Raw genomic sequence first — 72,089 nt, 5'->3', positions numbered from 1 at the left:
CCCTAACCCTAACCCTAACCCTAACCCTAACCCTAACCCTAACCCTAACCCTAACCCTAACCCTAACCCTAACCCTAACCCTAACCCTAACCCTAACCCTAACCCTAACCCTAACCCTAACCCTAACCCTAACCCTAACCCTAACCCTAACCCTAACCCTAACCCTAACCCTAACCCTAACCCTAACCCTAACCCTAACCCTAACCCTAACCCTAACCCTAACCCTAACCCTAACCCTAACCCTAACCCTAACCCTAACCCTAACCCTAACCCTAACCCTAACCCTAACCCTAACCCTAACCCTAACCCTAACCCTAACCCTAACCCTAACCCTAACCCTAACCCTAACCCTAACCCTAACCCTAACCCTAACCCTAACCCTAACCCTAACCCTAACCCTAACCCTAACCCTAACCCTAACCCTAACCCTAACCCTAACCCTAACCCTAACCCTAACCCTAACCCTAACCCTAACCCTAACCCTAACCCTAACCCTAACCCTAACCCTAACCCTAACCCTAACCCTAACCCTAACCCTAACCCTAACCCTAACCCTAACCCTAACCCTAACCCTAACCCTAACCCTAACCCTAACCCTAACCCTAACCCTAACCCTAACCCTAACCCTAACCCTAACCCTAACCCTAACCCTAACCCTAACCCTAACCCTAACCCTAACCCTAACCCTAACCCTAACCCTAACCCTAACCCTAACCCTAACCCTAACCCTAACCCTAACCCTAACCCTAACCCTAACCCTAACCCTAACCCTAACCCTAACCCTAACCCTAACCCTAACCCTAACCCTAACCCTAACCCTAACCCTAACCCTAACCCTAACCCTAACCCTAACCCTAACCCTAACCCTAACCCTAACCCTAACCCTAACCCTAACCCTAACCCTAACCCTAACCCTAACCCTAACCCTAACCCTAACCCTAACCCTAACCCTAACCCTAACCCTAACCCTAACCCTAACCCTAACCCTAACCCTAACCCTAACCCTAACCCTAACCCTAACCCTAACCCTAACCCTAACCCTAACCCTAACCCTAACCCTAACCCTAACCCTAACCCTAACCCTAACCCTAACCCTAACCCTAACCCTAACCCTAACCCTAACCCTAACCCTAACCCTAACCCTAACCCTAACCCTAACCCTAACCCTAACCCTAACCCTAACCCTAACCCTAACCCTAACCCTAACCCTAACCCTAACCCTAACCCTAACCCTAACCCTAACCCTAACCCTAACCCTAACCCTAACCCTAACCCTAACCCTAACCCTAACCCTAACCCTAACCCTAACCCTAACCCTAACCCTAACCCTAACCCTAACCCTAACCCTAACCCTAACCCTAACCCTAACCCTAACCCTAACCCTAACCCTAACCCTAACCCTAACCCTAACCCTAACCCTAACCCTAACCCTAACCCTAACCCTAACCCTAACCCTAACCCTAACCCTAACCCTAACCCTAACCCTAACCCTAACCCTAACCCTAACCCTAACCCTAACCCTAACCCTAACCCTAACCCTAACCCTAACCCTAACCCTAACCCTAACCCTAACCCTAACCCTAACCCTAACCCTAACCCTAACCCTAACCCTAACCCTAACCCTAACCCTAACCCTAACCCTAACCCTAACCCTAACCCTAACCCTAACCCTAACCCTAACCCTAACCCTAACCCTAACCCTAACCCTAACCCTAACCCTAACCCTAACCCTAACCCTAACCCTAACCCTAACCCTAACCCTAACCCTAACCCTAACCCTAACCCTAACCCTAACCCTAACCCTAACCCTAACCCTAACCCTAACCCTAACCCTAACCCTAACCCTAACCCTAACCCTAACCCTAACCCTAACCCTAACCCTAACCCTAACCCTAACCCTAACCCTAACCCTAACCCTAACCCTAACCCTAACCCTAACCCTAACCCTAACCCTAACCCTAACCCTAACCCTAACCCTAACCCTAACCCTAACCCTAACCCTAACCCTAACCCTAACCCTAACCCTAACCCTAACCCTAACCCTAACCCTAACCCTAACCCTAACCCTAACCCTAACCCTAACCCTAACCCTAACCCTAACCCTAACCCTAACCCTAACCCTAACCCTAACCCTAACCCTAACCCTAACCCTAACCCTAACCCTAACCCTAACCCTAACCCTAACCCTAACCCTAACCCTAACCCTAACCCTAACCCTAACCCTAACCCTAACCCTAACCCTAACCCTAACCCTAACCCTAACCCTAACCCTAACCCTAACCCTAACCCTAACCCTAACCCTAACCCTAACCCTAACCCTAACCCTAACCCTAACCCTAACCCTAACCCTAACCCTAACCCTAACCCTAACCCTAACCCTAACCCTAACCCTAACCCTAACCCTAACCCTAACCCTAACCCTAACCCTAACCCTAACCCTAACCCTAACCCTAACCCTAACCCTAACCCTAACCCTAACCCTAACCCTAACCCTAACCCTAACCCTAACCCTAACCCTAACCCTAACCCTAACCCTAACCCTAACCCTAACCCTAACCCTAACCCTAACCCTAACCCTAACCCTAACCCTAACCCTAACCCTAACCCTAACCCTAACCCTAACCCTAACCCTAACCCTAACCCTAACCCTAACCCTAACCCTAACCCTAACCCTAACCCTAACCCTAACCCTAACCCTAACCCTAACCCTAACCCTAACCCTAACCCTAACCCTAACCCTAACCCTAACCCTAACCCTAACCCTAACCCTAACCCTAACCCTAACCCTAACCCTAACCCTAACCCTAACCCTAACCCTAACCCTAACCCTAACCCTAACCCTAACCCTAACCCTAACCCTAACCCTAACCCTAACCCTAACCCTAACCCTAACCCTAACCCTAACCCTAACCCTAACCCTAACCCTAACCCTAACCCTAACCCTAACCCTAACCCTAACCCTAACCCTAACCCTAACCCTAACCCTAACCCTAACCCTAACCCTAACCCTAACCCTAACCCTAACCCTAACCCTAACCCTAACCCTAACCCTAACCCTAACCCTAACCCTAACCCTAACCCTAACCCTAACCCTAACCCTAACCCTAACCCTAACCCTAACCCTAACCCTAACCCTAACCCTAACCCTAACCCTAACCCTAACCCTAACCCTAACCCTAACCCTAACCCTAACCCTAACCCTAACCCTAACCCTAACCCTAACCCTAACCCTAACCCTAACCCTAACCCTAACCCTAACCCTAACCCTAACCCTAACCCTAACCCTAACCCTAACCCTAACCCTAACCCTAACCCTAACCCTAACCCTAACCCTAACCCTAACCCTAACCCTAACCCTAACCCTAACCCTAACCCTAACCCTAACCCTAACCCTAACCCTAACCCTAACCCTAACCCTAACCCTAACCCTAACCCTAACCCTAACCCTAACCCTAACCCTAACCCTAACCCTAACCCTAACCCTAACCCTAACCCTAACCCTAACCCTAACCCTAACCCTAACCCTAACCCTAACCCTAACCCTAACCCTAACCCTAACCCTAACCCTAACCCTAACCCTAACCCTAACCCTAACCCTAACCCTAACCCTAACCCTAACCCTAACCCTAACCCTAACCCTAACCCTAACCCTAACCCTAACCCTAACCCTAACCCTAACCCTAACCCTAACCCTAACCCTAACCCTAACCCTAACCCTAACCCTAACCCTAACCCTAACCCTAACCCTAACCCTAACCCTAACCCTAACCCTAACCCTAACCCTAACCCTAACCCTAACCCTAACCCTAACCCTAACCCTAACCCTAACCCTAACCCTAACCCTAACCCTAACCCTAACCCTAACCCTAACCCTAACCCTAACCCTAACCCTAACCCTAACCCTAACCCTAACCCTAACCCTAACCCTAACCCTAACCCTAACCCTAACCCTAACCCTAACCCTAACCCTAACCCTAACCCTAACCCTAACCCTAACCCTAACCCTAACCCTAACCCTAACCCTAACCCTAACCCTAACCCTAACCCTAACCCTAACCCTAACCCTAACCCTAACCCTAACCCTAACCCTAACCCTAACCCTAACCCTAACCCTAACCCTAACCCTAACCCTAACCCTAACCCTAACCCTAACCCTAACCCTAACCCTAACCCTAACCCTAACCCTAACCCTAACCCTAACCCTAACCCTAACCCTAACCCTAACCCTAACCCTAACCTAACCCTAACCCTAACCCTAACCCTAACCCTAACCCTAACCCTAACCCTAACCCTAACCCTAACCCTAACCCTAACCCTAACCCTAACCCTAACCCTAACCCTAACCCTAACCCTAACCCTAACCCTAACCCTAACCCTAACCCTAACCCTAACCCTAACCCTAACCCTAACCCTAACCCTAACCCTAACCCTAACCCTAACCCTAACCCTAACCCTAACCCTAACCCTAACCCTAACCCTAACCCTAACCCTAACCCTAACCCTAACCCTAACCCTAACCCTAACCCTAACCCTAACCCTAACCCTAACCCTAACCCTAACCCTAACCCTAACCCTAACCCTAACCCTAACCCTAACCCTAACCCTAACCCTAACCCTAACCCTAACCCTAACCCTAACCCTAACCCTAACCCTAACCCTAACCCTAACCCTAACCCTAACCCTAACCCTAACCCTAACCCTAACCCTAACCCTAACCCTAACCCTAACCCTAACCCTAACCCTAACCCTAACCCTAACCCTAACCCTAACCCTAACCCTAACCCTAACCCTAACCCTAACCCTAACCCTAACCCTAACCCTAACCCTAACCCTAACCCTAACCCTAACCCTAACCCTAACCCTAACCCTAACCCTAACCCTAACCCTAACCCTAACCCTAACCCTAACCCTAACCCTAACCCTAACCCTAACCCTAACCCTAACCCTAACCCTAACCCTAACCCTAACCCTAACCCTAACCCTAACCCTAACCCTAACCCTAACCCTAACCCTAACCCTAACCCTAACCCTAACCCTAACCCTAACCCTAACCCTAACCCTAACCCTAACCCTAACCCTAACCCTAACCCTAACCCTAACCCTAACCCTAACCCTAACCCTAACCCTAACCCTAACCCTAACCCTAACCCTAACCCTAACCCTAACCCTAACCCTAACCCTAACCCTAACCCTAACCCTAACCCTAACCCTAACCCTAACCCTAACCCTAACCCTAACCCTAACCCTAACCCTAACCCTAACCCTAACCCTAACCCTAACCCTAACCCTAACCCTAACCCTAACCCTAACCCTAACCCTAACCCTAACCCTAACCCTAACCCTAACCCTAACCCTAACCCTAACCCTAACCCTAACCCTAACCCTAACCCTAACCCTAACCCTAACCCTAACCCTAACCCTAACCCTAACCCTAACCCTAACCCTAACCCTAACCCTAACCCTAACCCTAACCCTAACCCTAACCCTAACCCTAACCCTAACCCTAACCCTAACCCTAACCCTAACCCTAACCCTAACCCTAACCCTAACCCTAACCCTAACCCTAACCCTAACCCTAACCCTAACCCTAACCCTAACCCTAACCCTAACCCTAACCCTAACCCTAACCCTAACCCTAACCCTAACCCTAACCCTAACCCTGAACCCTAACCCTAACCCTAACCCTAACCCTAACCCTAACCCTAACCCTAACCCTAACCCTAACCCTAACCCTAACCCTAACCCTAACCCTAACCCTAACCCTAACCCTAACCCTAACCCTAACCCTAACCCTAACCCTAACCCTAACCCTAACCCTAACCCTAACCCTAACCCTAACCCTAACCCTAACCCTAACCCTAACCCTAACCCTAACCCTAACCCTAACCCTAACCCTAACCCTAACCCTAACCCTAACCCTAACCCTAACCCTAACCCTAACCCTAACCCTAACCCTAACCCTAACCCTAACCCTAACCCTAACCCTAACCCTAACCCTAACCCTAACCCTAACCCTAACCCTAACCCTAACCCTAACCCTAACCCTAACCCTAACCCTAACCCTAACCCTAACCCTAACCCTAACCCTAACCCTAACCCTAACCCTAACCCTAACCCTAACCCTAACCCTAACCCTAACCCTAACCCTAACCCTAACCCTAACCCTAACCCTAACCCTAACCCTAACCCTAACCCTAACCCTAACCCTAACCCTAACCCTAACCCTAACCCTAACCCTAACCCTAACCCTAACCCTAACCCTAACCCTAACCCTAACCCTAACCCTAACCCTAACCCTAACCCTAACCCTAACCCTAACCCTAACCCTAACCCTAACCCTAACCCTAACCCTAACCCTAACCCTAACCCTAACCCTAACCCTAACCCTAACCCTAACCCTAACCCTAACCCTAACCCTAACCCTAACCCTAACCCTAACCCTAACCCTAACCCTAACCCTAACCCTAACCCTAACCCTAACCCTAACCCTAACCCTAACCCTAACCCTAACCCTAACCCTAACCCTAACCCTAACCCTAACCCTAACCCTAACCCTAACCCTAACCCTAACCCTAACCCTAACCCTAACCCTAACCCTAACCCTAACCCTAACCCTAACCCTAACCCTAACCCTAACCCTAACCCTAACCCTAACCCTAACCCTAACCCTAACCCTAACCCTAACCCTAACCCTAACCCTAACCCTAACCCTAACCCTAACCCTAACCCTAACCCTAACCCTAACCCTAACCCTAACCCTAACCCTAACCCTAACCCTAACCCTAACCCTAACCCTAACCCTAACCCTAACCCTAACCCTAACCCTAACCCTAACCCTAACCCTAACCCTAACCCTAACCCTAACCCTAACCCTAACCCTAACCCTAACCCTAACCCTAACCCTAACCCTAACCCTAACCCTAACCCTAACCCTAACCCTAACCCTAACCCTAACCCTAACCCTAACCCTAACCCTAACCCTAACCCTAACCCTAACCCTAACCCTAACCCTAACCCTAACCCTAACCCTAACCCTAACCCTAACCCTAACCCTAACCCTAACCCTAACCCTAACCCTAACCCTAACCCTAACCCTAACCCTAACCCTAACCCTAACCCTAACCCTAACCCTAACCCTAACCCTAACCCTAACCCTAACCCTAACCCTAACCCTAACCCTAACCCTAACCCTAACCCTAACCCTAACCCTAACCCTAACCCTAACCCTAACCCTAACCCTAACCCTAACCCTAACCCTAACCCTAACCCTAACCCTAACCCTAACCCTAACCCTAACCCTAACCCTAACCCTAACCCTAACCCTAACCCTAACCCTAACCCTAACCCTAACCCTAACCCTAACCCTAACCCTAACCCTAACCCTAACCCTAACCCTAACCCTAACCCTAACCCTAACCCTAACCCTAACCCTAACCCTAACCCTAACCCTAACCCTAACCCTAACCCTAACCCTAACCCTAACCCTAACCCTAACCCTAACCCTAACCCTAACCCTAACCCTAACCCTAACCCTAACCCTAACCCTAACCCTAACCCTAACCCTAACCCTAACCCTAACCCTAACCCTAACCCTAACCCTAACCCTAACCCTAACCCTAACCCTAACCCTAACCCTAACCCTAACCCTAACCCTAACCCTAACCCTAACCCTAACCCTAACCCTAACCCTAACCCTAACCCTAACCCTAACCCTAACCCTAACCCTAACCCTAACCCTAACCCTAACCCTAACCCTAACCCTAACCCTAACCCTAACCCTAACCCTAACCCTAACCCTAACCCTAACCCTAACCCTAACCCTAACCCTAACCCTAACCCTAACCCTAACCCTAACCCTAACCCTAACCCTAACCCTAACCCTAACCCTAACCCTAACCCTAACCCTAACCCTAACCCTAACCCTAACCCTAACCCTAACCCTAACCCTAACCCTAACCCTAACCCTAACCCTAACCCTAACCCTAACCCTAACCCTAACCCTAACCCTAACCCTAACCCTAACCCTAACCCTAACCCTAACCCTAACCCTAACCCTAACCCTAACCCTAACCCTAACCCTAACCCTAACCCTAACCCTAACCCTAACCCTAACCCTAACCCTAACCCTAACCCTAACCCTAACCCTAACCCTAACCCTAACCCTAACCCTAACCCTAACCCTAACCCTAACCCTAACCCTAACCCTAACCCTAACCCTAACCCTAACCCTAACCCTAACCCTAACCCTAACCCTAACCCTAACCCTAACCCTAACCCTAACCCTAACCCTAACCCTAACCCTAACCCTAACCCTAACCCTAACCCTAACCCTAACCCTAACCCTAACCCTAACCCTAACCCTAACCCTAACCCTAACCCTAACCCTAACCCTAACCCTAACCCTAACCCTAACCCTAACCCTAACCCTAACCCTAACCCTAACCCTAACCCTAACCCTAACCCTAACCCTAACCCTAACCCTAACCCTAACCCTAACCCTAACCCTAACCCTAACCCTAACCCTAACCCTAACCCTAACCCTAACCCTAACCCTAACCCTAACCCTAACCCTAACCCTAACCCTAACCCTAACCCTAACCCTAACCCTAACCCTAACCCTAACCCTAACCCTAACCCTAACCCTAACCCTAACCCTAACCCTAACCCTAACCCTAACCCTAACCCTAACCCTAACCCTAACCCTAACCCTAACCCTAACCCTAACCCTAACCCTAACCCTAACCCTAACCCTAACCCTAACCCTAACCCTAACCCTAACCCTAACCCTAACCCTAACCCTAACCCTAACCCTAACCCTAACCCTAACCCTAACCCTAACCCTAACCCTAACCCTAACCCTAACCCTAACCCTAACCCTAACCCTAACCCTAACCCTAACCCTAACCCTAACCCTAACCCTAACCCTAACCCTAACCCTAACCCTAACCCTAACCCTAACCCTAACCCTAACCCTAACCCTAACCCTAACCCTAACCCTAACCCTAACCCTAACCCTAACCCTAACCCTAACCCTAACCCTAACCCTAACCCTAACCCTAACCCTAACCCTAACCCTAACCCTAACCCTAACCCTAACCCTAACCCTAACCCTAACCCTAACCCTAACCCTAACCCTAACCCTAACCCTAACCCTAACCCTAACCCTAACCCTAACCCTAACCCTAACCCTAACCCTAACCCTAACCCTAACCCTAACCCTAACCCTAACCCTAACCCTAACCCTAACCCTAACCCTAACCCTAACCCTAACCCTAACCCTAACCCTAACCCTAACCCTAACCCTAACCCTAACCCTAACCCTAACCCTAACCCTAACCCTAACCCTAACCCTAACCCTAACCCTAACCCTAACCCTAACCCTAACCCTAACCCTAACCCTAACCCTAACCCTAACCCTAACCCTAACCCTAACCCTAACCCTAACCCTAACCCTAACCCTAACCCTAACCCTAACCCTAACCCTAACCCTAACCCTAACCCTAACCCTAACCCTAACCCTAACCCTAACCCTAACCCTAACCCTAACCCTAACCCTAACCCTAACCCTAACCCTAACCCTAACCCTAACCCTAACCCTAACCCTAACCCTAACCCTAACCCTAACCCTAACCCTAACCCTAACCCTAACCCTAACCCTAACCCTAACCCTAACCCTAACCCTAACCCTAACCCTAACCCTAACCCTAACCCTAACCCTAACCCTAACCCTAACCCTAACCCTAACCCTAACCCTAACCCTAACCCTAACCCTAACCCTAACCCTAACCCTAACCCTAACCCTAACCCTAACCCTAACCCTAACCCTAACCCTAACCCTAACCCTAACCCTAACCCTAACCCTAACCCTAACCCTAACCCTAACCCTAACCCTAACCCTAACCCTAACCCTAACCCTAACCCTAACCCTAACCCTAACCCTAACCCTAACCCTAACCCTAACCCTAACCCTAACCCTAACCCTAACCCTAACCCTAACCCTAACCCTAACCCTAACCCTAACCCTAACCCTAACCCTAACCCTAACCCTAACCCTAACCCTAACCCTAACCCTAACCCTAACCCTAACCCTAACCCTAACCCTAACCCTAACCCTAACCCTAACCCTAACCCTAACCCTAACCCTAACCCTAACCCTAACCCTAACCCTAACCCTAACCCTAACCCTAACCCTAACCCTAACCCTAACCCTAACCCTAACCCTAACCCTAACCCTAACCCTAACCCTAACCCTAACCCTAACCCTAACCCTAACCCTAACCCTAACCCTAACCCTAACCCTAACCCTAACCCTAACCCTAACCCTAACCCTAACCCTAACCCTAACCCTAACCCTAACCCTAACCCTAACCCTAACCCTAACCCTAACCCTAACCCTAACCCTAACCCTAACCCTAACCCTAACCCTAACCCTAACCCTAACCCTAACCCTAACCCTAACCCTAACCCTAACCCTAACCCTAACCCTAACCCTAACCCTAACCCTAACCCTAACCCTAACCCTAACCCTAACCCTAACCCTAACCCTAACCCTAACCCTAACCCTAACCCTAACCCTAACCCTAACCCTAACCCTAACCCTAACCCTAACCCTAACCCTAACCCTAACCCTAACCCTAACCCTAACCCTAACCCTAACCCTAACCCTAACCCTAACCCTAACCCTAACCCTAACCCTAACCCTAACCCTAACCCTAACCCTAACCCTAACCCTAACCCTAACCCTAACCCTAACCCTAACCCTAACCCTAACCCTAACCCTAACCCTAACCCTAACCCTAACCCTAACCCTAACCCTAACCCTAACCCTAACCCTAACCCTAACCCTAACCCTAACCCTAACCCTAACCCTAACCCTAACCCTAACCCTAACCCTAACCCTAACCCTAACCCTAACCCTAACCCTAACCCTAACCCTAACCCTAACCCTAACCCTAACCCTAACCCTAACCCTAACCCTAACCCTAACCCTAACCCTAACCCTAACCCTAACCCTAACCCTAACCCTAACCCTAACCCTAACCCTAACCCTAACCCTAACCCTAACCCTAACCCTAACCCTAACCCTAACCCTAACCCTAACCCTAACCCTAACCCTAACCCTAACCCTAACCCTAACCCTAACCCTAACCCTAACCCTAACCCTAACCCTAACCCTAACCCTAACCCTAACCCTAACCCTAACCCTAACCCTAACCCTAACCCTAACCCTAACCCTAACCCTAACCCTAACCCTAACCCTAACCCTAACCCTAACCCTAACCCTAACCCTAACCCTAACCCTAACCCTAACCCTAACCCTAACCCTAACCCTAACCCTAACCCTAACCCTAACCCTAACCCTAACCCTAACCCTAACCCTAACCCTAACCCTAACCCTAACCCTAACCCTAACCCTAACCCTAACCCTAACCCTAACCCTAACCCTAACCCTAACCCTAACCCTAACCCTAACCCTAACCCTAACCCTAACCCTAACCCTAACCCTAACCCTAACCCTAACCCTAACCCTAACCCTAACCCTAACCCTAACCCTAACCCTAACCCTAACCCTAACCCTAACCCTAACCCTAACCCTAACCCTAACCCTAACCCTAACCCTAACCCTAACCCTAACCCTAACCCTAACCCTAACCCTAACCCTAACCCTAACCCTAACCCTAACCCTAACCCTAACCCTAACCCTAACCCTAACCCTAACCCTAACCCTAACCCTAACCCTAACCCTAACCCTAACCCTAACCCTAACCCTAACCCTAACCCTAACCCTAACCCTAACCCTAACCCTAACCCTAACCCTAACCCTAACCCTAACCCTAACCCTAACCCTAACCCTAACCCTAACCCTAACCCTAACCCTAACCCTAACCCTAACCCTAACCCTAACCCTAACCCTAACCCTAACCCTAACCCTAACCCTAACCCTAACCCTAACCCTAACCCTAACCCTAACCCTAACCCTAACCCTAACCCTAACCCTAACCCTAACCCTAACCCTAACCCTAACCCTAACCCTAACCCTAACCCTAACCCTAACCCTAACCCTAACCCTAACCCTAACCCTAACCCTAACCCTAACCCTAACCCTAACCCTAACCCTAACCCTAACCCTAACCCTAACCCTAACCCTAACCCTAACCCTAACCCTAACCCTAACCCTAACCCTAACCCTAACCCTAACCCTAACCCTAACCCTAACCCTAACCCTAACCCTAACCCTAACCCTAACCCTAACCCTAACCCTAACCCTAACCCTAACCCTAACCCTAACCCTAACCCTAACCCTAACCCTAACCCTAACCCTAACCCTAACCCTAACCCTAACCCTAACCCTAACCCTAACCCTAACCCTAACCCTAACCCTAACCCTAACCCTAACCCTAACCCTAACCCTAACCCTAACCCTAACCCTAACCCTAACCCTAACCCTAACCCTAACCCTAACCCTAACCCTAACCCTAACCCTAACCCTAACCCTAACCCTAACCCTAACCCTAACCCTAACCCTAACCCTAACCCTAACCCTAACCCTAACCCTAACCCTAACCCTAACCCTAACCCTAACCCTAACCCTAACCCTAACCCTAACCCTAACCCTAACCCTAACCCTAACCCTAACCCTAACCCTAACCCTAACCCTAACCCTAACCCTAACCCTAACCCTAACCCTAACCCTAACCCTAACCCTAACCCTAACCCTAACCCTAACCCTAACCCTAACCCTAACCCTAACCCTAACCCTAACCCTAACCCCTAACCCTAACCCCTAACCCTAACCCCTAACCCCTAACCCCTAAACCCTAACCCTAACCCCTAAACCCTAAACCCTAAACCCTAAACCCTAAACCCTAAACCCTAAACCCTAAACCCTAAACCCTAAACCGAAGCGTTTATTATTGAAAGGATTGGTTTGAGAGAGGGCGCAATATTATTCACACACTAACTCTTGACTTAAGTCAACTCTTGAGGGCGCTCTCATAAAAACAAATGGCTGCACCACATTGATAATTACAGTTGGAGTATTTTGTGCGAGAGCAGGTAAGAATTTCATCCCTATAACTCTGTTTAATTAAGATGTTGGCGAGTTCGCACAATTAATAGATTGTGTTAATCGCAAGCTGTTATCGTGAGTTTCCAGTGCTGATGAGGTTTGATACATTTCAGCTTTAAATAAGTTGGTCCAACGTAGGAGGTCCTGTTTTGGAGGTGTCCCTGAAATCGTCGCAAATCTTTTACCTCTCTGTGCGCGATGTAAACAGTCCCTAGATAAAAATTGTGTGGTTTTATTTGCCAAGCAAAGAGTCTCCTCTCCCTTGACCAAAACTAAGAAACACGTACTGTAAGGCTCCACTGGATATTTGCACTTGTAAATGCAAAAAGTTTGGTATTTTAGGCATTTCTACAAGGTACAAAAATTTGTCATAATGTTGAGGCCATATATTATAAAAATATTTGCCCACCGAAAAGGTTTCATCAAGCACTATTTCAATTCACAATTCATGATGATCAAATCATGTGACTGAATATTTTGCTGAGCATTCTGAAAAAAAATACAGAGGCTTAAAGAAGCCATGTGCCTTATATCATTTTCTAACATTTTTTGAGATTTTTTTTTTAACTCTCAGATCAATATTATTATTAATATTAAAATTTAAACGATCAGCTTGTTGATTCAATTATCACTGTTTAATTATACGCTTTATTATAAATTTTTAGAGAAAAAAAGGGGGAAAAAATAAATAAAAATCAGATTTGAAAGCCAATGATTATTCACACTTTTTATTAAATTATTTATTTTGTTATTTTTTGCAAATTTCCATGGTAATTTAAAAATTTCATTAAAAAATATTTTGAATAAATCGAAGACAACTGCTGGCTATAGAGTCATACACAGAGTCTCAAAGAACACTTGTAGTCACTGTAGATGTTTCTTCCATGCATGGCTTCACCGGGAAACCATGCTTTCTTGTTTGCCGTGAAAACAGGAAAAACTCAAAACAAATGACGCCAGTTGAAGTCATCGAAGATCGGTGTGTAGTGTGAACATGTCAATGTCCATCAAGTTTTAAAATATGTTTGCATACTTCATATTAACAAAAGAAGGTAATTAGGGCATCGGTTGATATAAGGCATCATTATTTTTTTCCCAGTTCAAAGAAAAAGGCATAATAGCGTGAAAACTGGTAAGAGGAGGATATATGCTCACTCATGAAACCGATGAAAACAGGCAGTTCAGTTCAGGTATACACACATGACACATGGACAATTCCACACTTATTATGGCAACAAAAGTGTTTAATTGGAGGGGAATGTTGGATAGTAGTAACAAAATGAAGTATGTTGTCATGTATTTTTGTCTGTGTACATTCAGAAGTAAATGAGGATTGTGGTTAACGGAAAAAGAAGGTAAATTACCGAGTATTTATTAAGAAGAAACTGGAAGCATAAGATAAGTCTTCAAGATTTAGAGTACGTAACAAGGACAGACATTTTGGTTGTCATTTGATAGAAGTTATATACTGAAATAAATGTATTGTCCATGTTGACCAGATAACAATTCCAGGGAAAGTTAACAGCCAAAATAAAGAAATTTTCTTCCCCGTGCTATATATAATTTAGAAATTTAAGTTTTTTAAACAAATGATTACGTACAAACAAGGACAGAATTTTGTCTAAAAATGTCTGTCCATTGTTCGTACGTGACTTGTTTTCACATTTTTATTGCCTTAACCCACAGCAATATCTCAGTTTTAGTGCTTACAATCTTTAAGAGTCAGGAAGTTGCTAACGCAATATTTGTAATTGTTTTCAAATTCTTTCTTTTCAGGCCATACGTATTATGTCTGTCTTTTGTTACAACACATTTAAAGGAACACGTTGCCTTGGATCGGTCGAGTTGGTCATTCAAAAGCGTTTGTAACCGTTTGCTATAAAATGCATATGGGTAGAAAGATGTTGTAAAAGTGGAATACAATGACCTACACAACGATGCTTCGAAATTGCGTGGTTTTCTTTTTACCTCATCGACTAACACGGTCGACCATTTATGGGAGTCAAATTTTTGACTCCCATAAATGGCCGACCATGTTAGTTTGCGACGTAAAAGGAAAACCATACAATTTTGAGTGATACTTGTGTGGATCATTGTATTCTTCTTTTTAAACATCTTTCTAACCATATGCCTTTCATAACAAATGTTTCAAGCGCTTATTATATAGACCAACTCGTCCGATCCAAGGCAATGTGTTCCTTTAAGATGACCTTGTAATTCCTGGAGTTTTTTTGTTTTTTTTAACTAGGAACAACTATAAACACTAAACAGATTTAAAATGTAAAGGAAAAGACTGAAGCAAAATAGTTTGTTTTGTCTCGCTCTCACATGCCTATCTTACAAATCCATTTTGTCCATTAGTATGGAATTGCCCATTTTGAAAAAGAAAAAAAAATTACATGTCACTGGTAATGCGACGTACAACGTCCGTCTCTGAAACACCGGTCAAAATTAAGTATTCAGCAAATAAAAAAAACATTTGTAAGTGCCAACAAAAGCAGTAAACATCAAGTCAAGGTAAGACTCGTAGTATACGTGTGTTGGGTGCGTGCATGTTTCCATGATCAAACCAAAAATTAAAAACTAAGGCCAGCAGGACTTCTTACTTCTAGCCCACCTTGATGAGCTGTTATTGTTAATGGCTATGCATCATAGTCGCCATTTAAATTAATGGTTAGGGTCTAACTACATTGTAAACCATCAAAGGTTCAGTATCTTTATCTCAAATTGGTAGAAGGGTCTGTATTAAAAAAGTTAACAACCATGACAACATAGTGACCATGGCCATGTGATCAATTCCGAGATGAAACAGAATCATTTCATACAAAAGAAAAACACACATAATAACCCTTAGCATAGACGAGTATTCCCAATAAATTACAGCCAAATATTTAGAGGTGACCTGTACCCATTCATTCATAGAGTAAGGACAAATTATCTATCCTTACTCTATGGTTGATTCGACACGAAATGACCAAACTACATTATTACATTATTACGTACGTGCCAACAAGATCCGAAATATTGTTTATTACTTGGCACTCATTTTGGCGTACACATGTATACAGGCAATGCACTATTCATTTCCCATTTGGCCGAAACTTTGATAACTGATAACCCCCAAACCAAAAGAGTCAACAAACTAATATTTTGGATTTATTCAGTTGGTATCAATTGGTATGATGATCACCTAAATTTTTTAGAAGAAGACCTGAGAACCCATGAATCACACCCCCATATTTTGGTACTTTCTTACAGACAGAGACTATTAATCTATCGGATGTCTGGACATGGACACAGTCACGGGGGATGTTCAGGTGGTCATGACCACGACCCTCCTGACAGAGGAGCAGAGTTTTCACTTTACACAAAGATCGACATCGAGCGGGTTGAGTGTTTGAACGAGGTCATAGATGCTTCAGGAAAACTAGTCTTCAAAGCTTGGGATGAACGTCTTGATACTGACAAGGTAGTGAACAATTGAAGGCGTTTTTAGTTATTAAAAGGCACTTTTGGTTTTGTTTAAATCCAATCTTGCAAAAATTAGGCTCTGCATGTTCTTTTTGCTGTCATTGTCTGTTGTGCTGGTCAAGAAAATCCACAACACAAAACAATTTAGGCACAAACGCATAATGCAATAGACACTAATTGACAAACTCTCAGTATTTTTCAGAAAATTTGCCTTACATGTACATGTGGTGTGTGAAAAAGTATTGTTATTATTATTCTGGTTATTATTATTATTATTATTTATTTGACCTCAGCAATACAAGTACGTCAGAAAGCACATCAAAAATTAAACGAAAAGCAACGAACCACACAAAAAAATAACGAATACAATAAATAAACCAGCAAAAAGCACACAATATATATTTAAAAAAAAAATAAAAAAATATAAAAAAATATATATATATAAATAAAAACCCAGAACAGAACATGACAGGAGGGCAACTAGATGAGCAAAAAAAAGGAATGAATTTAAGAGGAGCATGCAGGCATGGGGAGTAAATCAACTGAGGGAAACAACTGGACAGACCAACAAAGAACGACTTATGTGGGTCAGGAACAACAAAAGTAAACTTGATTACTGTTGCTCGGAAGCATGTTGTCCCACACATAAGTAGCACTAATCCAGAGGATTAAACGAAACACAATGGACATAGAACTGACTATACAACAATAGTGATTAAGTTCACCATGCCTGCAAGCACCAGCAAGTTAAAACTAGTTAAGAGATGGGGTTTAAACAGACGTCTCTAAGTTGGCGGAGAAATGTCGGCAGAGGAGAGGTTACAGCAGCATCCCAAATGTGTGAGGGGAAAGTATCCCATAACCTTGGAAATCGATGGGAAGGTGAATTGAACAAAGAATCTGTGCGAGTGGAGAGATGGCAGAATTTTAGAGTGTGGGGATGACGTGGATTGATGACAGTATTTTCACTGAGAGATTCGCAGTATGAAATGCAGTGCAGGACCTTAAAGACAAAGGAGCTCAGTAAATAATTACGCCTGTGTATCAAGGGGTGCCAATGGAGCTGCTGCAATCTGTCCTCATACGACATTTCTCCTCGCCTTTGGCCAAGGGCAAGACGAGTAGCTGTTCTTTGAACTCTTTCAAGTAAATGTTGTTGAGATGAGGTGTAAGGGTGCCATGCTGGTAAACCATACTCTAGGATTGGGAGAACTAAAGATCTATACAAAGAAAAAAAGGCTTTAGGTGAGGAACCCCTGGCAACTGATCGGATGAAACCTAAGAGGCGATTTGCTCTAGCTACTATGGATGAGGTGTGTGTTGCCCAGGATAGGTTGGATTCTATTGTAAGACCCAAGTATTGAAATGATTTGACTGCTTCAAGTGGATTGTTGCCTAATTTGTAGATTGGAGGGTGGATGTGTCTGCTTCTAGTGATATGCATGACTTTGGTTTTACCAGCATTAAAGTTCATGTCATTGTTATCACACCAGTATTTAAGTCTGTCTATGTCGAGTTGAAGTGTGTTTTCATCATCAGGGTTTTGTATGGAACGGTATAAGAGAACATCGTCCGCAAACAATACACAGTTGGAGGAGATTGAATAAGAAATGTCATTAACAAAAAGATTGAACAATAGCGGTCCGAGTACACTTCCCTGTGGTACGCCAGAAGTAACACCAACCCATGGAGAAACCCCGCCCCGGAAGAGGACACGTTGTCTGCGACCAGTCAAAAACAACCTAACCCAATGCCACAACTCACCCAGCACATTGAACGATGTTGCCAGTTTTTCAAGCAAGGTGTGATGCGGCATCGTGTCAAAGGCCTTTGACATGTCTAGGAAAACGGCATCTACTCTTGGGGGGCGGCGCCTATCCAGGGCAGATGACCAGGAATGCATGATGTTGACCAGTTGGGTGACACAACTTCTGTGCTTCACAAAGCCATGCTGATTAGAGTTGAGGAGGCCAAATGTGCTCAACTGATCATTAATAGCAGCAGATACAATGCGCTCCAGAACTTTACAAAGCACAGAAGTAAGAGCAACCGGTCTATAGTTAGTAACTAACGACTTGTCGCCCTTCTTGTACACCGGCGTTATGTTAGCGCATCGCCAAGCATCGGGTAATTGTCCTGTGCTCAACGATGCGCTAAATAACAAACAAAGAGGGTGGGCTATTTCTGGAGCAATTTTGTTAAGGATATTAGGCAAAATACCATCAGGTCCAGGAGATTTATTCGAAGGGAGCTTTTTGAGTATAGCGGCAATTTGGCTAGCAGAAACGGATATATGAGATAACTAAGGAATGTGAAGTGAACATTGCGGGGGATTGTGGGGTACAGGACCTGATGGTTTACAAATAGAAGCAAAATAATCACTGAAAGCAGAGGAGATTTTGTCAGGGCAAGTCAGCTTACGATTGTTGTGATTAAAGGATGGAGGGGGAGGAGATTGTTTACGGCTTCTAACAAAGGACCAAAACTGACGCCTGTTATCGTCACCTTCAAACAATCTATTTACATATTGCCAGTAAGCCTTACGGGTGGATTTCTGAACATTGTTACGAACAGATTTGTACAAGTTCCAATCGAGGGAACGACCAAATTTGCGAGCTAAATTGAAAAGTTTATGTTTTTTGTTGATCAAGTTCTTAAGTTCAGGAGTGATCCAGGGCGTGTGACGGGACTTGCGTTTGGTAACCTGTGGAATAGAGTCTCTGATAGCGGCATCGAGTAAGTCTTGAAAGTTCTCAGCAGACTGGTTGATATCATCGTCGATGAAAGCTGACCAAGGGACGAGGTGGACTAATTGTTGCAGGTGGTCAAAATCACCGCGATGAGTTTGTAAGAACAAACGAAGAATTGCAGGGCGAGGAGCTGGTCGGATGGAGCGAAAGATTATCTGTACAGCAAAATGATCGGAGTGTACGGGATTCGGGATAGTGGCTATGGAAGATATGAAGTCTGCACGATTGGAGAAAACTAAATCAATGATTGAACCCTGGATTGGGTTGTTAGGGCTCGGGCGTGTGACTGAGGTGACGAGCTGTTCCAGATTGAAGTCGTTAGCAATGTCCAGTACCCTAGCTCTATGTGGTGTGGCCGTACATGAGGGTGAAAAATCGACGTTAAAGTCGCCTAGGATGAGACAACCGTCGAAAGCATCTATATTGACGGATACCATTGCCTCATGGAGCTTGTTCCAGTAGGCTGCTGTAGATAATGGTGGTCGGTAGAGGAGACCAAGCAGGAATGATTCAGTGCCGAACTTTAAGGATATCCACATTAGCTCAAGGTCGTCACGCTCGTGAGCAGATATTCTTGTGGGAGACAAGGACGACTTAACTGCCACCAAAATACCCCCACCTCGGCGTCCTTGACAACGGTCTCTACGTATAAGCGAGTAGTCGTCAGGGAAACCAAGGACAGCATCAGTATCGTTGTTTGTTAGCTATGTCTCGGTAAAGCATATCAAGTCAGCAGGGGTACAGTTGAGAAAAGTTTCAAGTTCTTGACATTTGTTCCGGATGCTCCGGGTATTACATAATATACATGAAATGTTCTTGGTCGTAGGTTGGTTATGAGACGTGCTGGGGCCAGGATTAGGATCTATGTCGCCACATGATAGGAGTGGTATTGAGAATGTAGCAGTAGAGTTCACGTAGTATGGGATACGGGCTTTTGAGAAACCCCTGATGGTGGCATGCTGCAAGATCTTCACAGAGTGGGTTTCAAATATGGCTGGTGATGTATTACAAAGTATGGCGATGGTCAGCCATATTAGCGTTGTATGGAGTGGCTGCATTGTGTACGTATTGTTCGGGTGCAGTTACACAAAGCTTACCAGTTACATGTACTGAAGATGGCAGGTACCTGATCAGAGGCGATGACTCAAGGCAACATTATTGCCAAAACTCCAGCAGCAAATATCTTGATAAGTACGGCGTTTTTAGATCAAATAATCATATGAAAAACATCTATGGAGTACCAAATGATGATATGACCGGTCCAGCAAATGGATAGCAGGCAAAATCCGGTCAAAAATCCGGAGAAATGGAGATTCTGAAGGACAGGGATGACTTATGACGTTTCCACTCTGTCTAGCGCCCTCGGTTGATCATAAAACCAAAACCAAGGTTGGCAGCTGCTGGATAAAATAACCTTGTGGACAATACAAGTAAAAACTCACTATGTGTACAACTAAAAGAAGCAAAACTACGCATAAAAGGCTTCAATACTTGAAAATTGCACAACAAACACACATGTCAAGTAGGATTAAAGACACTGTACACGTTTGGTAATTGTCAAAGACTTGTGTTTTACTTGGTGTATGCCATCATAAGCAATAAATAACAAGCCTGTAAAAATTATGGCTCAATTGATCAAGTTGCAAGAAAGTGATGAAAGAAAAACGGGCTTGTTGGACGAAATTGCTTTCAGATAGAAATAAAAGACTTATACCTAGAAGTCCTTTAAATTATTTAAGTGAGAAGTTACCTCTTTCTCAAAAACTACGTTACTTCAGAGGGAGTTGTTTCCCACAATGTTTTATACTATCAAAAGCTCTCCAATGCTCGTTACCAAGTCAGTTTTTAAGTTTTTTCTTTGAGTAATTAACAAATGTGTACCGTCCCAAGAGTAAAAAAAAGTTTAAGATAAAAATAGACAAAGTAAAGAAAGCAGCCATAAACAGAAAGGACAATTGAATTACCAAACCGTTCATGTTTATTTAACCTTACAGTATGTTGAGAGTGATGACGATGAAGAACTACTTTTTAATATCCCGTAAGTATCAATTCAATTTTCATTATGAATTCCCTCAAAGCAAAATATTGCTCTTGTTGTTCACTCATGTAATTGTCACATGAAGTTGTGTGCTTTCAGATGCTTGATTTCAAAACCTCAAAATCTAAATCTGCCTCAAGGTTTCAAAATCAAATTTGTTGAAAATTACTTCTTTGTCAAAAACTACGTTACTTCATAGGGAGCCATTTCTAAAAACGTTTTGTACTATCAACAGCTCTCCATTACTCGTTACCAAGTGAGGTTTTATGCCAATAATCATTTTGAGTAATTACCAATAGTGTCCACTGCCTTTAAAGCCAGAATTTGATATCAAGGTTGACAAAAATGCCCTCATTTAGAAAACAAAAAATAAAGAACTCTGACTCCAAGTTTGCTCAGCTTAAATGCATAAAGTGATATTGAAAAGTAAACTAAAAGATACATTTTGTTGTCAAAATTAAAACTTTGTCCTTTCACTCCAGTAAAATTCAACATCATAAACAGCAATAGTGTTCAGCTGGCCAATTGCCAGTTAAAATTCAGGACCAGTTAAAATTAAATCAAAGTGGTCCTGCTGGCTAGGTCAGTTACCCTCTTAATATGAAATATGGACCAGTGAAATAACTGAGGGCCTCAGGAAATAATAAGTTAACTGACTAGTATATCTGTGACTAGTATACAAATATTGACTGCTTCGCGTGCTATGGTTAAAACTATGACTCCCGAGGTGATCCCCGGAGCGTTCTATTTTCCTGAGGCGAAGCCGAGGGAAAATAGAACGCTCCGGGGATCACCGAGGGAGTCATAGTTTTTAACCATTGCACGAGTAAAAGCAGTCAATATTTGTTTTATAACACCCCAAACATTTCTAAATACTGTACTATTATTATTAAGTTACAGACCTGAATGCTACAATCCACGGACGACGCGAATACAGATTGCAAACACTTTTACTTACTGTGTTGCATGTAGTGTCGTGCAATCCAAAATGGTTACAGACTATTAATTTATCATCCTCGTACACGCAACGGACGTCTGGGTACTGCACGCCGTGTGCTAGTCTGTCGGACTAGCCCACGGCGCCGTGTGCTAGTCTTCGGACTAGCGCCATGGCAAACCGACGCACTATCACACGGCCGTCGTCTAGCAAAACTAAGACATGTCATGTGACTCGCTCTAAACCAATGAGCAGGCAGAATACTTGCAAGGGGTGTTATAATCACTAATGAAAAACTGCAGTACAAACCCTGATAAATAATAACTTAAAGACAGTGGAAACTATTGGTAATTGTCAAAGACTAGCCTTCACAGTTGGTGTTTCTCAACATATGCATAAAATAACAAACCTGTGAAAATTTGAGCTCAATCGATCATCGAACTTGCGAGATAATAATGAAAGAAAAAACACCCTTGTCACACGAAGTTGTGTGCTTTTAGATGGTTGATTTTGAGACCTCAAGTTCTAAATCTGAGGTCTCGAAATCAAATTCGTGGAAAATTACTTCTCTCTCGAAAACTATGTCACTTCAGAGGGAGCCGTTTCTCACAATGTTTTATACCATCAACCTGTCCCCATTACACATCACCAAGAAAGGTTTTATGCTAAAAAATATTTTGAGTAATTACCAATAGTGTCCACTGCCTTTAATACTCAAACTGTTATGGTGAATTGTGCAGTACTGTACAATATACATTTTGTAGGTGTGGAGGTTTAACAATCATAATGGTTTTTATTTGTTTTTATTGAAGATTTACAGGTAATGTGAAGCTCAAGGGTGTGATTGTAATTGGCGGAAATGAAGAGAGTCATCCATCGGAAATGAAACTGTGAGTTGCTGGGTTCCCCTTTAACTTTGTCAGTGACTAGACTTGATTTAAGTCCTGTTCTCATGTGAGAGGTCCCTTTTTATATTGCGCCAACTAGCAAACAAGCTGTATATTTATGGTTTTGGGGATGACAGCCGGCCGCCGGCCCAAACGTTTTTCATTACAACTGAAAATAAAGGACTTTCATGGGATTGAGTCACGTCTTGTCAGTTACTAGCCAGCAGGCTATCTGGAACTTTAAAGGGGTACAAGGACAAGATCAGGGCAGAAAAAGGCAAAGACTGAATTGTGGCCTTTGTGTAATTCCAGGCCTTGATTTCATCCTCCAGCTTTTTCTATGAACCAGCTAGGTGGATACAATTTTGATTGTTGTTTGGATTTCTAGACTGACAACACTGGAGTTGTGTTATGCAGGAATTCAAAGAAGTGAAAATCAATTTCTAGCTTCTAGTTTTCAATAAGCGCATCTATGTGACTATACATGTACCAGTATTTATTAGACCATTTTTCCAAAGTAAAAACACAAAACATAAAAAATAATGTTATTGCACACTGAAAATACATAACAAGTAATATCAGTGCACACTGAAAATTCATACAAAATCATCTTAGAGTGAACGCTGAAATAACATAATCTTAAAAGGCAATTGCTGGGGTTCAAACCTAAGTTTACAATGTGACCTGGAAACCTAGAAAAAAAACGGGTTTGGTCCCTGCGTAACGTGTAAGGCAGATATTGTCAAAATAAGTAGACTTGCATTACGGCTAGATACTGTAGCTCATTTGACAGATAAACCAGCATGAATTCGCAGGTTCAAGTCTTGCTAAAGTAATGTATTCTTTATGCAATTGGACCCCACATAAACATGTTTCAGTGAGCTTTCAGATTGAAATATCAATTGTTCTTCTACGTAAGAATTAACACAGTTCCTGTCTTTTATCAACCGCTGCGTCTGTTATTCTTTAAGATACAAGAACCAACCCAATATGACATTTGACGATACAAGGAGTGAGCCAGACCAGGTGTTTGAGATGCATCGAGATACATCTGGAATAATAGAATACAACACTAAGTAAGTGGGAACCCTGATCACTCTGCGGTTGGTGACTTGTATTGTTTCCCCCCTTTCCATGTATACTCTTTCTATTGGAAAGTGAGTGGCAAGGACACTATCTTCTGGAAAAATAAGTCTTGCAAAAAAGATTTAGTTTTTAAAGTCATTCTCTACTTGATTTAGTTATTCATTTGCAGGCCGAACATCTTGTGCCTAAAAATGCCAACCGACAAAATGATTGGTGCAGGGGGCAGTGTGGTATCACACACCCTTGCATTTCCTGATGATTAGATATGTGTGCTCTTTGCCGCATCATGTAAGAAGTGAGGGAAAAAATATTCCAACATGGTACATGTAGCATCAATTGACCAGGACAATCGACTCTGTATCAGTTTTGATGAAAGTGACATTCCATAGTTAACATCGTGGATTAGGTTTTTAGCTTAATAAAGATCATTGTACCAATAATAGAAACAAAGCCTGTATGTACATGTATGGACTTAAATCCCATCCCAACCTGCTCCCAGCAGTGTACAAACAGAGCATTATATTATGCATGGACCCGAATCCCAGCCCAACCTGTGCATGCAGCTTTTTATGCGCCTTTTGACTGTGCTGGGAGAAAGGTTAGGTTAGGATTAGGGTCCATGTGTACAAGCTTAATCCCAACCCAACCTTGCTCCCAGCAGTGTACAAACAGAGCCTGTATGCATGGACCCTAATCCCAACCCAACCTTGCTCCCAGCAGTGTACAAACAGCCTGTATGCATGGACCCTAATCCCAACCCAACCTTGCTCCCAGCAGTGTACAAACAGAGCCTGTATGCATGGACCCTAATCCCAACCCAACCTTGCTCCCAGCAGTGTACAAACAGAGCCTGTATGCATGGACCCTAATCCCAAACCCAACCTTGCTCCCAGCAGTGTACAAACAGAGCCTGTATGCATGGACCCTAATCCCAACCCAACCTTGCTCCCAGCAGTGTACAAACAGAGCCTGTATGCATGGACCCTAATCCCAAACCCAACCTTGCTCCCAGCAGTGTACAAACAGAGCCTGTATGCATGGACCCTAATCCCAACCCAACCTTGCTCCCAGCAGTGTACAAACAGAGCCTGTATGCATGGACCCTAATCCCAACCCAACCTTGCTCCCAGCAGTGTACAAACAGAGCATGTATGCATGGACCCTAATCCCAACCCAACCTTGCTCCCAGCAGTGTACAAACAGAGCCTGTATGCATGAACCCTAATCCCAACCCAACCTTGCTCCCAGCAGTGTACAAACAGAGCCTGTATGCATGGACCCTAATCCCAACCCAACCTTGCTCCCAGCAGTGTACAAACAGAGCCTGTATGCATGGACCCTAATCCCAACCCAACCTTGCTCCCAGCAGTGTACAAACAGAGCCTGTATGCATGGACCCTAACCCTAACCCAACCTTGTTCCCAGCAGTGTACAAACAGAGCCTGTATGCATGGACCCTAATCCCAACCCAACCTTGCTCCCAGCAGTGTACAAACAGAGCCTGTATGCATGGACCCTAATCCAAACCCAACCTTGCTCCCAGCAGTGTACAAACAGAGCCTGTATGCATGGACCCTAACCCTAACCCAACCTTGTTCCCAGCAGTGTACAAACAGAGCCTGTATGCATGACCCCTAACCCTAACCCAACCTTGCTCCCAGCAGTGTACAAACAGAGCCTGTATGCATGGACCCTAACCCTAACCCAACCTTGCTCCCAGCAGTGTACAAACAGAGCCTGTATGCATGACCCCTAACCCTAACCCAACCTTGCTCCCAGCAGTGTACAAACAGAGCCTGTATGCATGGACCCTAATCCCAACCCAACCTTGCTCCCAGCAGTGTACAAACAGAGCCTGTATGCATGGACCCTAACCCTAACCCAACCTTGCTCCCAGCAGTGTACAAACAGAGCCTGTATGCATGGACCCTAACCCTAACCCAACCTTGTTCCCAGCAGTGTACAAACAGAGCCTGTATGCATGACCCCTAACCCTAACCCAACCTTGCTCCCAGCAGTGTACAAACAGAGCCTGTATGCATGGACCCTAACCCTAACCCAACCTTGCTCCCAGCAGTGTACAAACAGAGCCTGTATGCATGGACCCTAATCCCAACCCAACCTTGCTCCCAGCAGTGTACAAACAGAGCCTGTATGCATGGACCCTAATCCCAACCCAACCTTGCTCCCAGCAGTGTACAAACAGAGCCTGTATGCATGGACCCTAACCCTAACCCAACCTTGCTCCCAGCAGTGTACAAACAGAGCCTGTATGCATGACCCCTAACCCTAACCCAACCTTGCTCCCAGCAGTGTACAAACAGAGCCTGTATGCATGGACCCTAATCCCAACCCAACCTTGCTCCCAGCAGTGTACAAACAGAGCCTGTATGCATGGACCCTAATCCCAACCCAACCTTGCTCCCAGCAGTGTACAAACAGAGCCTGTATGCATGGACCCTAACCCTAACCCAACCTTGTTCCCAGCAGTGTACAAACAGAGCCTGTATGCATGACCCCTAACCCTAACCCAACCTTGCTCCCAGCAGTGTACAAACAGAGCCTGTATGCATGGACCCTAACCCTAACCCAACCTTGCTCCCAGCAGTGTACAAACAGAGCCTGTATGCATGGACCCTAATCCCAACCCAACCTTGCTCCCAGCAGTGTACAAACAGAGCCTGTATGCATGGACCCTAATCCCAACCCAACCTTGCTCCCAGCAGTGTACAAACAGAGCATGTATGCATGGACCCTAATCCCAACCCAACCTTGCTCCCAGCAGTGTACAAACAGAGCCTGTATGCATGGACCCTAATCCCAACCCAACCTTGTTCCCAGCAGTGTACAAACAGAGCCTGTATGCATGGACCCTAACCCTAACCCAACCTTGCTCCCAGCAGTGTACAAACAGAGCATGTACGCATGGACCCTAATCCCAACCCAACCTTGCTCCCAGCAGTGTACAAACAGAGCCTGTATGCATGGACCCTAATCCCAACCCAACCTTGCTCCCAGCAGTGTACAAACAGAGCCTGTATGCATGGACCCTAATCCCAACCCAACCTTGCTCCCAGCAGTGTACAAACAGAGCATGTACGCATGACCCCTAACCCTAACCCAACCTTGCTCCCAGCAGTGTACAAACAGAGCATGTACGCATGACCCCTAACCCTAACCCAACCTTGCTCCCAGCAGTGTACAAACAGAGCCTGTATGCATGACCCCTAACCCTAACCCAACCTTGCTCCCAGCAGTGTACAAACAGCCTGTATGCATGGACCCTAATCCCAACCCAACCTTGCTCCCAGCAGTGTACAAACAGAGCCTGTATGCATGGACCTTAATCCCGACCCAACCTTGCTCCCAGCAGTGTACAAACAGCCTGTATGCGTGGACCCTAATCCCAACCCAACCTTGCTCCCAGCAGTGTACAAACAGAGCCTGTATGCATGGACCCTAATCCCAACCCAACCTTGCTCCCAGCAGTGTACAAACAGAGCCTGTATGCATGGACCCTAATCCTAACCCAACCTTGCTCCCAGCAGTGTACAAACAGAGCCTGTATGCATGGACCCTAATCCCAACCCAACCTTGCTCCCAGCAGTGTACAAACAGAGCATGTACGCATGACCCCTAACCCTAACCCAACCTTGCTCCCAGCAGTGTACAAACAGAGCCTGTATGCATGACCCCTAACCCTAACCCAACCTTGCTCCCAGCAGTGTACAAACAGCCTGTATGCATGGACCCTAATCCCAACCCAACCTTGCTCCCAGCAGTGTACAAACAGAGCATGTACGCATGACCCCTAACCCTAACCCAACCTTGCTCCCAGCAGTGTACAAACAGAGCCTGTATGCATGACCCCTAACCCTAACCCAACCTTGCTCCCAGCAGTGAACAAACAGCCTGTATGCATGGACCCTAATCCCAACCCAACCTTGCTCCCAGCAGTGTACAAACAGAGCATGTACGCATGACCCCTAACCCTAACCCAACCTTGCTCCCAGCAGTGTACAAACAGAGCCTGTATGCATGGACCCTAATCCCAACCCAACCTTGCTCCCAGCAGTGTACAAACAGAGCCTGTATGCATGGACCCTAATCCCAACCCAACCTTGCTCCCAGCAGTGTACAAACAGAGCCTGTATGCATGGACCCTAATCCCAAACCCAACCTTGCTCCCAGCAGTGTACAAACAGAGCCTGTATGCAAAAAATTATACAAACTTGTACTTAAACTCTCAAGTGACATTCTGAGTAACTTACTTTGTTTTCTTAAAATACTAATCAAATATATGGACAAATTTCCCCAACAGAATTGCACGTTTCTCCAATGTGAACCATTTGTCAATTCACTTCTCAAAAAACTTTGGCGCAGAAACCTCCACAGTTTACTACATCGGGTTGAGAGGGGAATTTACAGAGGTAAGATTTTATTTTGTTGCTTTCTGAAAAGAGGCACCATTGGTTGTCTATGTCTGAACAATGCTGAATGGGCCTCGCAATTGAAATAAAACAAACAGCTCCACTTGGTGACATTGTCCATGTTTTGTTCCACAGGCGCAACGCCAGGGTGTCATGATTGTTCAATACGAAGCATACGCCAACCCAAAAGACCATAAGACATCAATGAGGGACAATGTTCAGCATGAAATCAGTTAAGACGCCCAATGATTATCAGAGTTAAAAAGAGTCTTATAAAGGAGACTGAACTAAAGACAGATGATGACTTGGGACATCTCTTAGTGATTCTGCAATTCAACACCCTTACAAGGAGCTGTGTCATCGTAATCAAAGCAGGATGATGGCTTTACATGGAATGATAAACTCTCACCCAGTTATAAACAGCACTGTATGCATGCACTCTCCTCAGATTTGATACAGAGGGAGGTCGTGCACAAACAGTAACTGGGTGACAGTTTATAATTCACAACCCTGCACAACTCTGTCATTGCTTGATAGAGTACTTAACAATTCCAAATCTGTTTGTTCAAAATTTTTGGAGCATACAACAAAACTTTGCAACCTCAACAAAGCTATAATTTAGAAAAGCAGAAACTGATAAATCTCTAATTAACCCAACCTCTCCAAACCAGATAATAACACCATTGGTGAGTTTAACCAAAATAGGCAAGCCTTGCATTTGTATGGCAATTTTGACGAAATTAAATAAAATTGAGGTGACCTTGCAGGTTTGTTTAAAATGGGTTAAAGATTTATTGACTCAGAAGGGATAAGCCTTCCATTTTTGGTTTAAATTGGGTTAAAAATTAATAAAATCACATGGGGTAAGCCTAGCATTTTGTTTGAAATGAGTCAAAAATCATTGCAAGGTCTAACTAAGCCTTGAATTTTTTTGCAAATTTCTGACAAAAATGCAAGGCTTACCCTTGTAATTTTGTAAATTTTTAGATAAATTTAAAAAAATGCAAGGCTGAAACTTTTTCCTTTTTGAGCAATTTGTAAACGAAAAGTCAAGGCTTTGTGCTTTTGTCAATTTTATCAGATTTGCAAGGTTTACCCCTTTTCATTTCAATATTTTTTTGTGATTTTGTAATTTTGCAAGCCTTGATCATTTAGGAGCAAATTTTGATAAAACACAACACTTGTGCATTTTACAGAAAAAATTGATAAAAACGCAAGGCATTTTAGAGCAAACTTTGTTAAGAACAAAAGGCCTGATAATTGATAAAAGACAAGGCCTTGTGCATTTTTAACCTTTATTTTTGCTTTAAAATGCACTAGCCTAAAGTTTTGCATTTTTTTAAAATTTTGTTTAAAAATTGCACAAGGCTATAATTGCAGTTTTTTCAATATTTGCTTAAAAATGCCCAAGTCTTTAGTCTTGCATTTTTATTAACTTAAACATGCACGAGCCTATAGTTTTGCATTTTTATCAATTTTTGCTTAAAAATGCACATAGTCTTGCATTTTTATCAATTTTTGTTTAAAAATGCACAAGTCTGTCTTGCATATAGTCTTGCAAGGCTATAGTTTTGCAATTTTATCATTTTTTGCTTAAAAATGCACAAGGCTCTATTTTTTTTTTTTTTTTTTTTTTTTTTTTTTTTTTAAATGCACAAGGCTACAGCATTTCATATTTATCAATTTTTTTTTTTAAAGCACACGCCTATAGTCTTGCATTTTTATAGATTTTTGCTTAAAAATGCACAAGGCTTTAGCCTTGCATTTTTTCAACTTGTTTGCTTAAAAATGCACAAGGTGTCTTGCAATTATTATCAAAATTTGCAGTGTCTTTCATTTTTGTAAATTTTTGCATTTTTATCAAATTTTGCTTAAAAGTCTCGCATTTTTATTAATTTGTGCTTTAAAAAAAGCACAAACCCTTGTATTTTTATGAATATTTGCTAAAAAAAACACAAGACTATAGCCTTGTCATTTTCCGGCAAAAACTGATAAAAATGCAAGACTGTAGCCTTGTGCATTTTTAAGCAAAAGTTTGTAAAAATGCAAGACTATAGCCTTGTGCATTTTTAAGCAAAAATTGATAAAAAATGCAAGGATTTAGCCTTGTGCACAAAAATTGTTAAAAAGTGCAAGGGTATAGCCTTGTGCATTTTTAGCAAAAAAATGATAAAAATGCAAGGCTATAATGCATTTTTAAGCAAAAATTGATAAAAATGCACAGCCTTGTGCATTTTTATCAATGTTTGCTTAAAAATGCACAAGGCTACAGTCTTGCATTTTTATCAATTATTTTCCTTAAAAATGCACAAGGCTAATCAATTATTGCTTAGAAATTCACAAGGCTATAGCCATGCATTTTTGGCTAAAAATGCTCAAGGCTATATATAGCCTTGCATTTGTTTCCAATTTTTGCTTAAAAATGCACAAGGCTAAAGCCTTGCATTTTTTATCAACTTTTGCTTAAAAATGCACAAGGCTATAGTCTTGCATTTGTATCAATTTTTGCTTAAAAATGCACAAGGCTATAGCCTTGCATTTTTATCAATTTTTGCTTAAAAACGCACAAGGCTATAGTCTTGCATTTTTATCAATTTTTGCTTAAAGATGCACAAGGCTATAGCCTTGCATTTTTATCAATTTTTGGCTAAAAATGCACAAGGCTATAGCCTTGCATTTTTATCAATTTTTGCTTAAAAATGCACATAGTCTTGCATTTTTATCAATTTTTGCTTAAAAATGCACAAGGCTATAGCCTTGCATTTTTTTTCAATTTTTGCTTAAAAATGCCTTGCATTTTTTATCAATTTTTGCTTAAAATGCACAAGGCTATAGCCTTGCATTTGTTATCAATTTTTGCTTAAAAATGCACAAGGCTATAGCCTTGCATTTTTATCAATTTTTGCTTAAAAATGCACATAGTCTTGCATTTTTATCAATTTTTGCTTAAAAATGCACAAGGCTATAGCCTTGCATTTTTTTTCAATTTTTGCTTAAAAATGCCTTGCATTTTTTATCAATTTTTGCTTAAAAATGCACAAGGCTATAGCCTTGCATTTGTTATCAATTTTTGCTTAAAAATGCACAAGGCTATAGTCTTGCATTTTTATCAATTTTTGCTTAAAAATGCACAAGGCTATAGCCTTGCATTTTTATCAATTTTTGCTTAAAAATGCACAAGGCTATAGTCTTGCATTTTTATCAATTTTTGCTTAAAAATGCACAAGGCTATAGCCTTGCATTTTTATCAATTTTTGCTTAAAAATGCACAAGGCTATAGTCTTGCATTTTTATCAATTTTTGCTTAAAAATGCACAAGTCTTGCATTTTTTTTCAATTTTTGCTTAAAAATGCACAAGGCTATAGCCTTGCATTTTTAACAATTTTTGGCTAAAAATGCACAAGGCTATAGCCTTGCATTTTTATCAATTTTTGCTTAAAAATGCCTTGCATTTTTTATCAATTTTTGCTTAAAATGCACAAGGCTATAGCCTTGCATTTGTTATCAATTTTTGCTTAAAAATGCACAAGGCTATAGCCTTGCATTTTTATCAATTTTTGCTTAAAAATGCACATAGTCTTGCATTTTTATCAATTTTTGCTTAAAAATGCACAAGGCTATAGCCTTGCATTTTTTTTCAATTTTTGCTTAAAAATGCCTTCTATTTTTTATCAATTTTTGCTTAAAAATGCACAAGGCTATAGCCTTGCATTTGTTATCAATTTTTGCTTAAAAATGCAAAAGGCTATAGCCTTGCATTTTTATCAATTTTTGCTTAAAAATGCACAAGGCTATAGTCTTGCATTTTTATCAATTTTTGCTTAAAAATGCACAAGGCTATAGCCTTGCATTTTTATCAATTTTTGCTTAAAAATGCACAAGGCTATAGTCTTGCATTTTTATCAATTTTTGCTTAAAAATGCACAAGTCTTGCATTTTTATCAATTTTTGGCTAAAAATGCACAAGGCTACAGCCTTGCATTTTTTTTCAATTTTTGCTTAAAAATGCACAAGGCTATAGCCTTGCATTTTTAACAATTTTTGGCTAAAAATGCACAAGGCTATAGTCTTGCATTTTTATCAATTTTTGCTTAAAAATGCACAAGTCTTGCATTTTTATCAATTTTTGGCTAAAAATGCACAAGGCTATAGCCTTGCATTTTTATCAATTTTTGCTTAAAAATGCACATAGTCTTGCATTTTTATCAATTTTTGCTTAAAAATGCCTTGCATTTTTTATCAAATTTTGCTTTAAAATGCACAAGGCATTGCATTTTTACCAATTTTTGCTTTAAAATGCACAAGGCTATAGCCTTGCATTTTTATCAATTTTTGCTTAAAAATGCACAAGGCTATAGTCTTGCATTTTTATCAATTTTTGGCTAAAAATGCACAAGGCTATAGCCTTGCATTTTTTTCAATTTTTACTTAAAAATGCACAAGGCTATAGCCTTGCATTTTTATCAATTTTTGGCTAAAAATGCACAAGGCTATAGCCTTGCATTTTTATCAATTTTTGGCTAAAAATGCACATGGCTATAGCCTTGCATTTTTATCAATTTTTGCTTAAAAATGCACATAGTCTTGCATTTTTATCAATTTTTGCTTAAAAATGCACCAGGATATAGTCTTGCATTTTTATCAATTTTTGGCTAAAAATGCACAAGGCTATATTTCAAATTTTTGCTTAAAAATGCACAAGGCTATAGCCTTGCATTTTTTATCAATTTTTGCTTAAAAATGCACAAGGCTATAGACTTGCATTTTTTATCAATTTTCGCTTAAAAATGCACAAGGCTATAGCCTTGCATTTTTATCAATTTTTGCTTAAAAATGCTCAAGGCTATAGCCTTGTGCATTTTTATCAATTTTTTGCTAAAAATTCACAAGGCTATAGTCTTGCATTTTTATCAATTTTTGCTTAAAAATGCACAAGGCTATAGCCTTGTGCATTTTTATCAATTTTTTGCTAAAAACTCACAAGGCTATAGCCTTGCATTTTTTTTCAATCTTTGCTTAAAAATGCCTTGCATTTTTTTTCAATTTTTGCTTAAAAATGCACAAGGCTATAGCCTTGCATTTTTGTCAATTTTTGCTTAAAAATGCACAAGGCTATAGCCTTGCATTTTTTTCAATCTTTGCTTAAAAATGCACAAGGCTATAGCCTTGCATTTTTATCAATTTTTGCTTAAAAATGCACAAGGCTATAGTCTTGCATTTTTATCAATTTTTGCTTAAAAATGCACCAGGATATAGTCTTGCATTTTTATCAATTTTTGGCTAAAAATGCACAAGGCTATATTTCAAATTTTTGCTTAAAAATGCACAAGGCTATAGCCTTGCATTTTTTATCAATTTTTGCTTAAAAATGCACAAGGCTATAGCCTTGCATTTTTTTCAATTTTTGCTTAAAAATGCACAAGGCTATAGCCTTGCATTTTTTTCAATTTTTGCTTAAAAATGCACAAGGCTATAGTCTTGCATTTTTATCAATTTTTGCTTAAAAATGCACCAGGATATAGTCTTGCATTTTTATCAATTTTTGCTTGAAAATGCACAAGGCTATATTTCAAATTTTTGCTTAAAAATGCACAAGGCTATAGCCTTGCATTTTTTATCAATTTTTGCTTAAAAATGCACAAGGCTATATATAGCCTTGCATTTTTTATCAATTTTTGCTTAAAAATGCACAAGGCTATAACCTTGCATTTTTTATCAATTTTTGCTTAAAAATGCACAAGGCTATAGCCTTGCATTTTTTATCAATTTTTGCTTAAAAATGCACAAGGCTATAGCCTTGCATTTTTATCAATTTTTGCTTAAAAATGCTCAAGGCTATAGTCTTGCATTTTTATCAATTTTTGCTTACAAATGCACAAGGCTATAGCCTTGTGCATTTTTATCAATTATTTGCAGAAATTCACAAGGCTATAGTCTTGCATTTTTATCAATTTTTGCTTAAAAATGCACAAGGCTATAGTCTTGCATTTTTATAAATTTTGCTTAAAAATGCACAAGGCTATAGCCTTGCATTTTTATCAATTTTTGGCTAAAAATGCACAAGGCTATAGCCTTGCATTTTTTTTCAATTTTTGCTTAAAAATGCCTTGCATTTTTTATCAATTTTTGCTTAAAAATGCCTTGCATTTTTTATAAATTTTTGCTTAAAAATGCACAAGGCTATAGCCTTGCATTTTTTATCAATTTTTGCTTAAAAATGCACAAGGCTATAGCCTTGCATTTTTTATCAATTTTTGCTTAAAAATGCACAAGGCTATAGCCTTGCATTTTTTATCAATTTTTGCTTAAAAATGCACAAGGCTATAGCCTTGCATTTTTATCAATTTTTGCTTAAAAATGCTCAAGGCTATAGTCTTGCATTTTTATCAATTTTTGCTTGAAAATGCACAAGGCTATATTTCAAATTTTTGCTTAAAAATGCACAAGGCTATAGCCTTGCATTTTTTATCAATTTCTGCTTAAAAATGCACAAGGCTATAGCCTTGCATTTTTTATCAATTTTTGCTTAAAAATGCACAAGGCTATAACCTTGCATTTTTTATCAATTTTTGCTTAAAAATGCACAAGGCTATAGCCTTGCATTTTTGTCAATTTTTGCTTAAAAATGCACAAGGCTATAGCCTTGCATTTTTTTCAATCTTTGCTTAAAAATGCACAAGGCTATAGCCTTGCATTTTTATCAATTTTTGCTTAAAAATGCACAAGGCTATAGTCTTGCATTTTTATCAATTTTTGCTTAAAAATGCACCAGGATATAGTCTTGCATTTTTATCAATTTTTGGCTAAAAATGCACAAGGCTATATTTCAAATTTTTGCTTAAAAATGCACAAGGCTATAGCCTTGCATTTTTTATCAATTTTTGCTTAAAAATGCACAAGGCTATAGCCTTGCATTTTTTTCAATTTTTGCTTAAAAATGCACAAGGCTATAGCCTTGCATTTTTTTCAATTTTTGCTTAAAAATGCACAAGGCTATAGTCTTGCATTTTTATCAATTTTTGCTTAAAAATGCACCAGGATATAGTCTTGCATTTTTATCAATTTTTGCTTGAAAATGCACAAGGCTATATTTCAAATTTTTGCTTAAAAATGCACAAGGCTATAGCCTTGCATTTTTTATAAATTTTTGCTTAAAAATGCACAAGGCTATATATAGCCTTGCATTTTTTATCAATTTTTGCTTAAAAATGCACAAGGCTATAACCTTGCATTTTTTATCAATTTTTGCTTAAAAATGCACAAGGCTATAGCCTTGCATTTTTTATCAATTTTTGCTTAAAAATGCACAAGGCTATAGCCTTGTGCATTTTTATCAATTATTTGCAGAAATTCACAAGGCTATAGTCTTGCATTTTTATCAATTTTTGCTTAAAAATGCACAAGGCTATAGTCTTGCATTTTTATAAATTTTGCTTAAAAATGCACAAGGCTATAGCCTTGCATTTTTATCAATTTTTGGCTAAAAATGCACAAGGCTATAGCCTTGCATTTTTTTTCAATTTTTGCTTAAAAATGCCTTGCATTTTTTATCAATTTTTGCTTAAAAATGCCTTGCATTTTTTATAAATTTTTGCTTAAAAATGCACAAGGCTATAGCCTTGCATTTTTTATCAATTTTTGCTTAAAAATGCACAAGGCTATAGCCTTGCATTTTTTATCAATTTTTGCTTAAAAATGCACAAGGCTATAGCCTTGCATTTTTTATCAATTTTTGCTTAAAAATGCACAAGGCTATAGCCTTGCATTTTTATCAATTTTTGCTTAAAAATGCTCAAGGCTATAGTCTTGCATTTTTATCAATTTTTGCTTGAAAATGCACAAGGCTATATTTCAAATTTTTGCTTAAAAATGCACAAGGCTATAGCCTTGCATTTTTTATCAATTTCTGCTTAAAAATGCACAAGGCTATAGCCTTGCATTTTTTATCAATTTTTGCTTAAAAATGCACAAGGCTATAACCTTGCATTTTTTATCAATTTTTGCTTAAAAATGCACAAGGCTATAGCCTTGCATTTTTTATCAATTTTTGCTTAAAAATGCACAAGGCTATAGCCTTGCATTTTTTATCAATTTTTGCTTAAAAATGCACAAGGCTATAGCCTTGCATTTTTTATCAATTTTTGCTTAAAAATGCACAAGGCTATAGCCTTGCATTTTTATCAATTTTTGCTTAAAAATGCTCAAGGCTATAGTCTTGCATTTTTATCAATTTTTGCTTAAAAATGAACAAGGCTATAGTCTTACATTTTTATCAATTTTTTGCTAAAAATGCACAAGGCTATAGTCTTGCATTTTTTGTCAATTTTTTCTTAAAAATGGTCTTGCGGTTTTATCATTTTTTGCTTAAAAATGTATAACGCTATAGTCTTGCTTAAACATTTCTTGCATTTGTACAAATTGTTGTCTAAAAAGTGCGCAGAAATTGCTAGTCATGTGCACTGTATCATTTTTTGCTTAAATATCTACAAAAAATGCTAGCCATGTGCATTATCAATTTTTGCTTACCACAAGCCTTTTGCATTTTTAGGCAAAAATTTAAAAGCCTCGCATTTTGGGGCGCAAAACTCCAAAACAATTTATAATAAATAAATGTGTTGCAAACACGAAGAAAATAACTTAAGAATTTTATGTAAATTTAATCTTTAGTTTATTTGTTTTGTTCAAACATTTGGAAATTCAACAAAGAGCAATTCCACGGTTTCACTGGAGGATTGGCAACAATTTGGGATAAATTGGCTTATTCTAGGATACAAACAAAAACAAAGTCTTGATAATTAAAAAAGGGACCAGATGTGAACAGTTTTTGGCCGTGTTCCTAGTTAGTTGTAGGATGGGAGAGAGTGCAAGAAGTCGAGGGTGGGGTCAGCATTGGAGTCAGCATAATTAAGAGAGTTCTCCAAGTCTTCAGCTCGTTCACATCTTAACTGTTAGAGCTCCGGTTTTCTTTTTAAGTTAAGATGACTTTTTAGGTAATTTCTGCAGTTCCAGTTTTACATGGTTTTCATATCAGTTGTGTGTAGTATCTATTCTCCTATTTATTTGACTACCCGATTGGAAACTGCGACTGTTTATGTCTAATGTCTTTTTATCCAGAAGGCTGAGGGCGTTTCAATAGGTTAACGAAAAGATATGCAGAAATACATGGTTTGATTTACTAAATAGACCCCCCCCAAATTGTGTCTTTACCTCCCCCCCCCCCCAAGAAAACAAATGCCTGGCTATGCCACAAGGTGATACACACAATTACCTAAAATAACCACATAGGTCTCATGACCTGAAATACTTGATAAGTTGTTCATCAGTTGGCTTTAGAATAGTCTTGTCTGTCAGATTAACAATCCAACCAGGTTGAAGGCCAAAAAACACTTGTCTAGGATCCTTCATCATCTTCAACATTTCTCTCTTCGGATCTGTGGTTAAATCAGGCAGAATGTAGCCGAACTTCCCAGCTAAAGCTGCTTTTGCTAGTCGAATCTTATCTGGGTCAGCCAAGTATCCACGATTGCTGGAATCGGTGTAGAATGGAACAGCATCCTTTGGGGGTAGGGCCCGTTTGGGAATGGGCTTCCCTCTGTTGAAGAACACAAGGGGATGGGCCAGAGCATCCAGGCTTTGAAGGTCATAAAATCCCAGATGGATGACTCCACCTCTGCGCTCGATGGCTGCCAGCGTAAGCTCTGTTGCCCACTGAACCTCAATGTTCACCTGTGCCTTGAAGGTGTCTGCCCCCTAAGGTAAGCAAATGAAAAATAAACAAGGTTTAAAATCGGTACACGTTTTAAGTAGCATTTAGCAAACCTTATAAACAAATGCTGAAATTTGTCTCATAGGGTATGTTCAGACGTGGGGTTAAACTAGTCCTTAATCCTAAACATGACTTAGTCCAAAATTGGCTTGCGTTCACACAGTGAGTTTATTCTGGTCAAGCGGACTAAACTAGCCCACGATGTTGATTATTGGGTCATGCATCGGCGAACCTTACCATTGCTGGTTCCGGTTTGTTACATTGTCCATGGTCCATGCGTGTTCCACAGGGTTTCTACAAACCTCATGGTCATCATGTATTCCATCTTTAAAGACGGCAAAATCACTTCTTATCCTTGCTTGGCCCCAGCACAAACGCAATTCTATTGTGCCCGCTGAAGTTTCATGAACGAAACATTTACACGTTGTTGTTGAAAGCTTCAAATTATTTTTGAGTGTGAACTTTTGTAAATATATCACAACTTAGTCATTGAGAAGTCGTAGCCTACACACATTCTCATGTTACGTAAAAAATTGTTTTTTCAATTTAACATTAGTCTGGTACTCGTATAACTGTTACGTAAAGGACAGGACAGGAACCAGATACAACCTAGTTTTCGAACCCAAACTTTGGTCTTAATTGTCGATCCCGTGTGTGTAGCTTAGCTGTGATTAGATGCCACTTTCTTCAAAGCATAAAGTAGCGTTGCGCACAGAAGAAGTGAATTTAAAAACTAAATAGTGCTACTAAAAATGAGAACTTGTTTTCGTGCGACGTCCATTTCAAACATTTTCGGCAAAGGGGAATACCGGGGCCCAACACTTAATGGTAACATATAGGGAAGGCAGCGGAGAGACGCAAGGAGATATTATAGCTCCATGGATTCATGCAGACACCACCCAATACTCAGTGCCGATCCATCCATACACGCGGAATGACGTCACCTTTGTTGCCGCGGTCATTTGGGCTAAAATAGACCGGAAGTAGCAGGTCAGTTGCGTTCCAACGATGGTTTACTGGGCCTCGCAGCGGTTCCCAGCGGGGGGTTGGTCGTAAAACCTGGGCTAAGTTAGGCTAGTCCACCAATTTATTTGGTTTAGTTTAGCCCAGCTCAGTGGGTCAAATTAACCCTCGCGGACCAGAATATTGCGTTCCCACGCAGGGTTAGTTTAGCACTTTTGGATTAAGGACTAGTTTAACCCCACGTCTGAACGTACCCTTAGGGTTTGCCTCTTGGGGTTTGCCTCTTGGGGTTTGCCTGTAGGGGTTTGCCTGTTGGGGTTTGCCTGTAGGGGTTTGCCTATTGGGGTTTGCCTCTAGGGGTTTGCCTCTAGGGGTTTGCCTGTTGAGGTTTGCCTGTAGGGGTTTGCCTATTGGGGTTTGCCTCTAGGGGTTTGCCTGTAGGGGGTTGTCTCTTGGAGTTTGGCTCTTGGGGTTTGGCTCTAGGGGTTTGCCTTGCGGGGTTTGCCTTGCAAGTTTGCCTCATGGGGTTTGGCTCTTGGGGGTTTGCCTGTAGGGGTTCGAGTTTTGGGGTTTGCCTGTTGGGGTTTGCCTTCAAGGGTTTGCCTTGCGGGGTTTGCCTTGCAGGGTTTGCCTCATGGGGTTTGCCTGTTGGGGTTTGGCTCTTGGGGTTTGGCTCTTGGGGTTTGCCTTGCGGGGTTTCCCTCTTGGGGTTTGTTTGGCCATGGGGTTTGGCTCTGTACTCGAACCAACAGAATGTCTGTTGTTGTTTGTGACTGCTATGGGAATTTGTGTACTGTACAAATTGGTTGTGGCCGCTGTAGGCATTTTGGTCCAAATTGCTTTTGGCTGCTAGGGGTATTAATTTACTTAGGGCCACCATGTGCATTGGGTCCCTTGGGTCTGCACACAGGGCTTTTATGTACCAGGGCTGTTGAGGTATCTATACATACCTCCTCAGTCAGATGAATGCCATACTGCTTCTTGTAAATATCAATATTAAGCTCTCCTGCATTCACAAATGTTGTTACATCTACTGGCTCGTCTGGGTTGATTCTTCCCACATCAATCAAATACTGAAGCTTAGAAAGGGACACTGGCAAGTATTCTCTCTTCAAACTGAAAACAAAATAACAAGTTGTTAGCATTTGTCATGCCTACATAAATATGTTTCTGCACATTACTAGGTACAACAACAAAATACCAAACCACAACGAAAAAAGAGAAAACACTTGATCAACAGAAAAAGTTAAAACTAGAGCAAGACTAAAAAGGGAGATGAAATTCCCACAGACCTGCAATTTCACGATGGCCAGTGGTGGCCAGGGAAATGGCTGTGATGGCCAGGACAATGGGCGTGATGGCCAGGACAAAATGGGCGTGATGGCCAGGACAAATGGCTGTGATGGACAGGAAAAATGGGCGCGATATGGCTGGGACAAATGGGCGCGATGGCCAGTACAAATGGCTGTGATGGCCAGGACAAATGGGCGTGATGACCGAGACAAATGGGCATGATGGTTGGGACAAATGACTGTGATGGCCAGGACAAATGGGCGTGATGGCCAGGACAAAAAGCTGTGATGGCCAGGACAAATGGCTGTGATGGCTGGGACAAATGGGCGTGATGGCCAGTACAAATGCCATATGGGCGTGATGGCCAGGACAAATGGCTGTCAGTGATGGCTAGGACAAAAAGGCGTGATGGCCAGTACAAATGGCTGTGATGGCCAGGACAAATGGGCGTGATGGTCGAGACAAATGGGCGTGATGGTTGGGACAAATGGCTGTGAATGGTCAGTACAAATTGGCGTGATGCCAGGACAAATGGGCGTGATGGCCAGGACAAAAAGCTGTGATGGCCAGGACAAATGGCTGTGATGGCTGGGACAAATGGGCGTGATGGCCAGTACAAATGCCATATGGGTGTGATGACCAGGACAAATGGCTGTCAGTGATGGCTAGGACAAAAAGGCGTGATGGCCAGTACAAATGGCTGTGATGGCCAGGACAAATGGGCGTGATGGCCGAGACAAATGAGCGTGATGGTTGGGACAAATGGCTGTGAATGGTCAGTACAAATTGGCGTGATGCCAGGACAAATGGGCGTGATGGCCAGGACAAAAAGCTGTGATGGCCAGGACAAATGGCTGTGATGGCTGGGACAAATGGGCGTGATGGCCAGTACAAATGCCATGTGGGCGTGATGGCCAGGACAAATGGCTGTCAGTGATGGCTAGGACAAAAAGGCGTGATGGCCAGTACAAATGGCTGTGATGGCCAGGACAAATGGGCGTGATGACCGAGACAAATGGGCGTGATGGCCAGGACAAATGGCTGTGAATGGTCAGTACAAATTGGCGTGATGCCAGGACAAATGGGCGTGATGGCCAGGACAAATGGGCGTGATGGCCAGGACAAATGGGCGTGATGGCCAGGACAAATGGGCGTGATGGCCAGGACAAATGGGCGTGATGGCCAGTACAAATGGGTATGATGGCCAGGACAAATGGGCGTGATGGCCAGGACAAATGGGCGTGATGGCCAGGACAAATGGCTGCGATGGCCAGGACAATGGGCATGATGGCCAGGACAAATGGGCGTAATGGCCAGGACAAATGTGACTGATGGCCAGGACAAATGGGCGTGATGGCCAGTACAAATGGGCGTGATTGCCAGTACAAATGGCTGTGATGGCCCGGACAAATGACTGCAATGGCTATAACTAGTGACTGTGATGGCCAAGACAATGACTGTGAAGCCCCTTGCAAATGCACCAATACTTCGGCCACTTTCGCTGTGTACTTCCCCCATGCCTGTAGTGCTATTGTATGTATGCAGAACTTGTCACAACCAATTATTTCAAGTTGTGAAACTGAAGTAATTGATTTTGAATCCAGTTCACCGTTAAATTTTCTTTTTGACGATTTTATAGACAAAATACAAATCCGACAAGGCCCCTAGGCCTGTCTTTTTCATACATTAAGAGCTAAAAATAGCCCATAAATGGGTCTATACGATGTATTTCTTCAACATGCATAACATAAGAAATAAAAATTTATTGATTATTTTTTGCTGGGCGATTGGTAACATTTAGTATCGGTCACAGCCATGTAAATTTTACCTCAAGTTTTGGTAGGGAAAACAGGTACCAGTGAGGGCAGAGATTGTTGTATACTAGCTGGATGCGTTGCAATGTACATTATTTTTTGCTACAGAAGCTGCATTTAGTTCTTTAGGAAGAGGAGTTATTTCTTTTTTTAAGGCACTGAACACGATTGGTAATTGTCAAAAACCAGTATTCTCACTTGGTGTATATCATTATATGTTTTATGCATAAAAGAACAAGCCTGTGAAAATTTGGACTCAATTAGTCATTGAAGCTGCAAGAAATTGATGAGAGAAAAAAACACCCTTATCGTACAACAGTGTGCTTCAGATAAGAAAAAAAGGCTTCCGGCCAGAAGTCTTTTATTATTTTTACTGAGAAATTACCTCTTTCTCAAAAACTACGTTACTTCAGGGGGAGTTGTTTCTCACAATGTTTTGTACTATCAACGGCTCTCCGTTGCTGCTACAAAGTAAGGTTTTATGCTTATAAATATTTTGAGTAGTTACCAAACGTCTACAGTGCCTTAAAGGAGTTTATTAAAAAAACTGGCAAAGTAACAAGGGTAGCACTGAGATTAGTAGCTTCTTGGTACATGATTTGAATTATGGAGCTCTGATAAGTGTCCACCCCAGAATTTGACCCATTATACCTAAGACTACGTTATCTGTATTGCAGGATATGCAGCAAGGGGGAAATTTGTACATGTTGGAAAACACACGTACTGTACATTCATGTTTTCAGACTAAGGATCGAGTTTGGGGATATGACACAAGTGGAAGGGGTGTGGGTGGGGGGAACTGTAACCTTAATAAATCAGTACTCACTGATGACTTTTGTAGTAGGGGTACTTAGGTATTCTTAAGTAAAATGGCATCTGACCCCCTTCAAATCCAATACGAGGCAATGTCCCCCTCATGACTTGTCCTCTTTTGCCACGCCCACTTGAGTTTCCTCCATGCTGACCACGCCCTCGTAGTTTATGCTGGACAACAAATCAACAAAAGAGTAAACATCTTAGATATAAATAGCATTACAGGTACATGTAAGATGGTTAGATTAGCCAAACAAATTTTGTTAATACCAACAGGACAATTATATTAAAACTTGTCTAGTCATGAATGCAAAAATTTGCTCATGAATGCAAAAATCTACTCATAATTTACTAAGCCTAAATTAAAAAAACCAACATATATGGACAGCACAACTTTTGCTGACGCGGTTAAGGAATGATAGGAATATAAAACCCTGTGATATCTATTATCAATATTTTTGATTTTGTGACAACGAATAACAGGTTAGCAGGCTACACAGCTGAAGCTTCGCCCTCCCAGGTTTAAATTTCAACTTGGTAAATCTGCCATTATTCATTTCGCTCCGGGTTCTGGTAATTTTGTTTGTCCTAATATATTTCCTCTATGGTGTTTTAAGTGAGTGTTATGAATGAATTCATAAGACATTGAGGATCAAATTCGTGTTCTAAAAGAATTTGTGTCATGATTTTTGAAAATGATAAAAATCAAGCAAATCTGGTAGTCTCTAGACATGTCTAAAACGCAAGAGTTTTTAAAGGTCACAAAATGCGTGGTACTTTGATTGCAAATTTCTCCCATTTAGAAAAATTTTACACTACTCCAAAGTACTGAAAAGTCAGGGCACCCAGCAGATCTTGCAAGTCATGAATATCTATATAAGGTAATGTCACGTGACGCTGTATGGCTGCGCTGATTTATCAATCTGCGTGCGTGTTCACAGTAAATATGAATATATGTATGAGATGAAATGGTGCGATGATGTAGCCGAACACTACGTTTTTCAAATCAGCGTTGATAGGTGAAAGTTTTACGACCGTTAGCCAGCAATAACTGAAGTTTCTGTTGTACTACACTACCAAAACTTTCCACACATACTCAATACATCCATAATGCTTGTATTTCCTTTTTGTTGAGTGAAATTAAAACACATCCTCAAAAAATAAAATTTTCTGCTTGGTACTCACTGTTGTTTTTCTGCCGCATCGCACGTCTTTTACCTTCTCATTATGCAGCCTACTACATGAAGAGCGACGAACTGCCGAGCCGCGGCCGAGTCGGACTAAACTATTCTTTGATAGGGGTGTTACAAACCTATGCGGCAGTGCGGGGGCGCTTTATGCGTGAACGGCGGGTATTATTGTAAACAAACGGCGCACGCACTGCCACATGAGTTTGACACACCCCTTTCGCAGAATGGTTTAGTCCAACTTGGTCGTGGCTTGGCAGTTCGGCGAGTAGGCTGGTGTACAGCGCTTGGTGGTCGAGTGACCAAAAGATAAAGCGTTGAGCATATTGAGAAGTCAAAAAACATGCGATGCAGCAGAAAAATAACAGTAAGTACCAAGCAGAAAAATGTATTTTTTGACGATGTTTTTTAATTTCACTCAACAAAAAGGAACTATAAGCATTATGGATGTATATTGAGTATGTAGGGAAAGTTTTGGTAGTGTAGTACAAAAAAAACGTTATTGCTGGCTATAACGGTTGTAAAACTTTCACCTATCAACGCTGATTTGAAAAACGTATAGCGTTAAAGAGGCCCAAAATACTAGACCCCTATAATAAAGCTCACAGGGGAGCCGTATTAGTTTCTAGAAGTAGATATTCATGTCATGACCTGCAAGATCTGCCGAGCTCCCAGACTTCTTACGATCAACAGACGGAAAATATTTACAGGTGGGGCACCAATGAAAGAGTTACATTAAATGTAATTTTTGTAAATTCTTTTTTTTTCAAGTTTCAAAATCAAGTCATCACACACACTACTACTAGTTACCCCTATAACTTTACAGGACACAGCTGGACAAAGTCGTCATTTGGTAAGCACTGGGATCCAAGCCCTGTCATGTGTCATATTAATTTCACAAATGCACGGAATAAAATAAGGTACTCTAAATCATATGGGAGAAATTTGCCATCAAAGTACCACGCATTTTGCCTACTTATTATTTTCACGAAATTGATGCAACAGTAAACAACATGGCTCGTTTAATTTTTAATCCGCCGTGCAGGGTGTAATAACGTCCAACGACACAGCAATTAACAATCTGTTTTAAACATTGTTACACACTAACTTGTCATATATCTACCTTAGTTCGAGCTCCAGGGTTGTCTTTGATGTTATTAAGTGCAACCCTTGGCAGATTTCTTATCATTTCCAACGCACGCTGAACACCCGAGCTTCCCATGGTCGCCGCCATCTTGAAGGTACATTTAATTACCCTACATGCATTGCATCAAAAAGGTAAACTGGCACCATCAGCGCGAGCCTTCCCGCGGCCGGGGACGAACATGTTCATTTTTTGTCTTCTGTAAATCCAGCCAAAGAAGGACTGTTTCTAAGTCGATTAAATAAATGGAAATCCATACAAAAAAACATCAGGACAATTTTTGAGAATGGCAATTTCGGACAGATCAAAAATCGGGGGCTCACGTGGGCGTGCGAGTATTACAGAACTGCAGCTGCGCAAGTGTGTTAAAAAAAGAAAAGATAAAGGCCCGAAAACACCTTAGACTAGGCCTACCCGCTAAGACTTCCAAATACACCTTAAACTAAGCCACCCGCTAAGACTTCCAAATACACCTTAGACTAGGCCTACCCGCTAATACTTCCAAATACATGTAGTTATACTAAATCAATGTTTTAACGCTTATTATCTTTCTCGCTCACAATCAGTTCCTTCTATTTGTATTTATTTTAATTGATGCATTGGTGCGAAAACAGAATGAACAATTATTTCGTTTCGCTGTTGAATGAGGGCGCTACACCACTCTTATTGTTAATAAGGACACACTCGAAATAGAAGAACAGCAGCTCACTAGATGAACCACACCCTGAGGAATTTTGATGATCAAATTTATTTCGTCCAATGTTTCAAAATTTCACTCGTACACACCCCCTCGGTTTGTAATGCACTTTGCGAAGTCATTTATCAAATCTCGACAATAACGGACGTTTCTAAATCAGGTAAACAACTTTATGTTGGGGGCTAACACATTATTATTATTATAACAAAAGTAGAAAGAAATCTCCCCAGGTTTGTCAAAACATACGAATGTGATTTTTTCTGTAAATATTGTGCCTTTTTTTAAAGTTAGGCATACGGCATTGGTAAAAACTAATGTATTCAAGTGTAGATTGCTAGAATTCATCAAATTATTTCGTTGTAAATCTGAATTTAATTTTGATTCCTAAATAAAAACAGATCGGTTTGTGATCTGAGACGACACGATGTATGAAATCGTACTGTAATAACGGTTGTGCTTTGTTTGGTGTGTGCCTGCAAAGTGTTGGATATTTTTACCGGATGGGTATACTAGTGTAGGCCTATAGACCGATGACGTCAACATTTAGGTCCAAACACTATTCTGTCCGGTTTTTATGTAATTGTTTTTTTTCTTCTTTTTTTTCCTTTCTTTTTTACCTTTAAGTTGTAAACAAAGGGTCCCCAATGAATCCTAAAAGACAATCTTTATAAGGAACTACGGAGTGTATCAAAAATAGTTGCATCACTCACAGTTATTAGTTACGGGCCTACCCCAATGCATTTTATTTTAGAAATACAACATTGATGAGTATCAAATTTAAATTTTGACGTCATCAAAGAAATCAGCAAATTAATAGGTTGTGCATGTTGTTGTTGTTGTTGTTTTATTTTATTTTGTCGAGTGATAAAAGATATACATGATTTTGTTGATGATTTGTTTTTTTTTTCTTTGTGGGCTTCATCGGTTAGTACATGAACCCGATATTAATTTTCTTCAATGTTAAGTTAGTGATGCCGTGGTTGCCATAGATGGTTCCGTCCGCTAGATCATTCACCTTCCACCATACCAGCGATAAACAGATTGCGATAATTAGATGATTACTACGATATTCAATTTGGTGCCCTTTTACTGGACGAGTCGTACGTGGGGGCCTGGGAACGGGTAATTTCCAATCTTCACGTCAACTGCTGATGCCTCTAATACTCTGGTGTTTTCCTTCATCCTTTGCACTCCTGCTTTGAATACATGATTATCTTTCCCGCTCCGTTCCATCCTTTCTCTGCGTCTCAGTTCCTTCTTTCTTATTATGAGCCATGCAAGTTCCTTCCCCCGCTCGCTCACCATAAACTCTTCCATCCCGCTCGCTCCAAGTGCAAATTTTTCCTTAGGGCACAAATCTGGCCGGGGCGTACAGTGCTGATGCTGTACATATGCACACGATCTTAATCTTTCCCAAGTTTAATCTTCAATAAACTGAAGTGATGCAGAAGAAAGGATGTGTTTGTATGTGAGAGGAGGATGCGACCGAAGCAGGCAGGAGTTGGGGAGGCATGGCCCTGCATCTTGTGTGCTTTGGTCTCATCGTTGAGGCGTGTCTGTCATTCTAATTGGATGTTCTCAGGCATTATTGATCAATACTTTCTTAATCCTTTTAATATTTTGTTTTAGGAGAGAGCTGAGAGTGTTGCCTCGTGCTCTCAATCTACCATCTCTGACCTAATAATTCCCGCGTTAATCACTCACCGTGTGTACAACTCATAATTTTGTAAAATATCTGCACTTATATAAACAACAAACAGCTAAGTCACTCATTTTACCTCATTAAGTTTGTTGTGAAGTATTACATTTTCTATAAAAACAAACACCTAAATAAAACCATGCATTTTTGGTAAATTTGTTGTTCTTTTGGTGATGCACTAAGTGAAAACACCGCCCTCAATAATGGTGTGTGCCCATGGTGACTGTGTGTCATGGGGTTTAACCTTTCACAATCATGTTTTCCACTCCATTATCCAAATCAATGAACGTCTATCATGTAACCAGTTCAAGATCAACCGGCCCTTCCATGGCCAGTTAGTAGCCAAACTTGACACTTTGGGTTTCTTAAAAAATAAAAAAATAAAAGCTTTTTGGGTCATCAATTGATGGCGTTTTTTCTCTTTTTTTTTTCATTTAAAAGTTTCATAGGCATAGTATGGATGTGAATAATATAACATGTCTTATCTCGGTCTCTGTTTACACTTTCATCATAATTTATGACAAAACAGCTTATCTCGGTACTTGCGTTTCGCAAAAAGCGAGTTTTTAGTTTTTTGCCATTAACAGGGGGAATAGTCTGTGCTCCTTGTTGGTGTGTAAGCTTATAATATCGCTAGTAAAGACATGTCAAAACTGTGTTTCCAACGTTCTATTTTAACATGTGTTATAGAAATCAAGTCTTGCTCTGAACTTTAAATATTAAAGATGCCTATCATATAACTTCTTTGTAATAATATTGTCAAAGAAATGTATTCTCATTCGGTATATAATGTAGGCCTATGCATTAAATAAGAATTCCGTCGACATATTTTGGCTCAATAATTGGTCATTGAAGTTGCAAACAAATAATTGAACAATGTGAGTGCTGATGCACGAGCGAGAAAGGCTTCAAACCTAAAGTCTTTCTCAGATTAAAATATTTTAGTGAGAAGTCACCCTCTCACTTTTATGAAAATAAAATACCAAAAGTTGGTTGGCGCCTACACACTAATTTTGGAAATAATTATTTCATCTCTTGTTTTGTTCCTTTGTGTTATTACGAATGGGACAAGGGCTATTTTACACTGTGCATTATTTAGTTTACCCTTTTAGGAAAAAACTAAAAACGTGGATAACAGCTTGATCGCAGCGTCACAAAACGTTATTCTACTTTTATAGATATTCCCAAAGGTTTTATGCACGTGCGCTACCATAAAGGCATAGGTCAGTGATGCACCAATGTATAAAGGTAGACAGACTAATGTTTATAACCTTCGCAATCCTCGCCCCATCCCCTCCAATAAACAAATAAATAAATACATACACACACAACAAAAACATAAACAAACGATAATGTAAAACAATTTTGTTCAAGAAAGTGAAGTGGTTAAACCAAGTTATTTGGTCATAATGCCAGACCCTTTTGGCAAACTAATGTTCAACGAAGTAAGCAACATGTTGTCAACAGAGGGGGCTATTTGTACGGCAGCTCCATTTTGCAATAATTCAAGTACAAGTCAAAAGTTGGTGTGGTTGTATAATGTTTTGTTTTACTTTTTTCGATTATACCCCTTCCCCATGTACCCTTGATCTTAAGCTGTATCATTATTCTGTCCCGTTGGACTTGCTTCTTAGTTTCTATTACATGATTGGACTGGGCTTTTTTATATTAACTTTCTTTCTGACGCTCTATTTTCCACACGTTTGGTAATGTTCATATCTCAGGGGAGTGGCGATGTTTTCTATCTTGCCACAGTGAGAGTTACGTACCTTTATCAATTATTGTAAACTAAAACAAATTATAACGGCCCCTTCAGCGGGTGAAGTATTGGTAGGCCAACGGATGCAAGTATCGAATCACCACCCTTCCATACTTCGCTCGTGCTAGCGTTCTTACTGTGTGTGTACTACGAAACCCTTGGGATCAGCCCGGGGTTGGAGTAACGGTATACTGTTGTTGTTCAGAATTTTGATGTTCCACCCGCCCCTATGATGCTACAGGCCCGGTGCATGGATCCAGACAGGGCTGGTACAAAATGTTAATGGTCTCATTAAGATGAGGGGAGTGACTACGTCGTAGTTCTACCTCCATGGTCGTCAACCACGGTCTGGCCAGATACTTTTTTCTTCTCCTAGTTTGCCAGTGACTGGGCAATAGTACCATTGTTAATAGGTCATTTGTTTTCAATATAGACCTAGGTCTGCCTTTGAAAGAGTTAAAGATTTGTTGTGCAGACTCTAGAAGTTGTCAAACTCTTTGAAATTGCGCTTGATAGGCCTATATCAGACTAGCGATTTTAAGCGCACTGTTTTACTTTTATAGTCTCAGTTTTTCACTGAATTAAATAGAATGGCTTGTCCCCTTTGTCTGTTTCTGTGGGTTGGACAACTGTTTCCGTTATCTCGTGGTATACCAATATTGTGACCAGATACAGGCGTGAAAGTGTGTGATTTTGTTTCACTTCACGACACGCAACACCAATGGTAAAGCTAGATACACTGCTGGTTGCCCGTCAGTCAGACTGGTGCCCAATTCCATCGCATCCGCTCTGTGCACGGGTATGTGATGGCGCCAGTCCCACTCAAATCAGCATTCTTGTGCTGTCTACCCCCCGACGACCCAACCCAACTACCCCTAACAAAAAGGGGAACAAAATAGGGGGGGGGGTCTCAACTTAGGTCGTCTTTTTCTCAACGTTGCAGTCCAGTTTCCAGATTGCCACATTTTTATGCTAATTTCTTACAGCCATCGTTCTTGTTAACACAAATTTACTTGTATGCAAATAGTTGTGTTGCTATTCGCCATTATGACTGCATTGTACGTAGTCATTTTATCAAACAATAATATACGAGGGTAGTTTCAACATTGACGTTTGTAATTGAAAATAATTGTTTTCTCTTCCTATAACACCAAATTCACCATGATACAAAAACAAAAGCATTATACTCGGATGAAAACCTGATCCCAACATTTACTCACTGCCAAAGTACAAAACAAAATATAAAATTGTTATTGCAACAAACAAATACTACAAACAAAATACAAACACAACCGACTGCTATATTGTCATTGTGAGCGTTTCTAATTGAAGGGCTTGCAGCTTTGAACATTGAGAATGATTTACGTCCAATTAATGTTTAAAGGGTGGACTTCAAAGGTCTGTCACAATTTATGAGATTTAATAATGAGGATATTATTCTTCTTAACAAATGACCAACATAATCTGATCACTAAATTGTTTTTGCTGATTGTTTAAAAAAAAATCAAAACAATCTGGCATTTTAAAAGACATATGAATTATTTTAGAGATAATTATGTTTCTATCAATAAAAGGGAATGCAAAATATGTGTATCAAGTTCAAAAGGTAGGCCTTTAGGCATAAACAATATAAATTAATTTTCAACTTTCAAAACAAATCAATATTTTTTTCTGTAAACTTTTTATTTTTTTCTGAGAGCGTGCCCTGGACGGTGCAGAACGACTGACTCAAAATGAAGAGGTCTGAAACTATACTGAACTTGATTGTGTTCTCATATCTTGCGAAGTGATGAACACAATTATTTTGTTCTTTTAGGATAAGAAGCAATCGTTGATTGGTTGATTGATCCTGCTAGATGTTCCATATAGCGAAGTCGGAGTCACTTAAACAAAATGAAACGGAATCATTTGGGTGTATATAGGTGCCTTTTAAAGGAATATGATGCCCATGGCTCAGTTAGTATCATTTACATCAACTGTGCATGGGCGAAACTCAAAACGTGCATTTCTTTAGGCCTAATAATCTTAATTCTACAACAAAAGAAGTGGAGTTAAGTTCACACCGTTGCTGCCGCGACCAAGTTAATTATCAACGAATAATGAAGTCTACCCGTTAACTTGATTTTCTGCATGTCGACCAATACACCAAACACAAAATTGATCATTTTGGGGGTAGTCCTGTACGGCTTTCCCCTCGTTCGGTTTCAATGGCGTTGCCATGGTAACGAAAACTCCATCATTTTTTGACAAATTTGTGTTTTTATTCGTTTAGGCATGAGCCGCTTGGTGTCCCTCGAATTCTTAGCGTGTGGTCGCCTGCGTTATACCGGGGAACTGTATCCATTGCACGGCTAAACTCCTTGAGAGTGTACGGTATGTTTACCACGTACATAGTATGCGTGACGCGGTCACAAGCAACGTGGTTTCAAATCCATTTGAAAATTGGTCTTTCTCTTTTGAAATGCCATAGGGATTTGAAGAAGAAAGATGAAAAGTTAAGTCGGAAAAAATGATTTCATTGTATAACATAGGCCTTGATGATAATGGTAGGGCCATGTAATAGGCTCTGTAATCATACAGAAGGTTTGTCTGTTTCAAAATAATACAAGAAGAAAAGAAACATTCCTACATTGCTTGCCACTTTAAACAAGTTGAAACTCCAAATCTGAGTCTGCGATGGCCTTGAAAAACATCTTTCTCATTGTTGAAAAATGCCATGATTGCATCATCAAATCCAACTTTATTTCGTGAACTGGTAACAATAAATTTATAAGAAATGAAAACAACAACAACAGCAGCAGAGCATTCAGTAACATCAATGACGACGACAGCTTTTCTGTTTCTTGTCAGCAAACAATGAACAATTCATTTCGGCAAAATAATGTTTAATATTCCTACCCTCTCCATCGAGTCTCATCCAAACGGTGACCTTTGTGCCAATGTTTTGAGCATGCACTTTGTACAATTCCAGCGTACGCGGACACCGTGGACTTACTCAGATCCTAGTGGGACATTTAGCCACGATGCACCGGTCAGAAACGGCAGTGAGACACGCTTACATCCACGGGAGGACATGGCGTTTATTCCCAGTATGTGTATTACTATTACGAGATATTACTGATATGGTGGTATTAATCGATCGTTAGAGTTCAATACTAATATTATTTCATTCATACTTCCAGTGAGTTGACAGCCTTCAAATTACCCCACACTCCTTTACTAAGTGATGTCACTGAGGCGTCAGTGTATGACGAAACCAACATTGGGTCGTTACCCCAAAAGTGGCTTTTAACATGCTCGACAGTCACTAATCGAATTTGAAATAATTACAAGATAATTGAAATCGTAAATCTTGTTCAGCAAAAGTATGGATGGACATAAGTGTCACAGTTTCCTTTAAAAATCAAGAAATAGTTCGGCATAATTTTAAGAAGATAAAACAAAATTTTAACTTCAATCTGTACACTCCCAGTGTATAGGAATTGGTTGTATGTCATCACTGTGTTGTCTAAACGTTTATTGCATTCAAATCGATTATAATGAGGCAGAACGGGAATGGTATGGTGTCACTGGCTTCTTGACAATTCATGTCATAGCTGCTGTACTGCACAGGGAATACGTCCAAGATCATTTCTCAACTCAATGACGGCTCCATTGAAATTTCCCCAAATTAGACAAAATGGTTCGTTCTCAACACAAACAACTTAAAATGGGTTAAAATAAGGTTTAATCTAACATGAGTTGCAAAAGCTATAGACATATAAGATCCGGCGTTTTGTTAGAGACCTTATGTGGTGAACTTGGTGTATAGCGACCCTTCAGTTTTCTCTTATTGTACTAAAATGTGAGAAATTTGTATCGGTGAAAAATCGACAGAAATGACTGGCAATGATTTGTTCTGCTGGCACCCGGTCCCCTTTCTCTCGACAAAGCTTGAAATAATTAATTCCCAAAGTTGAATATTTTTCAAAGACTTTAACAACCAGCCGGCTCAAATAGTGCTGCATTCACTGCCTGTTCTGCAAAAACACCGCCAACTCCGGCTGTGAACAAAGGCTTTGTGAGGCAAGTCGGAACTAAAGAAAAATAATGTACTGTACACCACTGTCAAAATGTGTGAGGATTAAAGCTATAAAAACAGGTCAGCGTATAGGGTAGCTCCGAAGGTCATTGACCGCTAGAATTTAAGGGCATTCTGTTTAGTTCCCCCTAAACTCAGTGCTTGAAACCCCCCAGGTCTTACATGGCTTAGAAAACAGGGTAAATGGTACTCCAAATTCTTTGACGGAAGCTTTCGGTAGAATTGACCGCCATACGGGGACCAGGGGAAAGATCTGCTCGATTTAAAGGTTAGGAATGAAGGTTGGCAAATTGTTGTAAGTGGCCGTCATGACTTTTATGCATCGTTAATTGGGCGAAGATGAAGGATTTTTTTGCACCGATATATACGGGGAAGGTGTGTATGGGGGGGGGGGGGGGGTTGCAGTCAGTCGACAAGGCAAGGTATACTTAATGCAACAATGCAAATAAAGTGGTGTTTGAAGCTTTTCTTGGTGTAGACAATATAATAATTAACTCTAATAGTAAACTTCAACCATGTATAGAATCTCTTTTGAAGGAGTGTTGGCTCTGATTAAAGAACCGGTTTGATCTCGACGTTCCACAAAATGTACTCGTCTTCAGGAGAAAGCCAAATAACAAAAGAAGTTCACTTCAAAATACTGCACGGAATTTACATATTAATTTGGATTCACCGAGTTTTACAATGTGTTAAGACCACCCCCTCTCCGTTTCTCTCTACGGAAGGGTGCGATCACATAAATTATTGTATGTCAGATGGGAGACAATGGATTGGTCACAATAATAACCAGGCGTGACTCGCGTTATTCTTCGTTGAATTTAGCTTGTTCCTTGATACCCATCATAACGCAGATGACGTCAGTATTGAGAAAACTAAAGGGTCAAGTAAGACTGAGTCACCATTCTCAAACCTTTGTGTGAGGGATATCGCTTATAAATGTGAATTATGTGTGTGTGTTTTTTTTTTTAATGGCGACCGATCCCCCCAGGCTAATTAAAATTAGCGTCAAACAAAGCACCTGCAAGCCTCAGATTGAAATCTTTAAACCATGGCTCTTCATTAAGAGCAACTTATAAATTGCAATTAAAAAAAAAAAAGAAAAAAAAAAGGATTAGAGCCGACCTGGGGTTGGTGGGTGTCATAGAATATATTGATAACATGGGAGTTGAATGGGCGTAAGAACTTTATACCTTGACGCGACCGAGGCGCGTCTTTCCTGTTAATCATTCAACTTGTCATGTCTGACAAGCGGCCCCTATGGGGCCATTCGTCTTCCGATACCTGGCTCCAATTTCAGGGAAGAATTGCACCCGTCGAATAAAACAGGGCGTGGTCGGATTCCTTTCAGATGGAGTGTTTGTCCCGTTTGCGATAAATAAACATCGTTGAAGATGGTTCGGCATGCAGGGGTCTTGTGCGTTAAAAACTGAGGTTTATCATGCACAAATCTCCGGGAACGTTTTGCCTCACTTGGGACTATGGACAGAGGACCTACTTCACTTCATGTTCACAGTTTCGGTGCTAGACTATAATTTGCACTCAGTAAACACCATGAGAATGATTTGAATATCAATCACGTGGTCCATATCTCGGGGGGGGGGGGACACCATCAGACATTAGCACTCAATCAAAATGGCAACCTTAGTGTTTGGACTATCGCAGCTCTTAACTGCCAAAGTAAAATGGTGTGATTGAAACCGGGCATTAGCCCTGAATCACCGATCACCGAACAGAACACGTATGTCAAGATTTGGGTGGCTGGTTAGTTTTCGAAACAGTTTTGATTCTAAAATGAAAAGCAAAAAAGAAAAAAAGAAAAAAAAAGAAAAAAAACATGAGTGTAACGCCTACACGACGAAAGTAATTTCATTTAATGCCAGTGGACACTATTGGTAAATGTCAAAGACCAGTCTTCCCACTTGCTGTATCTCAACATATGCATAAAATAACAAACCTGTGAAAATTTGAGCTCGATTGGTTGTCGGAGTTGCGAGATAACTATGAAAGAAAGAAAAAAACACCCTTGTCACACAAAGTTGTGTGCTTCCAGATGCTTGATTTCGAGACCTCAAATTCTAAACTTGAGGTCTCGAAATCAAACTCAGAGGGAGCCGTTTCTCACAATGTTTTATACTACCAACATCTCCCCATTACTCGTTACCAAGTAAGGTTTTATGCTAATAATTATTTTGAGTAACTACCAATAGTGTCCACTGCCTTTAGACGCGCTGAATGTCTCATATTGGGTGAACACAAATATCAGAACCACAAAACGAAACTGTTTATGAGTTTTGGTAAACACACTTAAATGTTATGTGTATAGATTATTCCGTAACTTGTATTAAACACTAAACGTCACTCACAAAGTTGGTTTCACCTTGGGCGTGCCCCTACTTGACAACAGAAATACTACGCAAAATCATTGCTATAAATCAAGACATAAGATTTAGTTAGAGCGTGTTTCTAGTTGTGATGGGGGCATCATTTAAAAAATAATTTGAAACCGAAGCCAACGCAGACGTAAACATAAACAATAAACAAATTCTGCTAATATAATGCGACCAGCAACCCCCAGCCATCCTCCCCTTAGAACACGCAAGCCTGGTTTGTGACTCTAGCTTGTTGTGAGGCTGTGCCGACGGCTACACAATGGGACCAGGCTACCCCACTCCACCCCTCCCCAAACCCCACCCCACCCCAGCCAGCCTCCCCTTAGAACACGCGAGCCTGGTTTGTGACTCTAGCTTGTTGTGAGGCTGTGCCGACGGCGACACAATGGGAACAGGCTACCCCACTCCACCCCTCCCCAAACCCCAGCCCACCCCAGCCAGCCTCCCCTTAGAACACGCAAGCCTGGTTTGTGACTCTAGCTTGTTGTGAGGCTGTGCCGACGGCTACACAATGGGACCAGGCTACCCCACTCCACCCCTCCCCAAACCCCAGCCCACCCCAGCCAGCCTCCCCTTAGAACACGCAAGCCTGGTTTGTGACTCTAGCTTGTTGTGAGGCTGTGCCGACGGCTACACAATGGGACCAGGCTACCCCACTCCACCCCTCCCCAGACCCCAGCCCACCCCAGCCATCCTCCCCCTATCACACGAAGGCAAGTCTGGCTTATGTGATCGTTATGTGATCGTGTATGATTCCCACCAAGCCTCGTTATCGTTTATGAAATGAAAGCAAGATGGTTACCAAGGGAATAAAGATTGGGTTACACCTTGGACTTGCATTGAGTATCGGTATACATAAGTCAAGGCTGGGTACTCCGTGACCTACGATTGTAATACGAGGTCACCTAGGCCATAATGCCACTCTCCTACCCACTGCTCTTGACCACTGTCCGGCGGCCATAATCGTTAAAGAGAATAAGGTGCAAGAAAATACACAGAAGTGTGCAATTATGTCAGCTGCATTTATAAGACCAGCCCTGACACGGTCGTTTGGGAACCATCCTTTGTTCGTTCGTTTCTCTCTTAAATTAATGGTAATCCACTACCGGGTTGGCCGTAATCGTGGGTCTGTTTTCTCCAATATTTTAGCCAAAGTCAAAATGGATGTTGTAAGGTTCGATAGGGGTATTTCCTTCCGGTCCAACGAACGGCAATTTACCCCTCGGCTCTTTTCTTCATTCGTGGTTAGACAATTTTAACAAGCATTGTGTGTGGGTCAATTCCAATCCAGGTGATTTGCATAGAGTTAGCGGCAAGTTTTTATTATTATTATTTTCCTTTTAGATGTCATTATTCCGTAGATAATTATGTTTTACTGGACAGGTCGAAAGGGAGTTGTCCACTCCGTTACAAAGTAACCCGTAAAACAAGAGATGGCCAGTTAGCTGACGGTTGGTAGAGCGCCATGTTTATCCGGGGTCGTTGGTTCAAATCCCTCTCTATCAGTTCGTCTTTGTTCAACTCCAAATCATTTGAAACCCAGTCAGTGTGGCTTATTATTAATTTTTGATACCGTACACAATCTTACTTCACCGTCACCAAGACCATCTCTGTACTATGTGCATTCTAATTATTATCATCGTTATATCAGAGGATGTAAAAGTACGCAAACCGTCCATAAAATGTTTAGATGACGATTTAATAAAATTCACTCGAAGACTAACGACGCTCTCTTTGCGAATAATGACCATCGCTATAAAAAAAAACGGCGTTGTATGTGAGTCTTGTCCCTTGATCTTATGTTGATAAAGCGATGACGCTGAAATGAAAACAAGATAATACATAAGGCGCCCTGCTCTTATGATGGCGTAGTAGTTTTCAGCTTTATTAATGTTCGTACAAACGGACAATGCTGTATTATGCGGAGATCTCACGTAGACCAAATGCTCCATCGAAGCTATGAAATACAGCGGGCAATCTAAAGCTGGGTTTCACCTTTATCTAGTCGTAACTCACGAACACGTAGAGGCTTCAACCAAATGCTTGATCGGAGCAATGAAATACAGCGGGCAATCTAAAGCTGGGTTTCACCTTTATCTAGTCGTAACTCACGAACACGTATGAGGCTTCAACCAAATGCTTGATCGGAGCAATGAAATACAGCGGGCAATCTAAAGCTGGGTTTCACCTTTATCTAGTCGTAACTCACGAACACGTAGAGGCTTCAACCAAATGCTTGATCGGAGCAATGAAATACAGCGGGCAATCTAAAGCTGGGTTTCACCTTTATCTAGTCGTAACTCACGAACACGTAGAGGCTTCAACCAAATGCTTGATCGGAGCAATGAAATACAGCGGGCAATCTAAAGCTGGGTTTCACCTTTATCTAGTCGTAACTCACGAACACGTAGAGGCTTCAACCAAATGCTCGATCGGAGCAATGAAATACAGCGGGCAATCTAAAGCTGGGTTTCACCTTTATCTAGTCGTAACTCACGAACACGTAGAGGCTTCAACCAAATGCTTGATCGGAGCAATGAAATACAGCGGGCAATCTAAAGCTGGGTTTCACCTTTATCTAGTCGTAACTCACGAACACGTAGAGGCTTCAACCAAATGCTTGATCGGAGCAATGAAATACAGCGGGCAATCTAAAGCTGGGTTTCACCTTTATCTATTCGTAACTCACGAACACGTAGAGGCTTCAACCAAATGCTTGATCGGAGCAATGAAATACAGCGGGCAATCTAAAGCTGGGTTTCACCTTTATCTATTCGTAACTCACGAACACGTAGAGGCTTCAACCAAATGCTCGATCGGAGCAATGAAATACAGCGGGCAATCTAAAGCTGGGTTTCACCTTTATCTATTCGTAACTCACGAACACGTAGAGGCTTCAACCAAATGCTTGATCGGAGCAATGAAATACAGCGGGCAATCTAAAGCTGGGTTTCACCTTTATCTAGTCGTAACTCACGAACACGTAGAGGCTTCAACCAAATGCTCGATCGGAGCAATGAAATACAGCGGGCAATCTAAAGCTGGGTTTCACCTTTATCTAGTCGTAACTCACGAACACGTAGAGGCTTCAACCAAATGCTCGATCGGAGCAATGAAATACAGCGGGCAATCTAAAGCTGGGTTTCACCTTTATCTATTCGTAACTCACGAACACGTAGAGGCTTCAACCAAATGCTCGATCGGAGCAATGAAATACAGCGGGCAATCTAAAGCTGGGTTTCACCTTTATCTAGTCGTAACTCACGAACACGTAGAGGCTTCAACCAAATGCTCGATCGGAGCAATGAAATAAAGCGGGCAATCTAAAGCTGGGTTTCACCTTTATCTATTCGTAACTCACGAACACGTAGAGGCTTCAACCAAATGCTCGATCGGAGCAATGAAATACAGCGGGCAATCTAAAGCTGGGTTTCACCTTTATCTATTCGTAACTCACGAACACGTAGAGGCTTCAACCAAATGCTTGATCGGAGCAATGAAATACAGCGGGCAATCTAAAGCTGGGTTTCACCTTTATCTAGTCGTAACTCACGAACACGTATGAGGCTTCAACCAAATGCTCGATCGGAGCAATGAAATACAGCGGGCAATCTAAAGCTGGGTTTCACCTTTATCTAGTCGTAACTCACGAACACGTATGAGGCTTCAACCAAATGCTTGATCGGAGCAATGAAATACAGCGGGCAATCTAAAGCTGGGTTTCACCTTTATCTATTCGTAACTCACGAACACGTAGAGGCTTCAACCAAATGCTTGATCGGAGCAATGAAATACAGCGGGCAATCTAAAGCTGGGTTTCACCTTTATCTAGTCGTAACTCACGAACACGTATGAGGCTTCAACCAAATGCTCGATCGGAGCAATGAAATACAGCGGGCAATCTAAAGCTGGGTTTCACCTTTATCTATTCGTAACTCACGAACACGTAGAGGCTTCAACCAAATGCTTGATCGGAGCAATGAAATACAGCGGGCAATCTAAAGCTGGGTTTCACCTTTATCTAGTCGTAACTCACGAACACGTAGAGGCTTCAACCAAATGCTCGATCGGAGCAATGAAATACAGCGGGCAATCTAAAGCTGGGTTTCACCTTTATCTAGTCGTAACTCACGAACACGTATGAGGCTTCAACCAAATGCTTGATCGGAGCAATGAAATACAGCGGGCAATCTAAAGCTGGGTTTCACCTTTATCTATTCGTAACTCACGAACACGTAGAGGCTTCAACCAAATGCTTGATCGGAGCAATGAAATACAGCGGGCAATCTAAAGCTGGGTTTCACCTTTATCTATTCGTAACTCACGAACACGTAGAGGCTTCAACCAAATGCTTGATCGGAGCAATGAAATACAGCGGGCAATCTAAAGCTGGGTTTCACCTTTATCTATTCGTAACTCACGAACACGTAGAGGCTTCAACCAAATGCTCGATCGGAGCAATGAAATACAGCGGGCAATCTAAAGCTGGGTTTCACCTTTATCTAGTCGTAACTCACGAACACGTAGAGGCTTCAACCAAATGCTTGATCGGAGCAATGAAATACAGCGGGCAATCTAAAGCTGGGTTTCACCTTTATCTAGTCGTAACTCACGAACACGTAGAGGCTTCAACCAAATGCTTGATCGGAGCAATGAAATACAGCGGGCAATCTAAAGCTGGGTTTCACCTTTATCTAGTCGTAACTCACGAACACGTAGAGGCTTCAACCAAATGCTTGATCGGAGCAATGAAATACAGCGGGCAATCTAAAGCTGGGTTTCACCTTTATCTATTCGTAACTCACGAACACGTAGAGGCTTCAACCAAATGCTTGATCGGAGCAATGAAATACAGCGGGCAATCTAAAGCTGGGTTTCACCTTTATCTAGTCGTAACTCACGAACACGTAGAGGCTTCAACCAAATGCTCGATCGGAGCAATGAAATACAGCGGGCAATCTAAAGCTGGGTTTCACCTTTATCTAGTCGTAACTCACGAACACGTAGAGGCTTCAACCAAATGCTTGATCGGAGCAATGAAATACAGCGGGCAATCTAAAGCTGGGTTTCACCTTTATCAAATTGGAACTAACAATCAGGTCCTTTTATTTTGAGCCATCACGAAGCCCGTCTTAAATAATTCAAATCATAATTTGTTCTACATATAAAAGCATCTATACAAAACATCAATAAACAACAACAACAACAACAACAATAAACAACAACATTTTAAAAACTTTGTTAAACACCAACAATACCCACACGTTAAGTGGTACAATTCAAAGTTCGGGCAGGTCACCGTTTGATCTCAAAAGATGGCCCATACATCTGTAAAAAAGCAACACCAAACATTATTATCAATAACGCTAACGCAAAGAAGATATATACATATTTTTTATTTATTTTTAAGAAGATGGCGCAGCAGGTTAGTGGAAAGGTTGAGTCAATTTAAGAACTCGCTCCACACTGCAGTGAAGTTTAAAAGCGAGAAGTTCCCTCTCGGGTCCACTAAGCGAAATTAGGAGTCTCGTCCAATTTCCTACAAAACCCTACCTCCGTTCATAAGTTGGACAGTTCTTTTAAGAACTAAAAGGTATCTCGAAGTCCGAACAAAGAGTGTTACAAGTTCTCTAAGACTAAATCTACACAAAGTAAAAAATCTACAAATGGTGTTACCGCTAACTGATTGTACTACAAAGATAACCATACTTCAACTTCATGAGCGCTATGGTACACTCTGTTCACAAAATAGGAAGTATGTGAAAGTCTATCCTAAGGTATATGAACATTTATTTGTGTCAAACTTCACGAACCACCTGCCGAGCATTTTCAGCTAAAATCAAACCCCACCAAAAGTCAAATGTTCCAGTTGCCTGTATTTCATGTTCGATATGAAGTTCGTGATGCTTGGAACCAACGCCCTTCGCACAAACAGATGCGTAGTTACAGATGACGTCTTGAATCTTGTACTAATCTTGAGTCGCATAATAGAAAGGGACCTGTATTTCCCAAGTCCAGTTCCTGGACCTTGTATTATTAAAGTCTACCCTGTGCCACTACTTGACCCCCTAACGATGGCCTTGGGCGTTACCTCGGTTCATTTTCCCTCGTTGCCATTCTTTTTTGCGAGCCCCCTGATCTTGGAGGTATAGAAGTCCCCCCTAAGCCCTCCTGAGTAACCTAAATGCCTTCTCATCGAGAGTTTTGGATTTCCTACAGCTTTTAACCCTCCACAAGTAACGAGTTGCTTCCACAAAAATCCAAGCAAGCATCAATTAATAATAACAAGACCTGGGCTCCTCGCAAGATGCTGGGGTATAACCTTCGATGTAATTTAAGTTTGGGGTCGGCACGCCATCAAAAAAAATAAGCGGCTGAAAGTGCCCGGGCTCTCGGGGTCTTTGGGTGCGGTGGCCGGCTTAAAGATCATGTACAATTAATGGGGTGATATACGTTGTGACGATGTGGATTGGTCCATCCGGATTACTACTCAACCGAGATAGTCTTCCGTTACGATCGTCAGCCGGTGCTCACTGTCCCTATCTCACTCACACTACTTTATCTCTTATATGGTGTCCATAAGACGGATTAGGTTCTCTTTCTAGCGTGACTGACGATCTTTCTTTCCGTGTACTTGAAGACGGTTGACTTGCATGACGGCTCGAGATCGTCAAAGGGGCATCGCGTTTCCAACTCACGGCATTGCATGCTCATATTTCCTGGTCCTGTCCGGCGTACCAGCGTCAGAAACCGGGAGACCGGGGCGTTATGTTCAACCAAGAGTCTCTGTTGCACGTTTCGCTTCGCCGTTATACGCTAATTCTTTTTGTTGAGAAACGAAATCGGGCAATGGTGTTGTCTGAAGTGGCTATTTTTTGGTCAGTGATATTGCACTTTTGTGCATTGAATTTCTCAGTTAAGAATACATATCATTAAAGACTTAAGGAAACTAAGTTTCAACTTAGAAGTATACGAAGAAGAACAGTTGACAAATTTAGGTTGTCTTATGATTTGTATTTGTTGAAAATATAATCATTTGCTATAAGGAATGAAATTGTTCAATTCCATTTGTTCCAATGGGGCGGGCTTATTTTTATTTTTTTATTTTTTTTTCACTCTTGATTGGAGTTATACGATTCCGTTTATTTCACATTCAAAAATATCTCATCATTCACAAAACAAAACACTCCAAAACTTATTTACAAACTAAAGGAACGAAAGTAATTTGTTTATTTGTGTATTTCTTTATTTTTTTTTTTTTTTTTTTTTATGTATTTATCTATTTTGGTGTGTAGTTTTTTGATCAACTTGTGTTTGTTACACTATTTTATTCAAGAATGCGACAAGAGCAGTTCGACGGTCGGTGTTATCACTGCAGGCAACTTCTATCTTGCCTTTTTTCTACAGGTTGGCGAGGGAACTGGCTCCTCTGAACAAAATTGGACTTGTTCAAACCCCGCCAGATTTATTTTCTTAAAAATGGATGTATGCATATCTCAATCAAATTCTGCGGCGACTGTGAGACCCCGGCTTGGCTTTGGCACGGAAATTTGAGGATAAGAATCTGGAAGAGCAAAAGGCCGAGTTTCATTTTGCCGACTAATCCAGCCTCAAAGGAAACATGGAGGGTCAGTAAGACGCAACAGAAGGGGGGTTTAGGAACCTGAAACACGGGGACAAAAAGCCACTCCGTGCGGGTGATCTCCGTGGTTGAAGACGAGGCCTGCAGTCGTACCGTACTATGCTTGCTATTCTTAACGCCATCTGTTAAATCTTAAGATAGCCTCCCATTTGTAGCCAAGACGTACCCGAGTCTTTAGTTAGCTCAGTCACTCTACTCATTGACAAGGATTGGAAACACATTAGTTTTGCATATCCGACGATAGAGACTTGTAGTTGAGGTGAATCTGAGCAGGGTGTGTATACAACGAAATCTCGTCTAAATCCCACGAGAGTCTGTTGTTACAGATTCCAAAGAAATTTTGTTCGGATTGAATGTACATAGGAGATGAGATATCCAACAATGGTTACCAGCATCAACACAGGCAACAACTTTTTTCAAAATTATTTTCAACCTTTTCATTTTCGTGTTTAATTTTATCAATTTTTATTGCTAATGTTTATTTATGTTGGCTCTTTTTAAATGATTATTAATAGTAAAATAGTTTGCTGAGTGTGAATCACATTGGAGATGATCTCAACACTCATCTATACTGGACCCACAGAGTAACCTCTTGTCGTCCCAGCAGTAGTCATTGAGCAAGAAAATAGCAAATAATGGAATGACTACAGTTTAGTTTCGCTGTTAGAAACACTCCAAAGACCGGAGCAACACAGCTTTTGCAATCAGGGTAACATTCCCTGCCTAACAATGTTTTTTTTTTTTTATATAGATTATTTTAGAGAGAACTGGTAGCAGTACGAACCATATCAAGCTTCCACATTTAAACTTTTTTAACTATGAGTCGATTAAATCATATTTAACAATTAATTCCACAATATTGTCAAATAAAGGGACCTACTTTTAAAAAATTCATAAGGACGGTCAATCTAACAATATTTTTGTTATAAAATATGTCAGACAAAACTGATAGCTATCAACTAAAAACAGGTTTATGCCCAGGTGGGGGGCAGCACAATATGTCACCTGTCCCTTTTACTGAAGGGGCAATATATTTAGACCAAGGGCGTAGCATAAACTCATTGCCGTTCTAATGTATAGTCAGTTGCCATTCGTGTTATTTTACCCTTCTTATTTCACATGTGATTTGCCATTACCCCCCCCCCCCTTCCTTTTTTTGATACAATTATTTTCTTTCAGTTACAGGCTGTTGCGTTGCGGTTTCACTGGGCGCGCAATATGGCATATTCAATTATCCTGTGTTATTGGATTATCAAAACCACCTCTTGTAACATTCAGATGCTGTGACCGCTTATTGTGAGGAGAGTGTTGACTTTAGTCAAGAGAAACATTGTAGGATTGGAAACAATGAAGAGAAGGGGTAGAAAGAAAGAGAGAGGAGGGGGGGGGGGGGTAAGTTTTCCACCCCTTTGAATCAAAGTAACGAGGCGTCGTTCAATTAAGAAATGTAAACAGGCCTTGGACTTCTGAGGGGCGAAACTAAACAAGTTTTGTAAAATTAAAAATTCTTAAGATTCAAGCATCTTATAAAGTTACCGTCAATTAAATTACAGAGCCCTTTAGCCGTTGAAGCGAGTAAGGTATTAAAAAACGGGTGGCGCAAAACAACATGATTAGTGACTCGTGCAAGAAGGTTTCTTGAATGGTTTTAGAGAACCAGATAGTCCTTCGACTTGTTCATTCTATCAAATTGCTCCAAGGGAATCTGTGTTCCTATTCTTCTACATCTTTGTTCCCGTTAGTATCTGTTTTTAGAGCCCTAGAAAAAAAGTGGTAGTTTGAGGACTGGGGGATATTTAGACAGCGTTAGGGGGAAGGGTTTAAACCGTGTGGCTCAAGTCTTGTTGCGCCGCTTGCTACCTCCGGCAATACTCCCAATCCTAAAACATGACCGGCCGTCCAACCTAAAATCCCACATGCAATGACCGAACATGAACCTCTACGTTGAAGGATTAGTCGCTGTTCCTCTTATCCAAGCGGTTTGTTCCTGCCTCTACCACCTTTTTTTTCTCTTTGCTTCTTAATTTTTTTTTTTTTTACATATCTTTTTGGTTTGATCTCTTTTTATATCTTTGACGGTATGAACGTCCGATCCGGTCAGACCGATTGTATGACCGTTCGTCACTTTGATGTCTGTGCCGTAAATGCTGAATTGTTTTGTTACACATCGTACTGCGGCAACTTTTTCTTCTCTTTCTGACTTCTGGGACTTTTTCGTCAACTATAAAGATTCGTAAAACAGCCAGATACACACACATAATTAGCTGATCATTTGTTCAACTATCTTTGGACAAAGGTAAGGGCATGACATCCTTTGTTTTAATGTCTTATTTAATACTTAACGAACTTGTGTAACTTATTTACGCATTATTGTCTTGTGCAATTAGGCATAAACTACTAGTGTTGTAATGGTGTATTTTTAATTATATGCACAAATCGTTGTGTTTTATTGAAACAATTCGTGAGTTAAACTTTTATTTTGTTATCGTCGTCTTATGAGGCTTCAAAAGAAAGACATATTTTCATGTCATCATAGTGGAATGCAACTACAATGAGATGGACAATCGGCCACGAAAATCACGATGACATGTCATCATAGTGGAATGCAACTACAATGAGATGGACAATCGGCCACGACAATCACGATGACATGTCATCATAGTGGAATGCAACTACAATGAGATGGACAATCGGCCACGACAATCACGATGACATGTCATCATAGTGGAATGCAACTACAATGAGATGGACAATCGGCCACGACAATCACGATGACATGTCGATGATTATGAAGGGACATGTTTCAATATTTGTATTATTATTAATTATTGGACCTCAACAAGAACATGTACATATAATATTATGAGAGCTTGGTAAAAGTGAAACGAAAACCACGTTGCCAAATGGAACGATTGGCTCCCACCTCATCAGCCCCTGTGAACTAACTCAACTTGTTTGTTCCCAATCAATTGACTTATTGTTTATGCTTAAATAACCCAAATCTCAAGCATTATGCCTCCTTTGCACTGTATGGTTATATCTAGGCCATCTCAATGCCCCCATGTTACCCCCAATGAGCACCCCGTCCAGCCCATTATTCCTTCTAAAGGCAATTCATCAAGACTCTTCCACATCGCCCATCATCAATCTAGACCAAGAATCTTAAATACAGAGGAAGACGAAAACTCGGGCATTTCTCCTGAAGGAACTCCCCTTCTCTTGAACGCAGGTCAAGTTGAATCTGCGCCATTTATGTCCCCCATTGGCCTCATCAAAATATGACGCACTGTCGTACCCCAAGCTAACCTAACCCGACCGAGGCAAACACTAGCTAGACACACTTCCTAAAGCCACAGACGCACGGACTGTGCCCCTTATCAACGTATAAATAGTTGATTTTAATTCATAATGTCAGACAAATTGTCTTCAAAAGTGTGCAAATACTAGCGGCTAATTTGTAATAATTACGCGAGCGGTTATAACTGGTTGTTGAAGTCCTGCGGTAAGAGCGTGTTGTTGCCTAATAACCACTTCAACCATAGACAAAGCGGCTCAGTGCTTAGCCGCATCCCCCTTCCAACAGGAAAACTTCATTTATTCGAGATGTGAACACCAAGGCAGTTGAAAGCATTGATCTAGGGGCGAAAGAATAATTGCATACCAAAGTGCCCTAAAACGCTTATCTACACGCCACTTTTTGCTCAAAATACCGATAATTTAAGCAGCCTGAAACAAATATAGCAAGGTATTAGGCGGAATTAGGACACTTGTAAACTTTGGCTAGGAGATCTTGAGTTTTAGAGCGACGCCTTGATCCCGGCAACCCCTGGAAGTTTGTGAGGATATTAACGACAATCAAGTGTTTTTATTAGAGATCGTTGATTACATGGGATTGCCATCAAATTGCTTTGTTTATCAAAGGTTATAATCACACACCTGTATTGAATTACTGTACTGCGACCTTGCGCTCTTAAAACACAACCAGAAATTACCTTAGAAGAGAGTTAAACGTTTTCAAATGATGAGGTTTGTGACATCTTCGATGTCTTCTTCCAGCACCCAACCCCTTATCAAATTTATAATTTTTCAAACGGTTAACGTTTAAAGGAACTTTACATAATTGGTAAGGCTAACAAAACAGTTGCTGGCAGTGTAAGCATTTAATGTAATTTCACCTTCTCTATTTTATCCACCCTGTGTCATCCTCCTTTTTCAATTACTATATGATTTTATTTTCTCAAGTGAGAACTTTTCTCTGAGTTGTATTCAGTTTATTTGTTGTGACACCCCTGTTCTCAAGAAATGTTGTCATTCCTTTTCCATCTCCAACATTTCGATCTCCATCTGTCAATTTCTACCTTGATGATTTGTCAAGTACTCTTTTACCATCTTCCCATTTAACAGTCTTATAACCTACAACTTTCATAATATCTACTCTTATCCTGAAATTCCTAAAAGTTATTATTCATCCAATATCGTTTATTCTTAATCTTTTGGTTTCAATCTTTCATCGACAGATTCTATCATTCAACCTAGCATCTGTCAACTTTCCATACTTCATTTTGTATATCTATATTTCTGTGCACTCCTTTGTTAAACTTGCACCAGCCCGTCTTCATCCAACCTCCTTTGTTTTACACCAGTCATTGTTCCACCTCAGCTCATTTGTCTTTATTTTTCTTTGATCATGTTCATATTAATTTACATCATGTATTATCTAATGGTTAACCGCCAGCTTATCCAGTTGTCCATCTGTCTCCTTCACCTTCCTAATGTTTTCCCTTATATTCTTCCCCCTTTTTATGATTCAGTCGACAGTTATACTTTATTGTTGCAGCCATTTATCTTCAACTGTCTCCTCCATTTTCATATTTCTTCCTTAATCTTTCATATCTGTACATTTTTAGTCTTTTTTCCCAATCTTTCTCCGCAAACTTTTCATCTTTATTCATCTTCGTGTTTTTCCAACTTTCCATCTTTGCTCATTTTGCATTTTGCATCGCAACGTTCTCTCAAAGCATCCTCCATGGCACCCTCTTCCTATCCAAACAACCCTTACACGATTAAACCTGACATCGTTTTTTATTCTTCTTAATCGTCAAACAACGTATGTATCATAATGTTTGCCAATAACCAGATTCGTAATGTTCTCAATTAATCGTCAATCCATCTTCCTATTTTTATCTTTTGTCTGTCACCATTCCTTGTTCCACCCTTGTATTCGTTTTCACATCCTCCTTCTCATGTCCTCCGTGTATGATGATGGCCTCCTTTTTGGTGCATTCTAGTAGGGGGTCCGACCGGTCTTGCAACCTCACAACCTCCCCGTACTTTATTGCTCTTCTCGGTGTCTTTTCTCGGCGGCCGTGTCTACCGTCTTACGAGCTAACACCTTTACCTCGCCGCTGACCACGCACCAAGCCCCCCCCCCCCCCCCCCCATCCTCATAATCCAAACTCCCCCTTCTCTCGTTTTAGTTCTCTCTATAAAAGAGAGACAACAAATAGTGATATGATTAAATCCAATCACTAATGAGGTCAAAACATCGATTGCGGATTCTGGTTGAACCTTGGTGTGAACTGAGTAAATCTGGGTCATTGGTGTGTCATAACCAACAAGCTTGGCTTGAGTGGACCGGTCGAATAAATATCACTGTGGCCATTGGATTAAATTACTAACAACGGCTCCTTTTGCAGCTTTTAATTCAAGCTATTGATGTATTCACATGTAAGAAGCGAAATAAGATATTTCAGCGCGAAACTAAATATAAATCATGACAATACCTTTTTGATTTAAAGTAAATTAAAATTGCGTCTACAAAGAGACCACACCCGTGTGCATTTAATATTATGTTTATTATCAAATAGCTTCTATAATACAAATGATATGATAAAGAGCTTGCTCCAAAATGCTTTATTTTATAGTACCGATGGAGTTGGTAATTTTACTAGTTTTTAACTACTTTTGTGGTCTTAGTCATGTGTTATGCATACTATTACTTATTTAAACAATTGTGTTAGTTAGCCTTTGATATAGACTCAGATTTGTTCGAGACATTAGGCCAATGTCACTTATGTACTTTATACTTCCATTTAAATTTATTTATTTAAGAATCTGGTTTGGACGAGGATATTGAACTATTGAGTTGGGAAGGAGGATGTATCATCCATACTTGAACCAGAATGAAGAAATAGTTATTGTTTCCCCAAGATTCCACACTCCGGTTTCCAATGACACATCATCAATCCAACCACCGTATAGTCAAATGTCACATTTTGCACATACAACACAAAACAGTGAATTTATATTTGCCAGGGAGTTTTTCAAACGTTCTTATTGGGTTTATTTGGATTTCAACAACTAAAATAACTAACGATGTTTTGTACATGTCCTCAGCAAGTATTGTATCTCAACATATGCATAAAAAACAAACCTGTGAAAATTTGAGCTTGATTGGTCGTCGGAGTTGCAAGATAACAATGAAAGAAAAACACACCCTTGTCACACAAAGTTGTGTGCTTTCAGATGCTTGATTTCGAGACCTCAAATTCTAAACTTGAGGTCTCGAAATCAAATTCGTAGAAAACTACTTCATTCTCGAAAACTACGTCACTTCAGAGGGAGCCGTTTCTCACAATGTTTCAACCTCTCCCCATTACTCGTTACCAAGTAAGGTTTTATGCTTATAATTATTTTGAGTAATTACCAATATTGTCCACTGCCATTATACACTTTCGGGACAGAAACAAAAATAAAAGTTCACAGATTTACAAATAATTTACAGGGTTAACAGAAGGTAATGGTGAAAGACTTCTCTTGAAATATTATTCCGTGAAATGCTTTACTTTTTGAGAAAACATTAAAACAATTATCAATTCTCGTTATCGAGAATGACGGATTTATTTTAAACACATGTCATGACACAGCGATACGTGCGGAAATAAGGGTGGGTTTTCCCGTTACTTTCTCCCGACTCCGATGACCGATTGAGCCTTAATTTTCACAGGTTTGTTATTTTTTTATATCAGTTGTGATACACGAAGTGTGAGACTTTAGATACTGTTTACCGAAAGTGTCCAATGGCTTTAAGACGAGGCATTGCATTCATTACGGGGATGATATTCACATGACAGACCAAGTGTTCACACTTTTTGCGAATAGCAAAATATTTTTCATGTTTAAACTTATCAGTTATCAGAGTCATGAACAACAAAGACTGAACAAAAATATCACTCGCTAAACAGAATTCTTCGAGAAAAAAAAATTACTGAAAAAGAAAATCACCGTTTTAGAAAAACAATATCATTAAAAACAAAGTTCATATTGGACTCGCGGGATCAAACTCAATTGTTGTAGGTCTACTCTTTTCTTAAAACTGTAGCATTTCAGGCAAAATATTAATAAAGAATAATAAATATTGCAAGTTTTCAACCACGACCCTCTTAACACCTTTTAAAACTACAAAAACATTTTTAAAAAAGAAGGAAGTATCCAACACTTAACCATTGGTTTGCATCATTTACACGCAACGCCTAAAGTTTACATGGGTGGGACTGGGAAAAGTTATGTTTCACTTAACTTTTAGAGGGGTAAGGGCTCTTTATTTTAAAATCAAAATGTGCCTTCGTTTTCCTTCACGGGAAAATATACCATTGTCAAAGCTGCTATTCATATTTAATGCGGTGTGTCCCCACCCCAAATACCAGCCACAAAATAATCGTGTTATACACGGGGTTATGATAATGTCACATTTTGACTGCCAAAGAATTATTTTCCTTTCTTTTCAAAACACTGGTACACGTGTTACCGCAAAATGCGTTGGTCGATGTTTGATTTCTTTTTGTTATTGCACATTTTGAACAACTGGGCTGAAGAGCACTGTGCTCATTTTAGGGAGGTTGGAAGGGGGTGTGTGTCATTGCAAAACATAGTAATGTAAATAACACGAGATGGTCCGTATGTAAAGCGATGTAAATGTCCTCAGATTAATTAGGTCGAAGTTTTGATGAATAATATCGCGTATTCAAAGCAGCATTTACCCCCTCTCTAGTTTATTCAAAGCGGCGTATACCCCCTCTCTAGTTTAAACCCTCAAGGGTCTTACATTTTGTTAGAGTTACAATTTATGTCACCACCAACAGATGAACTTTATATAAATGATAACTTGGTGAG

The 72,089-nt window shown here is 41.2% G+C and overlaps 2 protein-coding genes across 2 annotated transcripts; one reads left to right on the top strand and one right to left on the bottom strand.

Annotated features, from left to right (window-relative positions):
- Positions 1-12,973: 12,973 nt before the first annotated feature.
- On the top strand, positions 12,974-29,781 carry LOC139952282 (PITH domain-containing protein 1-like). The gene is made up of 7 exons (XM_071951363.1): positions 12,974-13,056; positions 16,328-16,538; positions 21,285-21,328; positions 23,078-23,155; positions 24,124-24,228; positions 28,560-28,668; positions 28,804-29,781. The coding sequence occupies exons 2-7, from the start codon at positions 16,350-16,352 to the stop codon at positions 28,903-28,905; spliced, it is 627 nt and encodes a 208-aa protein (XP_071807464.1). The 5' UTR covers positions 12,974-13,056; positions 16,328-16,349; the 3' UTR covers positions 28,906-29,781.
- An 8,094-nt stretch (positions 29,782-37,875) lies between these two features.
- On the bottom strand, positions 37,876-45,763 carry LOC139952289 (large ribosomal subunit protein uL15m-like). Its single transcript, XM_071951375.1, has 4 exons — positions 45,629-45,763; positions 43,332-43,489; positions 40,349-40,514; positions 37,876-38,419 (listed from the first exon to the last, which is right to left on the bottom strand). Exons 1-4 carry the CDS (start codon positions 45,737-45,739, stop codon positions 37,958-37,960), a joined length of 897 nt encoding a protein of 298 aa, XP_071807476.1. The 5' UTR covers positions 45,740-45,763; the 3' UTR covers positions 37,876-37,957.
- Positions 45,764-72,089: the final 26,326 nt, after the last annotated feature.

The sequence above is a fragment of the Asterias amurensis genome, chromosome 20, assembly GCF_032118995.1.
Source record: "Asterias amurensis chromosome 20, ASM3211899v1".
Lineage (NCBI taxonomy): Eukaryota > Metazoa > Echinodermata > Asteroidea > Forcipulatida > Asteriidae > Asterias > Asterias amurensis.
This window is presented reverse-complemented; position numbering and strand designations above follow the sequence as displayed.

Excerpts from the sequence above, each read along its gene's own strand:
- LOC139952282 (XM_071951363.1), top strand. The coding sequence starts at position 16,350 with ATGTCTGGACATGGACACAGTCACGGGGGATGTTCAGGTGGTCATGAC. Across the intron at positions 24,229-28,559 it reads ATAATAGAATACAACACTAA|AATTGCACGTTTCTCCAATG; the intron begins GTAAGTGGGAAC and ends TTTCCCCAACAG. Across the intron at positions 28,669-28,803 it reads TGAGAGGGGAATTTACAGAG|GCGCAACGCCAGGGTGTCAT; the intron begins GTAAGATTTTAT and ends TTTGTTCCACAG.
- LOC139952289 (XM_071951375.1), bottom strand. The coding sequence starts at position 45,739 with ATGGCGGCGACCATGGGAAGCTCGGGTGTTCAGCGTGCGTTGGAAATG. Across the intron at positions 43,490-45,628 it reads ACCCTGGAGCTCGAACTAAG|CATAAACTACGAGGGCGTGG; the intron begins GTAGATATATGA and ends TTTGTTGTCCAG. Across the intron at positions 38,420-40,348 it reads GCATTCATCTGACTGAGGAG|GGGGCAGACACCTTCAAGGC; the intron begins GTATGTATAGAT and ends TGCTTACCTTAG.